This window comes from Pelodiscus sinensis, chromosome 3 (genome assembly GCF_052426305.1).
Source record: "Pelodiscus sinensis isolate ZL-2025 chromosome 3, ASM5242630v1, whole genome shotgun sequence".
Lineage (NCBI taxonomy): Eukaryota > Metazoa > Chordata > Testudines > Trionychidae > Pelodiscus > Pelodiscus sinensis.
Genome location: NC_143054.1, coordinates 88,362,388 through 88,434,476, shown reverse-complemented (window position 1 = coordinate 88,434,476; position 72,089 = coordinate 88,362,388). Strand labels below are relative to the sequence as shown.

Genomic DNA, 72,089 nt, shown 5'->3' with positions numbered 1-72,089 from the left:
ACAGTCCCAGTCTCTGTAGCCTCTCTTCATCTGGGACCTGTTCCCAACCCCTGATCATGTTAGTTGCCCTCCCCTCTTCCAGCCTTTCTCTTCCCCTCTCCCACCTCCTTTTCCCAGTCTCCCCCAGTTTTGTTCAATAAACACAGAGTCAATGTTAGAAGAAACGTTATCTTTATTTTGTACATCAGGAAGGGGGGCTAGGGAAAGGTAAGTGGAAGGAGGTGAGGGAGGAATGGGGTGCGAGCCCCCGATGGGGAGGACTGGGCTGGCTCTGCGGGCTTCTGGGGGTGGAAGCTCTCCTGCAGCCCCCCGATTGCCCCCTCTCCCCAGATGGCAGCCTGCGGCAAGTGCAGCCAGTCTGATGGCCGAGTGCTGTGATGTGCCCAGTGTGGGCACTCCGGGCACTCCAAGCCAGGACTGGTTTTCAAGCGGGGCACCCCTGAGAACTGTCTGTCCAGGGTGGGGGTCGGGTCCCTTTAAGCGCAGCCCTCGGCTAGCCTGAGACAGCATCTCCACGCTCTAAGTCCTCCTTTTATGCCCTGCCGGCACTGCTTCCGGCCATCCTTAAGCCCTGTTCAGAGTCCACTCAATGTGGACTTGCTAGTTCGAATTAGCAAAACGCTAATTCGAACTAGTTTTTAGTTCTAGATGCGTTAGTTCGAATTAGCTTAGTTCGAATTAACTAATTCGAACTAAGTTAGTTCGAACTAGTGTAGACATACCCATACAGATTCAACTTAAGAACCCCAGGCATCCCCAAGTCAGCTGCTGCTGAAACTAATCAGCGGCTGATTCCAGGAAGCCCGGGGCAGGGGCTTCCTGTAGTCAGCCGCTGGTCAGTTTCAGCAGCGGCTGACTTGGGGACGCCTGGGGCAGAGCAGCTGGGGTGCTGCTGGGTTGCTCCAGTAGCGCCGCCGTTCCTTGGCGCTACTGGACCAACCCAGCAGCACCCCAGCTGCTCTGCCCCAGGTGTCCTGAATCAGCCACTGCTGAAACTGCTCAGCAGTGGCTGAATCAGGACTCCTGGGGCAGAGCAGCTGGGGTGCTGCCGGGTTGGTCCAGTAGCGCCAAGGAGCGGTACTGCGGGACCAACCGGCAGCGCCCCACCTGCTCTACCACAGTCCCGGGGCTTTGCTCCACGTCTCCCTAGTCTGCTGGGGGGGGTGCACTAGCTGCGTCCCCCCCCCCCCAGCAGACCAGGGAGACGCTGAGCAAAGCGGAGGAGGACCCGGGCGGGATCGCGGCGCTTCCAGATCAGCGCTGCGGTCCAGCCCGGGTCCTCCGCCGCTTTGCTCAGCGTCTCCCTGGTCTGCAGACCAGGGAGATGCTGAGCAAAGCGAGGAGGACCCGGGCGGGACGCGGCGCTGATCTGGCTCCTCTCCCCCCCCCCCCCCCGCCCCCAGCAGACCAGGGAGAGGCAGAGCAGCTTTTCTCGCCCCAGAGGCCGGGGGCGGCGGGACCTGGTGTCCACCGCTCCCGTCGTCCGGGGCGAGAAAATCCCCATTCGTATCTGCGGATCCAACGTAAGTTGGATCCGCGTAACTCGGGGACTGCCTGTACTGGTACCATCAAATACAGCTTCTAGCTGTTACATTAAGTGAATTCAATCAATAATCTTCCTGTTTGTAAGAGAAGAGGTTTGCAGTGGAAAAGCGTTACTACAGTTGGCATTCTTCAGCTGAGCATTAATGCATAAATGGATATGGGAATTAAAGCATAGTGTCACTCCTGATCATGTCTGATGCTGGCGCCATAGTTTTCTGTGCAGTGGTCAATAGGCCATGACTTTCATAAGCAATAACTTCACTTCATTAAAAAGCAAACTTGTAGCAGTCTTTTCCTCAGAGCAACTCTCTGTCTGGCCACCTCTGTTTCAAAAGAATTGTACAAAATACATGATAATATGTAGGAAAAGGTTTACCGATATGTTGCTTGGACTTAGTTATTTGACTCTCACAATAATTGTTTGGTACCTATATAATAGCACATCCACCCACAAGACAATGAATTTGACTTACATTCTTAGGGATATTTAGCTCTTACAACAACTAAGAGACTCCCAGCTTTAGGAAACTAATTTGACATGGAATCCATATGTCCAGAGTTTATTTAATATAAAACACCAGGCCCTCAATGTTCCAAACTAATCTGTTTAAAATGATTCAGAGAGACCCCTTACCAAGATGTTCCCCCAATAAACCATAGTCTGTCCTGAATAAAAACACAGTGCAAGATCCAGTCCTTAGGAAAGTCAACACAATCATGGCATTAAAGAAAAATGACAAGATTATAATATGTTTTTATACAGCAGAGCCAGAAGGAAGTAATATGAAAAACAGACATAAATTGCTTTATTTTCAAGTCCTGAATTAATAATAGGTTGAACATTCTCTTTGTCTTAATCCTTTCAAACAGTCATATCTCTAGCTACATATTTGTAATTTCACAATTAGCTTTTGATGGACTCTTGAAACTCCTCATAGCTGAATTCAAAATGAAGCTCTATGAAATAACTACTACACAAAACCTACAAGCATTTCACACTCCCCTGTTAACAGAGGCTATCTAAAGTGTTCTCATTATCATAATAAATCACTGTTAAAGATACATTTTTGTGTGTTTTATTAAACTGGACATTTGCAATCCATTCTATAGGCTTCAGAAGGAGAACTTCAAATACCCAAGCAAATGAGTTGGTGTTGAGTTGTAATACCTCTACATGCTACCAGTGTGGTATTCCTTTGTTCAGGCCCAATCACTTTTCAGCTGTGAGATTACTTCTTGAACTAGTCACAGATAATTCTATTGAAATAACAGCACACTCCAGCACAAGCTATAGTTCTGTTTATACCATTATTCATTTTCCAAACTTCTACTCTTCCATCCACTATGAATAATGATGGTATTAAAATTGAGTCCACTGTGAATCTGTGCCATCAGACTTTCTTTAAAATATTTTCATATATCTCAATGATATATTTTCACAATGGGAGAATAGTCTATTAAATAACTCTGCTCTGTCTGTATTGTTTAGAAAAGCAGCTGTATCATATTTTTGCATATATTTTCCATATAAAGAGAGATTAATATAATGAAGACTGTTCAGCTTGAAAAGGAGACAACTAAAGGGGGATATGATAGAGGTTTATAAAACCATAACTAGAGAAGAGAAAGTAAATAAGGAGGTGTTGTTTATTCATTGTCAGAACACAAAAACTAAGGGTCACCAAATGAAATTAATATGCAGCAGGTTTAAAACAAACAAAAGGAAATACTTCATCACACAATGCAGAGTCAGCTTGTGGAACTCCTTGCCAGATGATGTTGTGAAGGCCAAGAAAAGAAGAGGGTTAAAAAAAGAACTAGAAAAATTAATGGAGGATAGGTCCATTAATGGCTATTAGCCAGGAGGAGCAGAGATGGCACCAGAAGCTGGAAATGGGTGACAGGAGATGGATCACTTGATGATTACCTGTTCTAGTCAGTCCCTCTGAAGCACCTGGTGCTGACTACTGTTGGAAGACAGGATATTGGACATGATATATCTTTGGTCTGACCCATCGTGGCCATTCTTATGCACATTTCAAATGCAATGAGACATTTCTTCTTTCAGATTGTCTTATCCTCTAGCCTGATTTCAAATTTAACCTATCCAAGCTTTGGATAAACATAGTGTCAGAGTAGCCCTGGAGAAATTGCTTAAGCATCTGAAAAATCATTGAGGTTTCTCCCTCAAACATTGGTGCAATAGTAAAATTAAACTGCAATTCTTTAAAGGATAGTGGCTGTGTTTTTGTCAAAACTCCAATGGAAAACATGAATATAACTCTATTCATATTTTAGATATTAAATCTGTGTTTTATTATTCCAATATTCTGATAATATTTAGACTTTGTAGAATAACACAAAAGATAGGGTCAAAACAGTCCATATGAAGTAGAGGAATCAAATATCTTGCCTTACATGCAACAAGCCAGAATGAAATTAGCCTGTTTTGCAGCTGCATTACATTGTTGAGACATATATAATTTGTGATGTACTACAATCCCTTTTCAGAAGCACTACCATCTAGTCAGTAAGTTCCCATTTTGTAGTTGTGTATTTTACTTTGCCTTCCTAAGTGAAGTACTTAACATTAGTCTTTACCGAATGTCATTTTATTGATTTCAGATCAGTGGTCCAGTTTGGGAAGGTTGTTTATATCACTAATCCTGTCCACCAATGTGCTTGCATTCCTTCCCAGGTTGGTGTCATTTGTAACTTTTATAAGCATATTTTTCACTCCATTATTCAAGTCATTAATGAAAATACTGAATTGTCCCTAACTCCTTTGAAACCCCACTATATATACCCTTTCTTTCAGATAGTGCACCATAACATCTCTTTTGAGTCACTTTAGATCCACTTTGTAGCAACTTCATCTAGACCAAAGTTTGCTGGAGAATGTCACGTAGGACTATGTCAAAAGCCTTACTTAAATCAAGCTGTAGCTCACATCTGTTGCCCCTCTCAGCCCACTTACCCCCGCCTCCCCCATCCATCCAAGTAATTGTGTCAAAGAAGAAAACTAAGTTGGTTTGGTATAATTTGTTTTTGAAAAATCCATGATGTCTATTCCTTATACATCTATTATTCTCTTTGTTCTTATATATAACTAGGCAATTAGCCTGTCAGAAGACGGGATTTTCACGTCTCTCCTCCATGTCGGTCTTCTCTCCTGAGCCTCCGGTCTCTTGCTCCGTCTCTCTCTCTCCTCCTCCTACTGCCTCCCTCTCTCTCTCTTTCTCAGCTCTCCTCTGCCTCCTGCCTCTCTCTCTGTCTCTCTCTTTCTCTTCTCCTTCCCCTCCTGCCTCTCACTCGAGGGACTGCGGAGCCCAAACGGTTGCTTGCACCGCTGTCAGCCGACGGTCAGGGCAGTGAGTCCCTTATGACCGGCTGAAGTTCTTTTAAATTGTGCTTGGTTCTGTTACAGCAACTGAAGGAGTCAGGTTAAAGCTTAAACAGTTACTATTTTATTGTTACAGGGTAAACTTAGTTGTTAAATGCTACTACTGTGTTACAGATAACACAGCCACTACAAAGGACAGGACAGAAATTACACTAATAAGTCACTTACAGGTACCATGAAACCCTTTTGGTTCTCTGAGCTCTTATTAAATGCATGCAAAATAGACACATAGCAGGTATATATTCTCACCCCTGCGTTCCAGACTTGGCGTGGCCAGCGTCTTTCTCTCAATCCCTCGGGAAGAAGTAGGGCGAGGTTGGGCGTCCCACAGACCTCGGGAGACAATCAATACCTGCCAGCAGGTATAGATGATTGGAGCTCAAATGGGGTGGGCTGCTGAACCTCTTTTATACCCCTTGGGTCATGAAGGCTTCTTCCTGGTTTCAAGTGGCCAATTAGGAAAAATGGCTTTGAACACCAAGTTTCCCACGAAGGGTGCAAAGCATAATTTACACCTGGGAAAATGCAGACAATGGGCACCTCTGGTATGTGATGGGCGAAGATTCCTCTCCTGGGACAGTGCAGGCGTGTCAATTACTGGTACTAGCTATCAGGGCGACGGGAGGCCCCGGGTCGTCAGCTAGCCCATTTACTGTCTGGTTTCTGTTTATGGTAGAGTCAGGGACAGGCAGCACACCTGTGTTCCCAGGGCATCAAAGGCTGACTGCCTTTCTCTTGCTCTCTGGGGGTGGGGGAAACAAGATGGGGTTCGTGGAAAAACAAGATGGGGTTTGTGTTTGGCTACAACCGCTTGCTCCCCTGTGGCGGCCCGGCTGAGTGGCGCAGAAGTCAGCCGAGCGCCATGGCAGGAGGCGAAGGGGGGCGAGGCGGTAATGTGCGGCATCACAGCGGCTCCAGGCCTCGCCCCCTGGCCATGAACATCCCCACCCTGGCCCCCTTCGCCTCCCTTCTGTGCTGCTCAGCCGGGCCGCTGCAGGGGAGCAAGCGGCCATTTGGGCCCCACACTCCCCATGCAGCACGGGCTGCCCAGAGGGAACAGCCAGCATTTCAGCATTACAGACTCACAGACATTGGGCTACTATATATGATGCCCTCTATCTTATGAACTAAACAGGATTTGAATCAAGCAATATTCTCACCCTACTGGATGTTACTGTCCTTAATGTGCAGACTTTCTTCCTGAAGTCTCAACTACTCTTTTCAGATGATCTTTGTCTTCTTGGCATCCTGGTTGTTTCCTGTATAGGTGGCACAGCAGAAAGGCCCCAGCTTGCTGCAACTGTGCTTTCTTTTATATCACAGGCCCATTTTCCTGGCAGACACTAGCCCAGGCAAGTCCTGGTAGGCTTTGCTTAGTCACAGGGAATGATCAGTTCCCTCTGGGTGGCGATCATATATTTGAATCATACAGTTGATTAATGGGAAATCAACACTCATCTGGGTAGGCATCCTTTGCATGTCATGAGCAAATGTACAGCATAGTTTAGTAACAATTGCACATCAAAAACTTTATATACAATAATGATATACGTACTTGGATAGAACAACCAGTTTCAGCAGAGCATGACCTTTGATATGAAACATTACATGGCATACTTTCTGCAGGGGTTACAGGGTACCATTCTGAGATACAGTGTGCCACAGAAGGTGAGTCTATGTTTGATAGATTGCGATTATTATCAGTTAAATATCAAGTCAATCCAGAAAGTAATCAGTCAGCATAGATGAGCTCATTATACAAATGCAAGCCATGAACAGCGTGGGCACAGAGGTATAGCAAAGATGTGACACTGGCAATCAGATACTTAAATTACACAGAGATACTAGAATTTAAAAGTCAGTGTTTTTAATAAAAAAAACAATTAGAGGAAGTGTGGACACGGAGTGTGGTTCTACAAAAGTAGAATAAGAATGACTAGGAAATTAGCATGTCAGTTTGAGGGAACAAAATAAAACACTTCATAAAATAATTAGAGAATATTAGAGTTTACCAATCTGGATTTCATTTTGCAGTCCCAATGGACAGGACACAGTATCACTATGCCTTGTCCTCACTAGCAGCCCCCTCTCTGAGTTAAATTAAAACAACACTCCCCTTACCCAGTGAGAGGATAGGCTCTTTTGTTTGCTCTTATACTGTGTAACGAAATGTAGTCCAACAGCATTAAAAAGTTTCTGGTATCAAAAACCCAAGATTCTTTCTGAGAGCTCAGTTGTACATGTTGAACATTGATATTTGGCCACCCAATAATACATCAAACACTAAAATATTCATGAACAGTAAGGCCTTGATTCAGCAAAGCATTTAAGCAGATGACGGCTGCTGGATGAAAGCTAAGCGTTTAAAATTTTTATTTGGATGATCAAATGCTAAGTATGGGATATCAAACTATGGAATTGTACTCTCAATGGTGTATGGAGGTTTGAAAATAGGACTCCAAGTCTCACTTTGATTTTCTGATCCTTCACGGTTGCTAATCTCAGTTAGCTCTTGCTATGACATTGCTTTCTAATTAACAGCTGGCTGCAAATAGTTTACGCTTTTCCAATCTGGCCTTTTTCAGGTTTCACTGACAAGCCACCAATAATCCATCTGAATGGTTTTGCCAAAAGCAGAAGCAATAAGGGATTTTAATTAACCACACACAGCAGAAAAGAGTTTATTTGGAAGAATGTTTTCTTCCTGGTTAGTTTTAAATTGTAAGAAAAGCCTCCCTCCCCCATCTTCCCTCACAGCAATGCATTGAGAGTAATTTGATCTGCACAAACCTTTGATGAACAATACAGAGAGATGATTACAAAAGACCCAATCAAAAAACAAAAAGGACAGGAACAGTGGTAAATGCTTTTGCTTCAGCCATTTTGATACATGAATTTGAAGACCTGCTCCTCACCTGATTCTAATAAATGAGAATGAGGTTCCACTATAGTGATGACAAGTGTTCTCTCTAAACTATATGGCAGCACAGCTTCACAGGAGATTAATCAGTCCCTCCCAGTCAGAGGCTCAGGGCTCAGAAGGGGAGGATTTTGGAATTGGAATTGGATAGTGGAATTGGACACGTTTCATCTGGTGATCCAGTTGCCCATCCTGTTAGCAGACAACAAACAGTTCTACACACATGAATAAGGTCAGCAGTGAATCCTGAAGCAAGATAATTCATTACTACTAGTTCCAACCATCTATAAAAATGCCCAAATGGACTGAAGCCCACTGCCCTTGAATTGCATGCTGTTGACTCTGTTTCAGAAAGTTTGGAAGCAGATGCAGCTCAGCTAGAAGTTATCAGGAAATGAGAGTATGTGAGTAGAAAAGTACACTATGTGTAGGAAAACTGCTGAGGCAATCAGATAACATGTATGACCAAAAGAGAGAGTGACATATGATTGTTTGGGACAGCCATCTTTTTAGGGTTGCCAAGTGTCCAGTTTTGAACCAGACAGTCCAGTATTTGAGCTTTCTGTTCGGGAAACAAATTGAGAAAATATAAATGTCCAGTATTTTCTAAATAAGATGTAACGTAGATCATGATGTAATGTCAAGTGTGTCCATTATTTTGTAGCAACCCTATTTGCAAGTCTAGAGTTTGGGGGACATGGCCAGCTGTCAGCAGGCTAAGCTGCATTTTAGAAAAATAAAAATATATGTCAATAAAGGGAGCCTGGTCTGCTGCTGTGCCTGTGAGAAGCTGCTAATGAAAAAGTTTTATTCAACAATGTTCCCCCTGAAAAGTTGAGCAAAGTGATAGAAGGTATTGATTTCCCCTTTCAGTGACTGCTGCTGTGTTATTCCCTCTTGGGTCAATTTCTGGCATTATCCCCAAGTTTACTTTTTAATTGTGGGACAAAGAAGAATTCATATTTTACTAGCAACATTTACCCTATTCACTTTTTTCCAGATGGCTGTTTTTCTGTAGCACAGCTGCAATTTGAAATAGCACGCCCATCACTGTTACAGTATCACCCGGAGACACACAATCCTTAGCCCTTGTAAACTTGCAGCTCGAATAGATTAATTTAGGGGCAGTGAAAAGCTCATTGATTTTACCCTGACTGAAAAGATGTTCCAAATTGCATCGTGTGACCAGCTGCACAGATAGTGATCATCAGCACTTGCCACAATGACTATATTAAGAAGGTATTCCCTGACGAGAGCCACTCCAGTTCCTAGAGGCATCCTGAAATTCTAAACTGACAGGCTGGCAGAAGTCTGCAAAGCCAGCTGGACTGGGACAGATGTGATTATTGTGCTGTACTATAAAGAATGAGATCCTCAGCAGTTTACACTGTCACATTTCAGTGGATGGAGCTACACTAATTTACACCAGCTGAAGGTCTGAGCCAATATTTTCATATTTTGTACAGTAAGGTTTGTACCTTCTTAAATTGACTTCTGACAGATTGTCCAGATGTGTTTATTTACCATTATCTTTCATCTGGTGATTTAATCTGTATTTTCTACACACTTTCCATTTAGTTATGGCAACAAACTAGATGAGACTATAGGGGCTCGTCTACACTGGCCCCTTTTCCGGAAGGGGCATGTAAATTTCACCAGTCGTCGTAGGGAAATCCGCGGGGGATTTAAATATCCCCCGCGGCATTTAAATAAAAATGTCCGCCGCTTTTTTCTGGCTTTTAAAAAAGCCGGAAAAGAGCGTCTACACTGGCCCCGATCCTCCGGAAAAAGCACCCTTTTCCGGAGGCTCTTTCCGGGCGCTTTTTCCGGAGGATCGGGGCCAGTGTAGACGCTCTTTTCCGGCTTTTTTAAAAGCCAGAAAAAAGCGGCGGACATTTTTATTTAAATGCCGCGGGGGATATTTAAATCCCCCGCGGATTTCCCTACGACGACTGGTGAAATTTACATGCCCCTTCCGGAAAAGGGGCCAGTGTAGACGTAGCCTAGGGGTATTTTGCTCTTCAGCGCCTTTGGGAGAATAACCTGAACTATGAGCTTGGAGAAAATGGAGTTAGGAAAGGAGTCAACATACAGCATTCCCAGGGCTATGATAAGGGTGGGACAAGCAGGGCACTTGCCCCCAGTGCATCATAATCAAGGGTGCAAAGACACAATACATAAAAATAATAAACTGCAAAAGTAAAGAGTGTGACATGTGCGAACTGAAGGAGAGGGGGCTCATAACGAATATTTTGCCCTGGACACAATAATACCTAGTTACGGTGCTGAGTACTCCCTAAGCAGTACTGCATGAATAAGTGATGGCAGTTGTCTGCATAGTACAGTGTCAGGTTTGGGTTCAGTCCCCAAAACTTTAAATTCTTTTACGTGCACTAACTTTTTACAGATATAAGGCAATTCCTAATCTGCCATTGTCTTTTTTTGTCATATTAGACATGCAAGACATCAGTGACCAGTGAGACTGTGTGTAGACTGAGACTGGCAATACAGAATGGCTTTTTTGGCAGCAAACGAATATTCAGACCCAGGTTTCCAATAATGTTGCATTACATCTTCATGGCAGAAATGGACCCCAAAAGACGATTGTTGGATGATCTTATCGATCTCCAGCATTAAGAAGTCTTAAACAATGCTTGGGGTTTGGTGTTGAGAGATTTTGGCCTGCTTAGAACTATGGCAAATGCTCAATTTTTTAAATCTTTTATTAAGGATGCAGAAATAAAAGGCAAAATGCTAAATGGTTTATATTTCAAATGCTTGCACTAAGTCTTTCATTGGAACAATATCTCTTATTACCTTTCTTTTTAAATAGAGAACTATTTGAAGGGTGGAAAATCCTTGCTTGAGAGTCTTAGATGGCATTAATTAAAGATGTCAATAATTGTCCTGTTGATGGGGGTGGAGAAGGAGAAGTTGAGTAGTTAGTTGAAATGGGTTGGAATGGTTATTGATGATGTTTTGAGAAGTTCAGTTCCATTTCCTAAAAGACACATATATTCAAGAGCAAAGGCAAAACAACAGTAAAGATAGAAAATGCAACTTCTTTCTTGGGTGCTGACTTACTTGCAACTTCAGTACTGGAAAAACACAGGTATGGTAAATGGTCGTCTTAGCCACTCCAGTGCCAAGCAGACTTGTACCATCATTTAAGGCATTATTTAAGGCATTGTCTTTAGCTTCCTTTTTCTGGGTAACTGCAATTCTTACACTAACATGATTTTTAAAAGTGCAAAGACTGTTTTGAAAATCTCACTTTGCCGCCTTAGATGACTAAATAACTTGAAAATCTGTCCCTTGGGTTAAAAAAAAACCTACCCAGATTCTTACCACCAGTTCAATCAACATTTGAATAATGTGCAAAATTCTTCATAAGTTGGGCATCTAGGAGGCATTTTTTAAATTGTTGGTTATGTTGGTGAAATCCTGGCCCTGCTGAAGTAAGTGGAACTTCTGCCATTTACTTCCATGGAGTCAGGATTTGAGCTCTCCCCTAACATCTAATGACACAGTGGTGGAAAAAGACTTCAGAGAAAATTGTATTTATATAGACACATTTACCCTGCCTGGCTGTTCTGGGGACAAAGCTCCTTTGTCAAAGTGAGTAGTTTAGGCCAATTTTGGGTTACAGTTCACTGCCCTTTAAACTTTCCTCCAGCATCTAGAAAGAGCATCGCTGTGAGGTGGCTTAGGCCAGTTCATTGCATATGTGCCTTCTCTGAGAAGCCTCTGGGATAGTGAAATCTTCTTGAAACGTTAATGCCTGTCTGGCCAGCGATTTCTGCTCCTTTGTTGGAACTAAAATGTCAGCTTCCAACCTCATGGCATATTTCAGTAACTCAAATAATACCCTCTCATAACTTCCCATAACTTCATGTTACATACAATCCAACAGGACATTAACATGCTATAGATCAAGATTCTTACAGTCCAATTTGACAAGTCATGCATTGTACAAAACTTTCATAATCTTATGAAAATGGTGAATCTAGGGATTCCAGAGTGCTACTTTGAGATGCAGAGTGTTACAACACTGTTACACTGTGAAACTGAGGCAAAGAACGGTGCCCTATGTTGTGGGATGGGTGTTTGCTTATAGTTTTCAGTTGTGAGTGTGATGTTTTCCCAAATTAATGCTGGGTTTCCTTTCCCCTTTAATAGAAGTTCTCTTTTGTTGTACATGGATTCTATACTTGTGAGTGGGGAAGTATTGAGGCAACCAGTGCTGGTTAATTTTTCCAGATAACTGGGTGGGGTGCATGATGGATCTCTTTGGGTTGTGAAGAGGAAGCCTAGATCTTTAACCTGTCCCTTGTTGCTGCTTTGTGTAGCTGGTACAAAGATTGTCAGTTATAAGTAACAAATACAACTTAAGCAACAGGATATAGATATCCTAAGAAGAGGAAATGACTTAAAATCCTGAGAGACCAGTAGAATACTGAAATATCTAAGAAGAAACACAATAAACTCTTTATACAGCTATTTTGAGATTAGTATGAAATAAGTTATTTTACTATGTCTAGCTACTATTTTATTTTTCAGCAAGTGAATGGTTATAATTTTAAAAAGGATTATGCAAAACATACAAAAGCCACATTACATTTTGCTGCAAACAGTCTAAGGACCATCACTAATTCCATCAATTGTTAGAAAATGCAACACCCAAATTAGCAATGCATCTTTATCGACGTTTCACCTTTCCAAGAAAAGCACAGTATATGTTCCAATAAATTTAATTAAAGGTGTGTAATATCTAAATCGTCAGAAAGAACAGCTTGAGAAAAAGTTAATATCCCAGTTCCACTTTAATGCTGCTTCTTTTAGCAGTAAGTCAGTGACAGAAACACATTTTCCAGGCAAAGACTACATAAAAAGATATCCAATCCTTTCCTCCACTTGAAAGTGATTGTATGTTCGTTCTGTCTTGCAATTCTGCACACAATGATTAGCTCCAGATCAACACTAAACTAAATCAGATATCTAGCAGCCCATATCTACATCCAGACCAGAGTGAACTCTGCCAAGGAACAGATTTCTGAAAGTATCATGGCCCCAGCTCACTAGCTCAGCACAGGCTTTTTAATTTCATCCTACCTGAATCCATTTTACACCATGGCAATAAAAAATAGGTTAAAAAAAATTTTCACTACTCTAATCTGTCTGTGCAGAACATTGATGTCTGGTAAAATATACCTGAGAGAGAGAAAGACTGGGATTTTGAGCAATAAGCAAATGTTAGATGTTCAATGGGTCAGAACAAATTGACATTTGGTTCCTGTTGTTGATTACTGAGATTGATCACTGTTCAGCTGGTATAGAGAGTGATTTAGTGAGCTGACCTCTCTGAGGCACTTAGTGCTGTCAGAAATAGCTCAGACATAATCCCTTGCGTAAGAGGAGTAAATGTCATCATCAAAAGCTCAGCTCCTGCAATGGGGAGAAAATGGAATACTTTCATTTTGCTTAACAACCTGAACTTAAACAATAGGATATTTTACTGCATGGCTAATAGGCAGTGAGACTCTTGCTATAGAATGCACTGATTGGGCATAATGCTGTGACACAGATAGCTCAAAGGCCGATAAGAATGATAATGTGTTCCCTTGATGGTCAGTACATGAAAGAAAGTCCCAGCAACAATTTGGTGACCCTGTCTTAATTTGTAAGTTGTATATGACTGTTGATCACTATGAACTATTATTTACACCTGGCTCTGTCTGAAGGTTTAAATGGAGATCTTATAAAGTAATTGAGTACCAAGTTGAGGGCCTAGGGTGGGATGGGGTTTCTCTTTTTTGCAGTAGAGATTCCCCACAGGCTTAATAAACCTACATGATACCAAGTGAGAAAAATATAAAGAATATTTTTACAAGAGGATGAAAGAATGATACTGCAATCAAACTAATTGATAATTTAGATATCTTCAGATCTAGTGGGTAATGCAGGGTCACACAATATGGCATAGATTCAGGCAGAGGGCAGGCAATGCCAATAGGAGAATCTTTTCAATTTGTGCAAGTAAGGAGTACAGTTGAACTCTTTCTAGTGTGGCAGGGCAACAGGTGTCACTGAAGAGAAGTGAAGGATTCAGTCCCCTGAGAACTACTGGGGAAACTCTGGCATGAGATTGAGACTCTTCCCCTGCTCCCTCCCCCCCCCCCCAAAAAAAAACCACACACACAAAAAAAATCTCCTGATATACACAGTATACACAGGACACACATGCAGTAATGAGGAGTGGCCAGGAGTTCAAGTAGTGGTAGAACGTGTATGCAAAGCAGTTAAGAATATCAAGCTAGTGTTGGCCAAGTCAGCACTGCAGTCACAACTCTCACTCTGCACAATCTGATTTAGTTTTTGTCTATGGTGTTGCAGGAAATATATAAAAGACCTTTCCTGCAAGACTGAAGAAAGGCATCTCCTAAAGAGTGGTTGCCCAGACTCATCCTTCAGCAGAAAAGAGGGCATTTCTTATATCTGGAAGTGACCAAGAGAGCTACCTGTGGCAGCCCCTATTTTTGGAATATGCTGTGGAGAACTTGAGTCTTTAGCTCCCTTTTGTAGTCCTTTGAAAATTGTCTGATGAAGATATCAGATGTGGCGATCTGAATACCTAGGAGTAGACCACTGAAATTTGCATCTGATTATCTATGTGCCAGTTCCATAGTGTCATGGCTTCAGCACACAGGGAGGGGGATCTTGTGCCTGCCTGCGTGTTGATATAAAAGATTTAGGACACTTGTCCATCATGACCTGGATTGATTTGCCCATGATGGACCAGTAGGAGATGACAAGTATTCCTGAAAGCTCTGAGCTCCAGCAGATTGACACGAAGACTTTCCTGAGTTATCCATCTGCCCTAAGTGGTGAGGCCATTGAGGTGGACTCCTATCCCAACGGTGATTTGACTGTTGTTAACATTACTGATGGAGCTGGCTCACAGAAAGGAATTCCTGCATGGACACTGAGTTGATCTTTCCACATGTAGAGGGACCATCACCTGTTTGTCCAAAGTTTCTCATTGGAGAATAGGTCTTTCTGAGCCAACCTTGAAAGCAGTGGATATGTGGCCTGGCATGATCAGTCACAAGAGGCACATGGCAGTTTGCTCCTAGGAGCAGAAGACAGTTGCTTATTGTGATCTAAGGCATAGATGCCAACTCCATGGTGTGAAAGGAAGGTATTGAGGCCTACCCAGAATATGTCAAATGAGCACCAGTTTAATTGTAAGTGGAAAGGAAAGGCAGCACTCTCAGATACAGGAGATAAAAATAAAAACAAAATTTGATTGGTTGACCAACAATAACCCCGCTTTTAGGGAAGTAAGTAACTCAGACAGCAGTATGCAACAAAGTGCTGATTACCCCAAATGGAGCAGACGAAAGTTTTTTGTAAGGGCAGAATGAGACAACAAAAATCTAACGTCAGCAATTGTCAGGCGAGTGGAGGAGTACCAAAATACCGAAACAGGGTATATAAGGTAGGCTGAAACAGACCACGAGCGGACGGGTTGCGAATCCGAAAAGCCAGGTCTGATCAACCAGGGCTCCCTCCCCGGCGCTGAATCTCGCTGCCGCACATAAGCTCCGAAAGGGGAACAAATAAGCTCCGAAAGGGGAACGAATACCGGTTGTAAGTTGCAACGAAAAATCCAAAGAAAGGAAAAACATAAAGAAAAGAATATCTCCTGAATCTAAGCAATGCTTCTATCTTTCTTAACGTGAGTATTATATAACTGTTAACTCCATAATTTTTTTAAAGGTAACTCAGGAGGGTATATCAGTAGGAGAAGTTATTATTTCTTGTTATTTTTAACTGTACTGTTTTTCTACTTTTTCTTTGTATATTATATTGTCTTAAAAGAATCAAAAATAATGAATTGATTTAAATGGAAAATTGAAGTAAATAGAAAAAATAAATAATCTTTGTTTGACCCTAAAAAGAAGTATTCCTCTCTCTGTGGTTTCAAATCCTTTAAAGAACCAAACCCGGTTACCGAAACATGGGTGCTCCAGCCCCAGAGCACCTCCCAGGGAAAAATGAGTGGGAGTGAAGCATTAACTTTCAGCCAAGCTCTCCTCTCTCCCCTCTCCTCACAGCACCACTTGCTCACTGGTGACCCACTGACAAACTCCTCCTCCATCCTCCCAGTGCTTCCAGAGCACCATGAAACAGCAGGGCTACGTCTAGACTGGCCCCTTCTCCGGAAGAGGCATGCAAAGCAGGCAAGTCAGAATAGGGAAATCCGTGGGGGATTTAAATATCCCCCGCGGGATTTAAATAAACATGGCCACCGCTTTTTTCCAGCTTGGGGAAAAGCCGGAAAAGAGCGTCTAGACTGGCGCGATCCTCTGGAATAAAGCCCTTTCCCGGAGGATCTCTTATTCCTACTTGCAAGTCAGAGGCAAGCAAAGCCAGGACTTTTGAAAACACTTTGAGGGCTGAGAGAAAGTCAAAGGGATGCACTTATAAATGGAAATTATCCTGGAAAATAGGGAAGTGTAAATACTACCTGTGTGGCTGATGTAGGATGAGTGATGAAAACCCATTCTCTTTCACCAGTGGCAGAATTGTAGCTGCCAGAGTCACCATCCTATACTCATGAAGAAACTTGCACAAGTACAAACAGATATCATCTTTCTCTCCAAATGCAAACGGATGGACATTATACCAAATGGACTGAAGGTGAAAAATCCATTGCAATCAACATACTGCACAGACTACAGTGAGAGATTATGCCATATACTATCCAAAAAACTGAGGAACCACCTGATCAGCATCCTATACAGCAAACAGGAAAACATCAAAAAGAGCTCTCAAATCTGGAGTCTCTCATAAAACACCAACCTTCTGCACAAGTGGACTTTACTAAAATAAGACAGGAGATCTACATTACACACTTCACTTCTCTACAGAGGAAAAAGGACTGTAAGCTGTCTAAAATCCTACCTGCCACATGGGGCCACAACAATGGTACCCCTAACTCACCCAGCAATATCGTCAATCTCTCCAACTACACACTCAGCTCAGCAGAAGAATCTGTTCTATCTCGGGGACTCTCTTTTTGCCCCGCCACCCCCACTAACATGATTCAGTTTTGCGGTGATCTGGAAGCCTACTTTCGCCGTCTCCGTCTCAAGGAATACTTCCAACACGACACTGAACAGTGCACTGACACACAGATACCTTCCCACCAACAGCACAAGAGGAAGAACTCCACATGGACTCCTCCTGAGGGCCGAAATGGCAGTCTGGACCTCTACATAGAATGCTTCCGCCAACGTGCACAGGCAGAAATTGTGGAAAAACAGCATCGCTTGCCTGGTAACCTCAGTCGTGCAGAACGCAATGCCATCCACAGCCTCCGGAACAACTCTGACATTATAATCAAAGAGGCTGACAAAGGAGGTGCTGTTGTCATCATGAACAGGCCTGACTACCTAAAGGAGGCTGCCAGACAACTCTCCAATACCAAATTCTACAGGCCACTTTCCTCAGATCCCACTAAGGAATACACTAAGAAATTGCACCATCTGCTCAGGACACTCCCTAAACAAACACAGGAACAAATCGACACACCTTTAGAGCCCCGACCAGGGTTGTTCTATCTATTACCCAAGATCCACAAACCTGGAAATCCCGGACGCCCCATCATCTCGGGCATTGGCACTCTTACTGAAGGACTGTCTGGCTATGTGGACTCTCTGCTCAGACCCTACGCCACCAGCACTCCCAGTTACCTTCGTGACACTACGGATTTCCTGAGAAAACTACAATGCATAGGTGATCTTCCAGAAAACACCATCCTAGCCACCATGGATGTAGAGGCTCTCTACACAAACATCCCACATGCAGATGGAGTACAAGCTGTCAGGAACAGTATTCCTGATGATGCCACAGCACAACTGGTGGCTGAACTCTGTGAATTTATCCTCACACACAACTATTTCAGATTTGGTGACAACATATACCTCCAGACCAGTGGCACTGCTATGGGCACCCGCATGGCCCCACAATACGCCAACATTTTTATGGCTGACCTGGAACAACGCTTCCTCAGCTCTCGTCCACTTACACCCCTTCTCTACCTACGCTACATCGATGACATCATCATCATCTGGGCCCATGGGAAGGAGACTCTGGAAGAATTTCACCATGATTTCAACAGCTTCCACCCCACCATCAACCTCAGCATGGACCAATCTACACGGGAGGTCCATTTCCTGGACACCACGATACAATTAAGTGACGGTCATATCAATACCACCCTATACCGAAAACCTACCGACCGCTATACTTACCTGCATGCCTCCAGTTTCCATCCCGGACACACTACACGATCCATTGTTTACAGCCAAGCACTGAGGTACAACCGCATATGCTCCAACCCCTCAGACAGAGACCTACACCTACAAGATCTTCAACAAGCATTCTGTAAACTGCGATACCCACACGAGGAAGTGAGGAGACAGATTGACAGAGCCAGACGTGTACCCAGAAGCCTCCTGCTACGGGACAAGCCCAAGAAAGAAACCAACAGAACACCACTGGCCATCACCTACAGTCCCCAGCTAAAACCTCTCCAACGCATCATTAGTGATCTTCAACCCATCCTGGACAATGATCCCTCGCTTTCACAGGCCTTGGGAGGTAGGCCGGTCCTTGCCCACAGACAACCCGCCAACCTGAAGCATATTCTCACCAGCAACTACACACCGCACCATAATAACTCGAACTCAGGAACCAATCCTTACAACAAACCTCGGTGCCAACTCTGCCCACATATTTACACCAGCAACACCATCACAGGACCTAACCAGATCAGCCATACTGTCACTGGTACATTCTCCTGCACATCCACCAACGTAATATATGCCATCATGTGCCAACAATGCCCCACTGCTATATACATCGGCCAAACAGGACAGTCCCTACGTAAAAGAATCAATGGACACAAATCTGATATCAGGAATGGCAACATACAAAAACCTGTAGGGGAACACTTCAATCTTCCTGGACACACAATTGCAGATCTAAAAGTAGCCATCCTGCAGCAAAAAAACTTCAGGACCAGACTTCAAAGAGAAACTGCTGAGCTACAGTTCATCTTTAAGTTTGACACAATCAACTCTGGATTAAACAAAGACTGTGAATGGCTTGCTAACTACAAAAGCAGCTTCTGTTCCCTTGGAATTCACACCTCCAGATCAGCTGCTAGAAGTGGACCTCATCCTCCTTGATTGGATCACCTCATCATCTCCAGCCTGATCCTGGCCTGCATATTTATTCCTGCCTCTGGAAATTTCCACTACATGCATCTGACGAAGTGGGTCTTTGCCCACGAAAGCTTATGCTCCTACACTTCAGTTAGTCTATAAGGTGCCACAGGACTCCTCGTCGCTTTTGCAGATTCAGACTAACACGGCTACCCCTCTGATACTTGACATCCTATACTTCTGAGACTTTACAAATTTGTTTAGAGCTCTTAGAACTAATACTGGTCTCCATCCTTCTTTAGTACAAGGAAATACTTTGGGTAAAGCCTCTTGCTCTTTTGAGAAGGAGGGATTGTCTCTATTGCTTCTAATCAAAGGAGAGAATTTATTTTTGTCCTAATAAATGCTTGTCAGAGGGATGCCTGATGAGGGATGTGGAAGGTGGGGGAGGAAAGAAAGGAAAACCATAAAATGGATGGTACAGTCTGATGTTATGACCTCTATGTGACCCACTTGTCTGTAGCGATTCACTTCCAAGCATATTGAGAAAAGTAAGGTATGGCTATTTCTGGATACTGGAGGTATCCTGAAATAGCTATCCCTCTTCTACACAAGCCTCCCATTATTTTGAATTTTTTTTTGTAATAATGGGTGCACTATTTCTCCATCCTGGTAAATCTTGTTGCACGAGGGTTAAGGGATGGCTCAAAATAGTGCGTTATTTCAAAATTTGGCACTGTGTAAATGCTCCAAATTTTAAAACAAACTATTTTGAAATAGATTCAAAACAAGATATGCAATTTGCACAACACAAATTGCGTATCTTATTTTGAGTTTAGGGTGCTGTGTAGACACACCTGTATGTTCCAAAGTGGGAGTCAGTAAAACCAGAGGAGCCGGAGGATACAACCCCATTGAAATTGTTACTTTGAAGATGACTGGATGAGGTCCTTTCTTTCTTTTAAATTTGTTTTTTTCCTCTTAGGTGGGTCAGTCAATCTATGGTATCCAGAGAACTGATCAGGAGATGTTTTCTGGGCAGTCTGTGATGAATTAAACCCTCACCTATTTGTAGGTGTATATATGTCCAGAGATTACAAGGTGGCTCCAGAGCATGCTAGGACTCATCTTGGATCTCTGAGAAAAGGCTATTGCTGTTAAAGAGGAGATCCTCAGATGGTGTTCTATACCTCTCTAGAAAATACCATAAACAAGAGCATGACACCTTGTGCATAATTATAGCTACGGAGAGGATCTGTCTGCAATGTCCATGGCATCCAAAGGTGCTTAAAGAGTGATCGGGCCACTAATTAGCCCTCCAAGATGATGGACAGGAATTGCTCTCTATTATCCTGAAGCAGATGTTCAATTAAAGGGAATAGCATTATATTTGGCCTTAATTGCCTGAATTACAGGGTTGCTGATGAGTAGAACTTCTATCCAAAGAGATAATGTTTCTTGATGTTTTTCATATGGGATAGACTTGAGAAAGGTTGCCTATTCCACTCTTTTACTGCATCCATTACTAGAAGGTACATGGGCAGGGTTGGGGGGCAAGAACAACAAAAGAATCAGAATTCTTAGAGGGAACATAATATTTCTTATCCACCCACTTACAAGTTGGTGACACAGTAGCAGGTATTTTCCATACAGTTTTAGCTGGATCCAGGAGACCCTCAGTCATGGGTATTGTGCACCTAAAGTATGTTGCTGACTTCAAGATATCCAACAATTTGTACTGTGTGATCTTAATCTCTTTGAGTGGACTTTGAAAAGCATCAGCTACTCTCTTTATGAAGTCTTGAAATTGCCCCAAATCACTAGCCATGGAAGTGGTGAAGGGATAATGGCCTTGTCTGGAGATGAAGATAATACTAGTGTTTGAGGAGTGGCCTCTGTCTGTCCTGGTCTTCAACTCCTCAAACATTTCCTTGAGGAAAGGGAGGCTAGAGAGAAGGACAGCGCTGTAAGACTCTAGTCTCCTTACGAGGAAGTATTGTTGGTATGGTGAATTATTGCTGCTTAACAGCTCAGGGTCCCGGTGTGGCTTTTTTCAGGGAAAGACTATTCTGGAATGGGGGTGGAATGTAGAGGGACCCCAGACCTGCTTAGCAGTTCTGGGCCGGAACTCTTCTTTGTCCCTGGGCAGTAGAGCAGCAGAAGTGCTGGCAGACGTTGGAGGATCCGAGGGAGCATTGGGGGTACTCATGTCTCTTTCTGTGTCCTGGTCACTTGCACAGGGCTTGCTGGCCATGTGGGTCAGACACCTCTTATTTTTCCAGGACTTTTACAGCTCTGTAGGAGAAGGAGAGCAGTGGAGATGCCTGGTGTGGCCAGAGCGGTCAGAGCTGACAGCTGCGGGAGGCTTCTAAAGGCCAATTGGTTTGAATTAGTGGAACCATAGCATCCACACTACCATTATTTTGAAATTACTATTTTGGAATTAGCATTATTCCTGATAAAATCCAGGAGTACAGAGTTTGAATTCTGTGGACCCTTATTTTGAAATAATGGGTTTGGTAGTGCGGATGCACCACTTATAAATTCAACCTTAGGGGGTTATTTCGAAATAATGTCCTACTGTAGACCAGGGCTTCAAGCAGTAAGTAGGAGGGCACTAGGGCAACATCTAGACTACATTCCTCTGTCGGCAGAGGGATGTAAATGAAGCACTTTGAAAGTGCAAACTAAGTGGGGATTTAAATATCCCGGGCATCATTTGCATAATCACGTAATGGTGCTCTTTTGAAAAAGCGCTACTTTGAAATTGAACCCACCATCTAGATGTGGTTCTTTTGAAAATGGGGTGCTTTTTCGAAAGATCCTGTAAAACCTCAAAAAAATGAGGTGTAGGCATATTATGAACTGTGGAGTTGTGACCAGTGTTTCCACAATAATCTAAAATTATTCTTTTTAAAGACCGAACTGCCTGGTGGTGAGACCATCAGGAAACAAAAATCCCTGTGAAATTATCCAGTGTGTTTTAAAGAACTCTTGTTGTCCTATCTGGAAATACCACATTAATATATGTCAATTGTATTGTTTCGCATGGTGACCCTAAAGTTCAGAGCTTAGGTTGGTTAGGAGTTCTAAAAGTATATGCTTGCATTTCTTTTAGAGTTAACCTTTACTCTGGATTTTCTGCATTTCTTACAATTGTCTTTGGGATAATTACAACATTGACATAAGTTACTGATATGTGCTTTCAATGCCATCTTAAAGTTTGTCTATATTGTTTATCAACATGACCAAACGCACAAAGTACATTTTTGCAGGCTAACAGGGCTTTGGCATTTCCTTTGCTGTTAGTGGTGAATTTGAACCTTGCTGACTCTTGGATTGGTCACCTCCTCCACCCATATGCTAGGTGAGAAAAAGGAAAATTATAACTTTGATTCAGAAACTGCTAAAATTATCTATATAATTGCTTTGGTATGAAGCAGAAAGTTATAATTTGAATGTCTACTATTTTATAGCATGTCAGAGCTAGGAATACGTGTGCTTTCCTTTTGCAGGTGGGCAGAGAGTGGCTTTCTTGCCCCCACTCTGGGCCAGGTTGGCTTATGACATATTGGCCCTTTTAAAGCTGTCACTGGTACAGGACTGAATATTCATTTCCTTCAATCAGGTCAGTTCAATCTGGTGAGGGAAATAGCTTTTTTTAGGCGTTAAAATGCAGCTTTTGGATGTTTTCTGGAATTTTGAAATGGTGGCAGAGATTAATTTGTGGGCAGAGTGTAGGTAAGGCATGAGAAGTGCTGTTCTGTCATCACATGGTTCTGCAATATATCACTTGGAACTCATTGGTTTGTGGGCTGCATTTGTTGATGCCTTGCCAACTTGGCTCTTCATAGGTTCTTTTTTAAAGAAGTGATGCATGGCACAAAACACAAACCAACTCTGATTTTATAGTGCACTATGCTCTTTCTATGGCATTCCAGTCCTGAGACCAGATACCAAGTAGATAAAGATCAGCATGGGTTTAATGGCATGGTGATGATAGCAACTCAGAATATGGTCCCTTAGATCTTAAAATTCTATCCTTCCTCAAGAAAAGAGATTTTTTGTTTTAATATGGGAACCCAGTATCTTCCAAAGGAATTCATCCTGTGAGATAGGAAGTTATAGAAGGCGGGTGGAATATAAAGGCTCAGTGAGGCAGATCCTTTTCTGGTGTAAATCGTCACGGCTACACTGACTTCATGGAGATATAGCAAATTAAGCCAACCCCCTAAGACTATACCCAGGATTAACTTAAAAACTCCCATCTAAGCACTTAGCAATGTGAATGTACACGAACCAAATAAATGTCAAAAATACGAAGTGATGCCTTAGAAAAGAAATTCTCTGTGCCTTTCCCTGCAACACATATTTAATGCACCATCTCTGGCTATCACAATGTGGGTTGTTGTGAAGTAAAGCTGGGAGTGCTAGATAAAACCTAAAATAAGCCATGATTTGAAAAAACTCAGAATAGGATTTTTAAAAGCCCATTATGAAGAACAGCCTGTACAAAAGGAATCCAGACTGCAATTCTGCACCTTTCCAAAAGTTCAAGCTTTACATTTCAGTCCCAGAAATGAGTGGCAGAAAGAATAAAAGGGCTTATCTTTACAGTGCTCACCCTCCCTCCAAACTTTTTAAGTAACAGCCCAATCTTCATTACAGGATCACAGTTTGAATTCAGCTGAAGAGGCATAATGCATTTTGCTTCTAGTCCCCGCATGTCTAATAAATAGAATAGATTTAAACAACTACAGGAATTGTTTCTGCACACATCAAGAAAGCACAGCATAGTGTGGGAAATGTATCTAAATACAAACAAAAATTATCAAGCACATTATCTTTCCCCGCTAACAACATACAATGTAATAGTGGGGATCATGCAGCCTTTCCAGTCTAGACAATCAGGCACTAAAAGCCAAAATGAGGAATGTCATTGTAGAAAAGTGAAATTGACCCATTCATTGCTTAGGCCCCCCCACCCCTTGGCTAGTTGCAACTCTCAGAAGATACTCAGGCTCCAAACAAGTAACACACAGATCAATAAGAAACTAATCTTACCTAGAGAATGTAACGATGGCACAGAATGCCTTGTTCTTACCACTTCATAAATGATACTACCCCCACTGGATTTCAGGGCCTGTAGTCCATTTACTTTTCTCTGGCAGCTATGAAGCTCCCCAGTGACTAGCTTTCTTCCATCAAAAGCAAAGTTAAAGATTTCCATGTCAGAATGAAATGCAAAGCCATCTGAAGCTCATCAACCTGGAACTAAATTAAATAACAATGAAGGCCAAGTCTTTTCATCTGTCACTTAATCTGTGAACTGCCAGTCCCCCTTATTTGCACAGTATGGCCTGACACAGATTGACTGCACATCTAAGGGCACTAGAAAGCCCTGGTTAAGATTGAAGACTTAGAAATAAGATCAGACACATATCCAGTCGTACAGAGATTTTCCTGCCTGACATTGTTGGCTGTCTTTTCCTTTCTCCATCCTATTGTGTGGATCATGCAAGATAATCTTTTTCTGTTCAGCACTGGACCCCTGATTACAGCAACAAATTGGCTGTGAAAACTTCACTCTCACATCTGGCTGACAGAGGTTAAGACATGGAATGGGAAATGTTGTGCTTAGCAGCAACCAAAGAAGGCAGGTACAGATGTGATATCTGACACACTAGACCTGAACAACTAGCCAATAACGGTATTGGCTAATCATGCTGCTGTTTGCCTATTGTTTTGTGACTAGGGGTGGCCTTTCCTCATCACTGTCTAGGAAGTCAGGTGTTGCTGTTCCAGGGACTTCCTCCAAGCAGAGACAGGCAAAACTGCAACAGCTGCCTGCAAACCATGCACCCTGCCCCTGCATAGACAGTGAGTATAGCATAGCACATTCTTTTATCTTGCGGGGCAGAGGGTGGGATCTGTCTTATTAGTAATATCAAGGTGTCTGTAGAAAGCAAAAAGATAATTAAGGCTAGTAGAATATATTTCACTAATGTAGTGAACTCATAAGCTTTTAATACCAGAAGGAATCCTAATGATAATTTATTCTGATCTCCTGTATAACACAGCTGTGAAAACCTCACTTTTTAATTTTTGTACAAGTCCATAACTTCTGTTGGCACTATTGCATGTATTCTAAAAAGATGACCAGTCTTTAAAGATATCAAAGGATGAAGAATCCATTATGTCCGAGGCAGTGTTCCCTCTAATTTTTTTCCTGGATGGCTGCCCAAACACTCAGCTTACAGGGACCACTGGTCCAGAGTATCATCTTTCTGATACTCTTCCTGCAACACCACATGGCATTGTAACTTGCCCCACAAACCTCTGACCATCTATACCCGTGCCTACATGATGGGGCTCATTTTACAAATCACCCCATCAAAAGGTGTGTGTGTTTAGCGCATAGGGTTAACTTGTTTGGTTGCCTATATATATCTCTCTTTTCGATTTCTTATTTCCTTATGGTTTGATTTTATTATTTTAAGATTTTATTTTATTTTTTAATGTGATTGTATTTGATTTTGTTTTATTATAATAGGTTATAGTAAGTTTCTGTTAAAGTGGTTTGGCTGTAATTTAAGGGATTTACAGGCTATAGCCTATATGTTGAGCTAAGGCAAAGTTAGCATACGTGTGTCTGGGGCCATTCACTCAGATGGCAAAGGTGGCTCAGATATGTTTGGGACCTTTCACCTAACTAGCATGTGATGTGCTAAAGCATAAGGTCGACATATGATGTGTTAAAGTAGGGTAGCATAGGGACTTTCCTAAGTTCATACCCTTTTAAATTTAAAAGGTACACCACAACTTGGAAAGTACCAAAATAACCAGTCAGAACAGGAATAGCAAATGTGATACTTAACCACAGCAATGAGTTGACATGTATGATAAGTTGAGATCAATGATATAGCTGTAGGAGAAGGACACTCCAACATTAGTAAGATGAGGAAATACAAATGTGGAAAAGGGAAAAATCCCAACTGAATAAACATCAAACATAACTGCTTCACTGTAACATAAAATAAAAGTGGCAGCCTAGCCTAGGTTCAGTAGCAGAAGGAGCTGTACTCCTTGGGGCTATGTCTAGACTGCAGGCTTCTTTCGAAAGAGGCTCTTTCGAAAGCATCTTTCGAAAGAGCCTCTTTCGAAAGATCGCGTCTAGACTGCAGGCGGATCTTTCGAAAGAGAAATCCGCTTTTTCGAAAGAGAGCACCCAGCGAGTCTGGATGCTCTCTTTCGAAGACGGCCTCTTTACATTGAAGAACGCCTTCTTTTGAAAGAGGAACTTTCGAAAGAAGGCGTTCTTCCTCGTAAATTGAGGTTTACCGCCATCGAAAGAAAAGCCGCGTTCTTTCAAAATAATTTCGAAAGAACGCGGCTTGAGTCTGGACGCAGGGGAAGTTTTTTCGGGAAAAGGCTACTTTTCCCGAAAAAACCCCTGAGTCTGGACACAGCCCAGGAGGTGACAGAATGAAGGCTACTGATAATAATGGGGAAGATGATGGGAATGAGGAAGATGATGACATAACACTTGAGATCGTTCTGTAATGGATGATGTATGTGGATATTCAGATGTACATTTGGAGTGTTTGTGTCTGTGCTAAATGTATTCATAAACTATATTTGTAAATACAGAGCAGTTCCTATAATTTGAACTCTGTCCTAAAAGGTGGGAAACTCACATTCAAATCCTTCACATCATTCAGAGGGGGGAATTGAACCTAGGTCCCTCACATCCTAGGTGAATACTCCACTCCCTAGTCAAAAAGTTATATGGGAAGGGTGCTACCACCGTCTTGTTTTTTCAGGACACAATACTGACCTGGCTTAGGCACCCAATGCCAGGAAACAGTTCCCAACTGTGACTCCTAAGTGGAGATAGATGCCTAATTTCTTTGGAGAGGTAGGGCTTAAAGCCACAGCTCTCAGCTCAACATTGGCTGGCTGAGGTGGCTTCAGGTATGGCTTCCATGGATCCTGTTCTTGGGTTCCTAATTCTCCCCACACATTGCATAGGGAAAGAGAACCCAGCTTGAGGCTCTGGGTTCTATTAGATTGGGATGTTAGATATTGTGTAATTGAATAGGCATGTAACTGCATGAAATTTTTGCAGTTACATGACTATTTGATAGTCTCTGGGGGCAGGGCAGCAGGAAGTGCACTCCTGGGGAGCCCTCTACAACCCTGCACTGCTGCCTCCAATTCACTGTGCAGATCAGCTGCCTGCCACCCCACACTACTACCTCTGATACAGAGGCAGCAGTATGGGGTGGCAGCAGCCCACATCTACGGGGGTTCGAGCTTCTCATGGACAGTCCAACTTCCCCACAGACAGAGGCTGGTCTGTGCCAGCAACCTCCATCCACATGGAGCTTGGACCCTCATAGACAGGGGCTGCTGCTGCAGACCAGCCTCTCTCCGCAGCAAACCCAGGGGGCCACTGCGGACAGAGACTGCTTCACTGCAGTCTCCCCTATACACACCCCCTCACTGCTGCCTCTAATAGAGGCAGCAAGGAGGGCAGGCAGCATCGTGGAGCTGGCACTGGAGGGGACTGGCTTTTAAGGAGGCAGCAAGGGAGGGGCTGGTGGTCCACCCTTCTGGCACATGTGGGGATCTGTCTTGGAAGCCAGATGCCCACATGTACAGCTCCTGCCTACCCCCCTCACCCTTTGTGCTGCTGCTACTTTAACAACACAGAGGGGGAGGGGCAGACAGGTGGATTTGGTGCTTGTGGGGAGACTGCTTAAAGCTTCTACTCCTACAGAGGCAATGGGTGGGGGGAGGGGAGTGCATGTAGATGACAAGATTAACCAATAAACCTAGGCTTATTGGTTATTCATGTAGTCGACTATATGTTAATATCCCTACTATTAGTCATCTGGGTGCCTGGGAGCTTGATATTATAATACCTGAATCCTATGTGGAGTCTAGTCCTTACTCTCGCTATACTTCCTTATCTGTAAAAGGAGACTAATAATACTCACCTGCCTCACTGGGTGTTGTGGGACTAAGTAATAAAAAGCCCTTGAGATAAGTGTAAAGTTATTATTCCCATAAAAAGAATAAGATTTTAGAACACTTTGAGTAAAATAATGGACTACTCTGGTAATTGACAATGAAAGTACTCTTTTGAAATGAATTGATTTCCCAGCAGGCTAAATAAAAGAGGCATTATCCAGCATTTGCCATGATATAGTCAGGGTGTTTTTTTTTCCTCTGACGAGACTTTAAAGGCAGGAAACATTCCTCCCAACTATACCAGCCTATTAAACAACATAGAAGGATTTTTGTGTGTATGGATTTCAGCATCCTTAAAGTGGAGGAGAAAAAGCTTTCCCTATCCCCTCCATCCTAAAGAGGGAGAAAGCCAAGCAGTCAGCCAGTACGAGAGGAGACATGAGAGTAGACGAGACTCACAATTTAAAAACTTGAGTTATTACAGACTCCTACCTCCTTGCCTTCCCACCTCATAAAAGCTTTAATATTGTAAGCCACAGGCCCAAGACTCTGTGCAAAAGATCATGGAATTGTTGTGGCATTTTCAAGCTGTTTTAAAACAGCTGGAACCACTTAAAAAGAAAAGAGAGAACGAAAGTTAAGTTTAGCTTTAACTGTAGCCTTGTTGTCCTCTCAGTTATAGCCTGTGACACTTTGTTGAGATCAAACTGGTTATTGCAAGAGAGCTCATTAACACAGCAAGCACTGCCACCAAGTCAAACAAAGCTACCCACAAATTTGGGTGGAATGTTCTTGAAGGTCACAATTATTCATCCTGCTGAGGGGGAAATCTCGCTCCCCTGGGGTACAGAGCCCCCAGAAGGGTCCGAGGCTGGAGGTCAAATCAGTGAGGCAGGAGAGAAACCTAGAAGGAAAAACTTTATGATGCATGCATGCAGGCTGTCACTTCCAAGAGTGAAAGCAGCAGCAATGAGAGACAGATTCAGGTATCCTATATACAGAATGCTTAGACAGTTCAGTTGTTGATTGTTCTTCTTTAACATATCAAAGTCTCAGCAGAAGTACTCTGAGACTTCCGTTCACCCCAGGAGTGCTAGAAGTAAGTTTTTACAGTACACAAAGCCACATGAGAACTTGAGTGTGACAAAGAAAAGAGTTTACATGACAAATTGTGACAGACTAGGAGTATCCATGAACTTGAGATAGGAGGCATTGTAAGGGTCTTGATTAGAGTTAATTTGATTTCTCTCTGTTACAGGGAGAGAGGTCTGGAAAACTTTTAACCCTTACAGCAGTTTTCTTTCAGAGAGTTTTGATTTCTGCACAGTCCCCCCTTTGACACAATTGGAGTTATTTGATTTTTTCTCCCACACTGCTGCCATGCATAGTTAGTGGGTAAGACCATAAAGACCACAAAAAGAGAAGTGAAAAAAATGTCACAACCTAAATATGGCCTTACTTGTCTGTTCATTTTCCCCACAGACTATATCTCTCCATTTTAAAGAGTGTTTTTTCCCAGCCCAGTGACTTGAATTAGCTCAAAAATCTTTACTTTTGAAATCTCAGTCTTCTTCATAAGGACTAACCTCTGCCAAGTGTAGTTCATAAAGTCACCAAAGTTTTCTGTAGCACCTTCTCAGATTTCTTCTTTCATTGTGTTTTTAAATGAGCTAGGGGAATCTCCCTGAAGAGTGTAATGATTTTGGATCATCTCTGCTGAAATATTCTTTTCGATTTTCCCCCTTTGCTCAGTCCACAGGAAACCTCTGAAAAACAACACCTCAGAATAATGAGTGTTATAATCTCCCCTCCTCCACTGAAAGTCCTGCTATTCCACAGTCTTATAAGCAGCCTAGTTAAGCGGACCTTTGGAAGTATTTGTTAACATGTACAATTGGGAATTGGAGTCATCTTAGTAGAGTATGCCTACATTGATTTTTGTACTTCTGGTCCCAAAATATTAAATATGTTTTTCCTTCTGTAACTGTCTTTGGAGTCATTAAATAACAAACCAGTGAATGGTAAAGTACTAGTAATGATGAGGGTGCCCTCTGAGTTCTATCTAGTGGGTCTATACCACATCCGCTACATAGAACCCTGGAAGATCAACTGTGGCAGCATTGATCTTCCGTGTAGTGTAGAGGAAAAGGTGGTGAGTTTTGTGTGGGTCCATTGTTCTTGTGGGAGTTTGTTCCACAGACATGGACTCACCATTGAGAAATCCCTGTCTCTCACACCAATGAGATTTACCTTTATACTAGCAAGTACTAATGTGCCAGAGGAGCTGAGTTGTCAAATATAGACTTCATCCCAGAGTTTTGTGCAATCCTTTGGATAGGCTGAGCCCAGGCCATTGATAGACCTGAAAATCAGGGCTGATGTCTTGAACTTCGCTTAATATTCTATAAGAAGCCAATGCTGAGGGTGTAGGACAGGTTTTCTGTGTTCATGGTAGCCCATGTTGCTAAGAAGTGTCCCTTTATTGGAGGGCTGAAGTGTAAAGTTATAAGGTGTGAGTATGTTGGTACTTCCCTTGGTAGAAAGAGGAGGACCGCTATGGAGAGCTGAGCAATGCAAAACAATGAAAGCTAGTCACAAAGAGGACATAGTTTTGCCAGGCCATGACTGTGCCTGCTTGTTGGTGAAGATACTGTGACTTTTTAGAAAAGAGTAATTCTCTCTAAAGACAAATTTGCTGTAGCTCCTGCTCAATAGGGGTGGAAAAGAGAGAGACCCTGTTCATTGTGCCTACTGGGTATTAAGCTTTGCATGAGTAATTTATCAAACGGATTTATATGTGCCAGGTCAAGGGCCAAGTACTATGAATGTCAGAATTTACAGACAAGGTAGAAAATCTGCTAACTTGTGCTGGACCAAGAAATAATTTATTACAAATCAGCTTTCAGGCCAAGAGAATCCCAAAGTAGGATGCTTTTCTCCAATAAAGCATTTAATAAGCAATTTATTTGAAGTACTTTGCTGTTCTGTTCCTTATTTGAGGAATCTTAAATAAAGTTTTACAAGTAAAATAAAAAAAGAAATATTTTGGGGAAAAGGGAAGCAAGACCTGCCACCCAAAGAGGTATTGAAAACTCAAGAGACAAGGCTCACAGTCTTACTTGCAGATATACTCTGAATACAGGATCTTTCTCCCTTTTTCCATCTTGGATGTCTTTTGCTTATTCAGATAAGACTAATCAAAGGAAAGATAGATCTTGACATACCTGCCAACAGAAGAATCGAGAATCAGATGTTAACATGGGAGTTGCAAGGATAAAGTTCACGCATGGATAAGGCTCTAGAATGTAGATGAAGAAGCAAAAGATATGCCAACTCCTCTTAGCATCTTTTCAGAAAAAGGGTAAATGAAATAGATCATGTGCATTGATCACAATAGAATGGGCACTTGAACTGCTCTTAATGGACAATTGAGCACCTCTAGAATGAGCTCACCAGGAAATATTGAGGAATCAAAAACTCTCAGCAGTTCAAGTAATCTTGAGCAAGTTACAGTCACGGGGGAGACGGGGGAGGAGAAGAGGGCACAGTGACACTAGTAGTACAATAACTTCTTGGATTTTCAGCTAGCCACTTGGCAAAAAGAGGAGTCAGTGTGTTTGATGGATATGGTAGACACCAGAGAAACCAATGCTGCTACTACTCTTGGTGGTATTAGCTGGAGAATGGGAACATGCAGAAACCAAACCAAGTCTCTTAAGTACTTCTGAAAGCACTTGCTGCTTTGGATTAAAGCAGTGTAGGTTTTTTTCCACACTTCTAGTTAGAATGCACAGGGGCAAAGTACTGCTACACATTGCCTTGTGGTATGCATGGAAGGGAGGTGGGTGCTAGATGTGAAAGCAGAGTGCCTTTCCTTGCTGTGTGCCCCTTGGCAAGAGACCAACAGGAGCTCCCAAGACAATTTCCTGCATGCTTACTAGAGTTGTGAGCAGGTGCTTTGGGAGGGTGCATACACTATTCCTTTCAGGAGTGTCACTAAGGCGTGTGGAAGAATTGATTTCCTCAGGGATTCCAAACAATCCTGCTTCAAGCCAACAGGATGGCTCCAGCACTGTATTTAGCTTCTCTTTTTCCCCAGTGCACATTCAGGGAATTAGGGCATGATTTTTTTATTAAGATTCAATGATGCCTCATGCAAAAACAGATTATTCCTCTACCCACCCCCCTTTAATGGACTCAGCCAGTGCCTTGTAAATAGCTGACTGCTTTATTCCTTCAACACAATTATTTTTGTTGCTTTTATGTCTCTTTCAAAAGCATTCTCTCTCTGTGTGTCTCTTTACTCATCCTTTGCTATCTCCAATTTTTCTCTCATTCTTTCTCAACCCGTTATTTCATGATGGATCCCAAAATGAGGAATAACCGAAGTCTTGAATAGATACAAAATGTGTATACCCATCTGTATCTGCAAAAATGAGACATGGATGTAAAGCAGATATCCATAAATTTGCAGGGTTATAGATACAAAATTTGTTTCTGCATCCATATCTGAATCCACAAAAATGAGCCATGGATATCTGTGGATTTGCAGTGCTCTAAGAATAACTACTGCAACTCCATAATCCTTTTACAAAGGCAAATTATCACTCTATGTGCTAAAAAAGGCAATATGTGTTCTCCAAAGAAGCTTCCTAAAGCATCAGTTGTCAGTGTAACAGAATAACTACAGCTATTAATAAGAAGTCACTTTAAAACAACTGTGTGAGAACACTAACTCATCAGCACGTGGGTTTATATGATTGATGGTGCTCTCAGTCATGAAACCCCATAACCTTGTGCTATCCAAAGGACAATTTTAGAGCTGGAAACCATAAGGAAAGCATTCTATTTAATAAAAGCAGGAGGTGGAATTGTCTCTAGCCTCCAAAAGCCTTTAACTGGATGAAGACAAATCAGAAATATGGTATGTCTGAGCAATACTCAGTACTATTTTTTAAATATTTTATAGATAATTTTTTGTAATATAGAAAATGCCTTCAGATGAGAATTCTCTCTTATTTAGGTCTTTTTCTAGGGCATATTTTAGTAGTCTCTTTGTTGTTGTTTAATCATTTTCTAGTACAGTATATTATCTATATTTTTATACTGTTCTACTAATGACCAAAATTCCATACTGAGGAATGTGGGTGTATCTCTACATTTGGAAGCTGCTAATACATCCACATAGAACTACAAAGCACTTGATATCTTCAGAGCCCCATATACACTTAGGTTAATTGTTGTTCATGACAACCCTGGAAGGAAAGTAAGAAATTATTATTTTCCAAACGGGCAAATGGTGATATAAAGAGGTCAAGTGATTAGTCCAAGGTCACAAACAGCAATCCTGAGTGGTGCTTCTCTTATTACTCAACAGTGCCCTCTTCCTGGGTCTAGGCCGGGGTGGGGAACCTCTGGCCCACAGGATGGATATAATTCACATGGTTTCCCCCTCTAGTGGGCTGCCAGATGTTTTGTTTACCTGAGCCACTCACGGCTCCCATTGGCTGCAGTTTCACCATTTCCGGCCAATGGGAGTCATGGGAAGTGGTGGCCTGGCCGCATCAATTTCCACAACTCCAATTGGCCGGGAACAGTGAACTGTGGCCACTGGGAGCCGCGAGCTGCTCTGCTTCTGGACACTTAGGTAAATAAAACATCTGGTGGCCTCTAGGGGCTAACCCTGATTAATCTCATGTGCTCGGCATGCCAAGGGATCCCCGTCCCTGTTCTGGGCCTAATCTGCCACATCACTGCAGGCACTGGGAATTGTGTGGCTTTGCTTGCTCAATGGGGTTTTGTTCTTGGAAACATGAAGTTTAGAGAGTCTGCAACTAAGGAATACCCTATAGAGTGCCTACATTGGAGATTAGAATGAAATCATTGAGTTATAAGCTTCAAAGCTTTGGGAGTAAGCCCCTTGCCTACCATGTTCACCCTGGGTATGTCTACACTACCACCCTAGTTTGAACTAGGATGGTAATATAGGCAACCGGAGTTGCAAATGAAGCCCGGGATTTGAATTTCCCGGGCTTCATTTGCATCTTGCCGGGCGCTGCCATTTTTAAATGTCCGCTAGTGCGGACTCCGTGCCGCGCAGCTACACGCGGCACGGACTAGGTAGTTCGGACTAGGCTTCCTATTCCGAACTACCGTTACTCCTCATTTCATGTAAAACTCCATTTCTTCAAGCAGGGTGAAGACCGGATTAATAGGCCCCTCAAACGGATTTGGCTAGGAGAAGCCAGTAGGTCCTATCTCTTAGAAAATGGCAAAGGTGGAAAAAAGTTCCCTTAAAAACAAAAACAATAAAATGTTATCAATATTTAATTCACAAATTCCCATATATTTTCATGCATTCTTACACAAATTATTGGAAGTACCTCCCATCTAATGTAAAAATATTGAAATGGGGCTATAAAGGCTTATTTTTAGGGAGTACCCAAAAAGTACTCCCACCTCTGCTCCATTAAAAAAAATCCTATTATTTCCAATATTATTTCTACTTTCTCTTTTCATGAGGACAAAGTCCTAAGAATCAGAGAGCTTGTGAAAATGAGTGGCTTTTAATCCGAGCCCTTGATTATCAATTAATCTCTAGAATGCCAAAAAGAAATATAGAAAAGTGTTTATATTTCACCAAATCCATGCTGGAGTGCTTAGAATATGAGTAATGGCATTTTAAGGTTATATATTAGAAAGTCAGGAATTAAAAAAAAATCTTCATTACCTTTCCCTTCACTCCCCCTCCCTGCAGCAGCAGAGATTGCTTTCCAACCATAAGGCATAAAATGGTCACGTCCAAGGTAGCGCAAAGAAGTCCTCTTTGCAAATTTCCAACTTGAATAGCCTAAATGGGAAATCTGACAAATGCAGCCACTCAAAACGAAAACCAGAGAAATATTTATTTGGAACTGGGTCTTGTGAGAGACACTGTGCAACCTACATTTGAGCCATTTCAATTATAAGAGAAGTCATTGAAAGAAAAAATTGCTTTCAAATAACCATTCTGCTATTCCTTAATCAATCTATCCATCCATCCTTCTGATTTCACATGGAATGCCCACAAAATGAAATTGGTACCAAAAATAGCAGAATGGTTGGGTTTCCCTGCAAAACAGTAAAAAAATAAAATAAAAAGCAACAGTCTATTGGAAAAAGCTGTCGAGAGGAAAGGTCTGTATTTTACACCATAATAATCACTGATCACTAAATAGCAACTTCACCGAGATTTCTACAGCAGATATTATTTATATCCAATGGGCTCAAGGATGACCATCAATCAGATCCACATTGGACTAACCACATTAAATAATAATGATCCCTAAGGAAGATGGAGGACAGCTCTGTCGAGAATACTTCCTTTGTCAACACAAGGGCAGATGTCGCCACCTTTGAACTGAATGACGCCTCACACTGAGACAAGCCCCAATGAAATGCAAGGGATAGAGCTTTTAAAAATACACAAAATCAGTTGTAGATAACCCTGGCTGTATGGCACCTAACGACCTGAGGAGCCTCACTGAAACTAATGCAAGATAACTGAAAGGCTTTACTCAGCATAAGGGTGGCAGAATCTGGCTCAACGAGACACTATGAAAGAAATTTGCTATGTGCCATTCCCTTTTCCGATCACATCTCTTCATATTCTGTTCTCCGCTCTTTTAAGACACACACACAATATAAATGCCAAATAATATACTTCAAATCCATATAAGAAAGCAAGACATTGTCTGTGATATTATAAACTTTACTCCCTTACTGTCTCAACTATATGTACATTGGATTGTTATTTATATTTGCCACAAACTTAATTTTCTGCAGTGTATTCAGCTAGGAAACAGGAAGACCTCTGAGGGTAAAGACCATTCCAATATTCTGGCAGAAACTTCTCCATTGCTAAGACTCATAAAAGGTGGAAGGAACTCTTTCTTAACCTATAGGGATTCAAAGAGATCATTAAAATTGAGTGAAAAATCTTTCAGATGTATAGATGCACAGCACTATAAACAAGACAAAAATACAAACTACCATGTATTAGGCAAAAATAGATATTGAACCTAATCAACTGGACTTTCATTTCAAAATATAATTGTATTTGTGTATTGTTTTCTGGAGGAAAGGATGAGGCAATATAAAGCGATTAAGCTTTCTAGCTCTACTTTATGTAACTATACAATAATAGTTTGATATTTTCACTAGTCCCTGTACTTTCTTGTAGAATTAGAATACTGGGAATACTTTGGGAATACTACAAATGCCAAGGTAATATTATTTAGTTATTTCAGCCATCGAAAGTTAAGAGTTAGTACTGCCCAGCATGCTTACAAAAATGAATCTATGTCTCAAAAAGTACAGAGGCTTACGAGAAAAGCAGGAGGCAATGAAACTAGATACACACTACTTTCTAGGGGAGAGGTAACACTAGCTTTCAGATATACAGTGCAGAGGACCAGCGGTGGAAGGTTCATTTTCCACAGGTTATAATCTCATTTCTCTGCAATACTTTTAACCAGATGGGAGTTCATTATTTTATCCAGGAACAGGAATATTACTATCTTCACCAAACAAATGAACTGAACTACCCTTTGGTTCTTCTTCAAGTGATGTCCCTCTGAGTGCTCCACATTAGGTGTTGGTGTATCCCTGGACCAGATGATCAGAGAATTTTCTTAGCAGAATCTGCACGTGTCGTGCATGTGCAGTAGCTACCTCACGAGCCGTTTGTCCATTAGCTGCATGTATGGTGCGATCACCCCTCAATTTCTTCTCTATCATCTCCAGCGGTCCTTAGCAGTTCAGCAGTTTTCTCATAAAAAAAGATAAATATTGCATTTATTAACTCTCTTTGTTCAGCTTTCCTCCTTTGTCCCATTCCCTTACCCCTCCTAGTCCCTCAGGTCCCTTTTTCCAAAACCAAATAAATAAACAAACTAACAACAATGAACAGTGAACTCATGAAGTGAGGAGAGCATTCTCAGTCTGTTACAAAAATGCCTGGCTCTCCAGGATTCAAGAGGTACAACACATGTAGGGAGGTCCTGCCCAGGTTGGATGGCCAATGCTCATGCATCCGCTGTTTTGGTGAGCAGCATATTCCCACCAAATGCTCATTCTGCAGTAGCACGATGGTGCAGACCAGATGTGATAGAGAGTTTTGCCGCCAATCCTCTCTGTGGGAGAAGTCTCTCAGGCCTAGCACAGAGGACACTCATTCCATCGGAGCTAAAGACAAGGCTCAGCCTTGTGCAAGGACAAAGAGACAAGCCTCCTCATCCTCTTCCAACAAGAACTGTCATAAGAAGAGCACCTCACCAGCCAAATCTTCCAGAGTAGGGATGGGGAAGGGATTGTTCAGATATGCCTTCCTGATGACATGGTCAAGACACTTCCTCTATTTCCACCTCTACCATTCATCAGTTGAGTGATCCACAAAATCCAACAAGATCTGGCTCACATCATCTTGATTGTTCCAATGTGGCCTAGGCTAACATGGTTCCCCTGCCTCCTTCAGCTTGCATTATGCAACCCTCAATCCCTTCTGAAGTGGCCAGACCTATGAGTGAAGCAACAGAATCATTTGGTACATCCCAGCCCCAACAATTTTCACCTCAAAGCCTGATTACTCCATGATGCCACCACACCAAATACTCTTGCTTTGAATAAGTAAAACATAACTTTCTCAATAGCCACTGACTTTCCACCAGATGCACTTACTTACATAAATGGACACGTCTCCACCTGGTGCAAGACCAGACAAATTATCACCCCATCTACTTCTAACATTTTATCCATTCTTGAGTAGCTCTTACATCTCAAGGAATTGGCCTATCATTCAGTTCCATTAAAGTCCATCTCTCTGCCATCATGTTTTATGGCCCCATAGATGGGTTTTCCAACTTTTCACACTCTACAACCAAATGCTTTTTAACTGGCGTGTTCAAAGTATACCCAGTCGTATGGGAGCCAATGCCATCCTAGGATCTAAACTTCATCCTGAAGGCTTTAATAAAACCTCCTTTTGAACCTCGAACCTCCTGTTCCCTTCTTCATCATTCAGTGAAAGTGTCCTTCCTAGTCATGATAACCTTGGGAAGGAGAGCGTGAGAAATAGCGGTGCTCATAGCAGATCCTTCCTTCACACTATTTATGAAGGATATAGTCAGTCTATGACCTCATCCTAAATTCCTGCCAAAAGTAGTTTCTGCCTTTCATGTTAAATAGTCAATATACTTTCCTTCTTTCCTAAACTGAATAAGGACCCTTTAGAGACTGCCCTACTCACACTGGATATTAGGAAGGTGCTTGCCTTTTATCTGGACAGAACCTGGTCATTCTGTAAATCTCCCAGGATCTTCCTGGCCACCATAGAGCACTCCAAAGGCCAACCAGTCATCTCACAGCACATCGCCAGGTGGATATCATTGTACATACAATGAGATTTCATGCAGAATAAGCAATCTCCACTCCATGTCACAGCACATTCCAGAAGAGCCATGGCATTCCTAGCAAATATACCCATGTTGGACATTGGTAGGGATGCCATGTCATCATTAGACCATGCCTTTGCTAACCACTATGCTATCACATCAGTCCGATCCCTACCACTACCATCGGTTGAGCAGTGCTCTCTTCTCTGGTACACCCACTTCTCCAAAGCCCCCCTCCATTAGAGCACTGCTCTACAGTGACCTAATGTGGAGTACCCATGGGGACATCACTGGAGGAATAAGTTACTTACCTTCAGGATAACAATGGTTCTTCGAGATGTGTGTCCCCATAGGTGCTCCATTAGTCACCCTCCTCCCCTCCACTTTGGAGTCAGTAATCAAGATTCCACCTTAGAGAAGAAATGGAAGGGGGGGTCACTCCAAGTGCACAGCTAATGGACAAAAGGCATGCAAGGTGGTTACTGGACATGCACTGTGTATAGGATCCTGCTAGGAAAATTCTCTGATCAGCCGGTGTGGGGATTGATTGACACCTAATATGGAGCACCCATGGGGACACACATCTCAAAAAAACATTGTTATCAAGAAGGTAAGTAACTAATTCTTATTCCCACAGACAGATACCCTTTGTGAACACTTTAAAAAAATATTTTTATCATTTGACTATTTATCAAGCAAAAGCATGAAATATTCAAGAAGAAAAATCTCCGCATCATAGATTTAGGACCAGCAAATAAAGGTGGCTGAATTGTTTTTGCCCTATATTAGTAAGGATTTTGTGATAATAATGAGTAGTATGTAGCACATACTAACTACATATGGGCAAAGAAATAAAAAAAATAATAAAAATAAATAACACCATTTACACTCTTTCAAATATTGATTCAGTCTACTAAAGTTAATTTCTTCTGCTGCATGGGCTTCTCAAGTGTCACCCCCAGCACGTCAATAAAGGCAAAACACATTCTTCGTAGCTTACGTGCTTCTTAATGAACCCCAGCTTCAGGACACATTAAGTACAACACTTCTCTTAGTGGTTCAGCACTCTTGTGTTTCTTCTAAATACCAGTATGCCACAAGCTATATGCAAGAAAATCAATGATCTCCAACTGCATCCCACCGTCCCATGCCATTTCCTCACAGTGGGAGAACAAAGGCCACAATAAGACCTGCCAATTCATTCAGACGATAGAACTAATTATTTTTTAACACAAACTGCTGTTAATGCAACAGTTTTAATGCATTTAAAGGCTGTATAGACAATAACCACCATCTGATAGAAGGAAAAGACCTGACTAAAATAAAAGTCTCCAGAGAACTACAGGTTAAGGCTAATAAGTACATTAGTGGGCCAAATTCTCAGCTGGTGTAAGTCAGTAATAACTTTGGTGAAGTCAATGGATCCATGTCCAGCTGTGAATTTGGTCCATTGTTTTAATACAGGTCAATATGTCAGGACATACAACAATCTATTGAAAACATGGACTTTTTAAGTCTTTGAGGTCTCCGTAGGATGGGTGTGTCTGCATTAAAAGAAATAAAGTTTCTTTCAGTGCTGACTGGAATAGTGAGGGCATACATTTCTTCAGAACTGCCTGTGGTTGCTATCAGAGGTTATGCCTATTTGCTGCGAGTGTATTTTCTGTAGCCCCACCTGGGGAACAGGCTTACTATCAAGCCCACTGGTTCCCCACTGGTTCCCCACTGGTTACCAGTGTAATGTCATTGAAGATGGTCCTCCCAACTCTGTTCAACAACACAGTTGCCCACATCTCAGTGGCTGGCATGGAAAGGGTCTCCTGGCACTTTGTGTTCCTTCCTCTAGACATTGCATAAGGCAGCAGTCTTAGCCTACACCTACATTACAAGCTCAGGGGTGTGATTTCCCCACTAATACACAGACTCGCACTAGCTCTCTCTGAACTGGTACATGTATAAATAGCCATGCAGTCATAGTGGCACAGGTATTTGCACTGATAACACAGCTGAGCTGTGCCAAGTACAAACCAGCCATAATCCATTGAGTATGTATTGGCTGTGTTCATCTGTGCTTCCCTTGCTACTAAACAAGCTACCATGGCACTCTGCCTTTTGTACTCATGCCAGGTCAACAAGGAGTTGCCTGAGTCTGTGTACATGACCTGGAGAATCACATGCCTAACTCATAGTGCAGGTGTAGCAGTACAGACAGTAAACATAATCAGATCTTTCAGCTAGCAGGCAGGGTGGATAAAAATCATGATTCAAATACTTTAAAAGTTATTTTAAAACTTACATTTGCTTTTTATTCACAGGTTCTTTATTTCCTTTCCATTTTATAGCCTTAAATTGCCAAAGTCTATGTTTTAATTTTCTGTTAGTAGAATTTCAGATTTGTCCTATTTTTTCTACTAAGAAATGTCAGGCTTAAAATGTCCTTTTATGCTGTAAAAGGAAAGGTCTCATTAACATCCTTCCTGTGTGTCCAACACAAACACTAGTACAAAACCAATAAGTAAATACCCCGTGTTATGTTTGTAACCAACATAAACTCTCAAAACATTGAACTTCCGCAAATCAAGAAAAGTGAAGTGCTTTGACCTGGTGATGCTCCTCCATCAGTTTTCATTTTGAAATCAATGAGGCTTATGCTCATGAGCCACTTATTATAAAATAAAAAATTGCTCCTGATGAAATTTGTGGATGACACAAGAATGGCAGATAACATTAATACCAAGGCAAGCATATAGGATAATCTGACTAACTTGGTAAACTGCGCTCATTCAAGCACAATGTACTTTAATCTAGCCAAATGCAAAGTATACATTTAGGAACAAGGGATGAAAGCCCTTGTGTGCAGAGTGAGGGACTGTGTCCTGGAAAGCAGCAATTCTGCAAAGGATTTGGGGTTCATAGTCGACAAGCAGCTAAACCTGAACTCCCAGTAAGATGCTGTGCCAAAGAGATCCAGTTCAATCTTGTATGTATAAACAAAGGAGTATTAGGCAGGTACAGGGAGGTGAGACCAATACAGTGGTAAAACAGACAGCTCTGGTGTCTACATTTTAAAAAGGACGTTGAAAAATCTGACAGTGCAGGGGGAGAAACACAAAAATGATTTTAGGGTTGGAGAAAATGCTTTACAATGAGAGATTTAACATAATCTGTTTATCTTACCAAAAAGAAGGTTCAGAAGTGATGTCCTCACTGTATAAGTACCTTCGTACGGATAAAATATACCTCATCCCAGGAGGTATACCTGGGTGGTCGACAAATGCCTTTGATGTCGACACCCGCGCGTCCAGACTACAGCACTGAGCTGACAACAGCTGATCAGCTGTTTGTCGGCTCAGCGCGGCAGCCATGTAAATTTAAATGAAGTGGCGATTATTTAAATCGCCGCTTCATTTTCCTATGCCTGGTAGCCTAATCTACATGCCTCTGGCGACAGAGGCATGTGGTCTAGATGTACCCTGATCTAATGGTCCCTTCTATCCTTAAATGCTATGGTTCTGTATATTTTTGACAATCTTCTTCTAAGATCTCTAAATATGGGTTTAAGATCCTGTTACTGAAAATTTTGGCATGTGTGTATAAAAATATTCATAACTTTGTTAATATATTGAATAACTATATAGCTTTTCCCTGTTAACAATTAAGCACTTCTTAAAAAAAAGACAGTTTATTTCAGTAACAATTAAAAAAAGTTTCAGTCATCAATGCTGAAACAGTTGAATAACTTTCATCCCATAAGTATTCATGTGAGTAAAATTACGTATCTGTTTACATGTTTGCTGGATCAAAGCCTTAATTTTCAACATGCTGAAAATTGGCAATACGAGTTTTGTTAAATTAAAATGAAATAGCTTACCAATTGTGATGGAATGAGTCACAGAAATCCCTTTCAGGTTGTCCCCAAATCTGCTGATCATGCCACTGATGCTCACCTTTCTACTGTCTGGGGTTCCCCACTCCTTGGCCAGATCCTCTGGTCTCCCCCAGACAAGGCACCGAATTGGGGTTACTGTCCCCCTCCCGAATAGCAACACAGACACTGAAGCAGTTCAGCTCCAGGAGGGCTCAGGAAACCAATCCCCCAATATGGACCAAAATATCAAATAAATCTGTCTTGCCCTGTGTAAAAGTTTGACAGAGAGAAATCTCATAAGGTGGTCCCCCGCCTTATCAATGAAAGACAGATATGCACAGTGGTTTCTCTCCCATTTACACTAGGCTTGATAATAAACAAAAGTGTGTTTTCTAAGTACAAGAAGTAGGATTTAAGTGGTTGCAGGTGAAAACACAAAGTAAGTTACTAAATTAAAATGAACAAAAAGTGCTAGCTAGTTCTAATCCACTAAGATACTTGTTACATTCAAATTCCTATCCTAAATAGTTATTCTTATCTCAGGTAAGGAGCTTCAAATCAGAATTGAACTTCACTCTGTCTGGGGCCTTCAGCTTCTTCAAAGTTCTTGCTATTCAATTTGAGTGGGCCAGGCAGTTTCAAAAGTCAGCTGAAGACACAGGACCAATGGCTTCCAGGAACTCTTTGTTTGGCACCCCTCATCTCTGTGGAAAAATACCAGGCTCAAGGTGGATTCCAGTATCAGGTGGCATGATCACATGTCTTTCTAGGACCAAACACAGTTTAGGCTTATAGGACAAACATGAAAATTCACAGGTTGTTGGTTTGAGTACTGAGTCACTAGCTATCTGAAGTATCATGTATGAGACATGCACAAAACAAAGGATCTACACATTCAACAGATTGTAATATTAAAATCATTATGTCAAATGAGGTATTTTTCTAAAGCTTCTTTGAGTTATACATATTCATAGTGATAAGCCATGGGAGAGGGGCAGTGACACTGGTAATGCAATTTTAAAGAAACCACCTGTATAATTTAGTTAATTATAAAAATACGAATATCAAACTGCAGTAGCACAACTTTTCAAAACAGATTTACAAAGTCTCGCACTGATTTAAAAAGTCAATGATTTTTCTTAAATAAAGTGATTTAATGCTTTATTTAAATCAGATGTGGGGAACTTTTGGGGGGCTTGGGGCCACTGGCCTACAGAAAAATCCTCCAGGGGCTGCACACAAGTTAGAAGCAATAAAATAAAACAGAAAACAAACAAAAACCCTCCCTAACTCACTGATGTGGCCCCTGACTGAAAAGGAGAAAGAGTCTCCCCACATTCACCTTGTACGCTAGAGCCTAGGGGGACCTAGGCTAGTAGATTTTGTGTGCTCCAATCTTGGGGGGGGAAGGGAGTGCACCAGCTTAGGCTCCCCAATGTTGGAGGGGAACCCAGAGCCTTGGGGGGCAGATCCAGGCAAGCTGGGGGGTGGGGCTGCGTCTGGTCCCTGGATTCCACACCCCTGATTTAAATCATATAGGAAGAGCCCTCAGTGTTGCAAGGCCTATTTCTTCTCTAAGGGTATTTGGTTAGGCAATTTATTAAGTTAAAAGGACTAGTTGTGAAAAGGACATATTAATGCAAAATCAGAGTAGACATATTTTTATCTTGGTTTGCCTGATCATTCATTGACTGAGGACAAGAGTTAGCCATTGTCTTCTAAAAGAAATTAATTGAGAAGCTGTTCTGATCTCCTAGGAATCCTCGGCCAAGGACTAGGATAGGATCTTGGATCTGCTGAATCTCATTCTGTCTGACACTCACCAGTTATTAATGAAGTTATATGGTGCCACACGCATAGCATTGGAAAGGTCATGCAAAATTACATTTACCCATGCTGTCTTCCAGAAGTGCTTTGCTCTGCATCTCTGTCCCATTGTGCCTGCCGCTCACTTTTCTGAACTTTACTTAACTTTATCACGTACAATCCCATTAATGAAGGCATACACTCTCCTTTTGTCCTTCAGATGTATGTGGCAATATGGCAAGGACAATGGAATTTGGAACTGTGCAGATGACAGCCACTGGAGTCGACATTTTTATTATGAAATGCAATGTTATTTTCTCATATATAAAGAGCAAACATATACTTTCAGTCCCAACATTTATTTTAGATCAACAGTAACACACACACACACACACAAAGAAGAAGAGAATAAATACTCCATATGCCTGATTCAAAGTTCACCACAGTCAACTGGAAGTGAGTTATTGTGTCTGTCTTCTATAATATCAACTGTACTACATAAAATGATGACTTCTCCTGTGACAATTTCATTAGAAATTGAAACATACAGTGCTGAGAAAACACAGTCACAACATTTACATACCTACATATACCACACCAAGTACAGATTAGATAGTATTTTGGAGTGCCCACATGCAATTGTAATTTTAAAAAAAAACATGTTGCTGTCACAGCTCAAGATTTTTAAGGTAGCTTGGCAGCTGTGAAGACTGAATCAGCCGCATTAACGTGTCCATGGAACTTATTTAGTCATCTTTTAAATAGGTAATATCTGTTATACAGACACATTCTTTCCTGTTCTTTTACGTGTGTGGTTTATGTATCTTTGGAAACTTTTAATGAACTTAAATATGATTATTCAGTTCAATCCATTCCTAACAATCCCTCTTGCAAACAAAACTAAAGAACTTGTACAACTGGATCATGGGTCAAATCTTGCTCTAGTTAACTGTAAAGTCTTGTATCAGCTAACACCTTGCCCAGAAATAGACTAGATGGGGTAAAAGAAAATCTTGCATTGTTATCTGACTAGATAAATCAGAATGTTCTTTTTACAAAGCACAGTTGCTTTTAAAACTCTGGGAACAGGCTTTATCATATTTTTCTATCTAATCTGTTGTAACTTTTGAAAGCAAACTCTGTATGGGTGTGTCTACACTACAGGGTTTTGTTGACAGAAGTGGACTTTTGTCAACAAAATTATACCCGTGTCTACACTACTGCCATGTTCTGCCGATAGTAAGTTGACAGAATGCGGCAGTTTTGTCGACGGCGGTAAACCTCGGAGTTCTGTCTACAAAAGGTAAGTGTGGACGCAGGGAAGAATTTATGCTGACAATAAAGGTCTTCTGGAAGAAGCCCTGGTGAACACTCCTGTGATAGCTTTCAACTCTATTGTTCCTGCCTGTAACCATCTTTAAAAGGCACAGGCACCCAGGATTAGCATTCTGGCAGCAAGCCAGCTCCAGACAGGACCCTGACTGTGCAGCTCTTCCCGGTAGGGCCACTCAGACCCAAGTTCCAGGGACAAGCCCCCCAAGAACCCCCTGGTGCTTCCAGGGACACATCCCTGCAGGAAGCCAGGGGCACCAAACTCTGGGCACCCTCTTGGTCTGGGCCCGAGATAAAAGCCCTCTTAGAGCTCTGGTCTGAGAAGGAGCCTCTTCAGGCCCCACAGTCCAGGTGGAGGAACACAGACATCTATGCCAGAATGGCTGATGGCCTAGCAAGAAAAGGCCACCACCACCACACCATAGACCAGGTCAGAGCCAAGGTCAAGGAGATGTGGCAGGGGCATATTATGGCCCATGAGCACAGCTCCTGCTCTGGGGAAACGGCACACTAGTTTGCCTATTATGAGGACCTGGACCAGATCCTGGGGGCAGGGGAACCCCTGCCTCCTGAGAGGGTTGTGGAGTCTGGCTTAGAGACCTCTGTGCAGCAGAGGCCACAACTCCAGGGTGAGAGCCCTGCAGAGGACCAGCAGCTCCAAGAGGAGGAGGAGGAGGAAGACACCCCCAGGAGTACAGTGACCCTGACCCAGGAGCCAGATGCCCAAACTCAGGAGGCCTTCCAAACAACTTTGGACACCGGGGAGGGAACATCAGGTGAGTGCTATGAGGATCCTACACACACAGGGCAGGGCAGGCAGGAGCCAAGCGGATGGTGCAGTGCTGTGACATGTCATGCTTATCACAGCCTGTGGGGGAGGGGGCACACATACAGGCACACATACGGCCGTCCTATCCCTGCACCCGCATGGCTGCGAGGCACCACCTGCTCCTTCAGGCAGTGATGCCAGGTGCAGGCATGGGTTGGGGATGCTGGGATTGCCTCTCAGCTTCAGGCCTCTCAGCAACCTGCGGGAACCCCAACTGTGGCCTGACACTTGTCTGTGCTGCTTGGCAATGAGATGTGTGTCGGGAGGGGGGGGGGGGGGGGCAGGATGGTGGCCTGCACACCTTCTGGGCTCCAGGGAGGCTGTGGCTGCTGGGCAAGCCACACCATGCCTTATTGAGACACACATGAGCATCCTCTGACCATAGGACAGGCACTGACTGCTGAAAAAAAGGAGGGCATGCCCTCTTAGGGAAATTGTGAGCATGCATGACTGACAACTTTTCCCTCTTGTCCTCCACAGCTGGACCAGCTGACCAGGCGGGGAGCACCACACCTGCTCCACCACCCAGATGGCTGCAGGGAACCCATCAGTATTTGGACCTGGTGCGCCAGCATATCTCGGTCCTGTAAGGGATGCAGGACACAATAAACCAGAGGATGGAGGCAGAGTCAGAGTGGTGCAGGAGCTTGCTGGACAAGTTTGTCCAGCAGCGCACTGAGATTTGCGCTGCTATCCGGGAGGCCATGGCCTTCCCTGGTCCTGTGCCTGGTCCTGTTTCTCCTGCTCTGCCTGACCCCCACTCAGCCCCTTTCCCCCCTTCACCCTTGCTATCCCAGACCCAGGTACAGCTCCACCTCCTGCCACCTCCTATTGTCCCAGCCCATATGCGCAGCTGTCTGCGAGAAGGCCTTCACAGCCAAAGTGCCAGGGGCTCTTCATCAGGGCAGCACCCTCAGCTGTGAGCCTCCCTCCCTGCTTCCAGGTTGACATTCTCTCTTCCCACCTGTGAGAGTCACTGAGGCTATGTCTAGACTGCAAGCCTCTTTCGGAAAAAGAGCGTCTAAACTGCAAGCGGAACTTTTGAAAAAGGAAGCCGCTTTTTCGAAAGAGAGCACCCAGGCAGTCTGGATGCTTTCTTTCGAAAACGCCCTGTTTGCAGTCAAGAACGCCTTTTTTCGAAAGACCACTTCCTCGTGAAATTAGGTTTATCACCATCAAAAGAAAAGCCGCGGTCTTTTGATTTAATTTCGAAAGAACGCGGCTGCAGTCTAGACGCAGGTGAAGTTTTTTCAAAAAAAGGCTACTTTTTTAAAAAAAAACCCTGAGTCTGGACACAGCCTGAGGGAAGCACTTTATTTTGTTTACAAACACTTTATTTTTCTGAACAAAAGAGTATTTTAGTTTTCAAAAAACCAACAGTGAAATAAACTGTCAACATTTTTTCACCAACATCTCTCTTTTGTCAGTGTGTGATGAATGCGTACAATGTGTGACTGTGGGACCGGGGGGAGGGGAGGGTTGGGGAGGAAGACACTGGGGGCATGGGGCAATCCCACAATTGGAAGGACCTAGGGAAAATCATCGGCCTCCTTGGGAGAACTGCTCCCTTAGGGTTTCTTGAATGCGCAGTCCCAGCTGGTGGGCTTGCCGGACGGCAGCTGTCTGGGGCTGTTCAAAGTGCCTCCCCTCCACATCAGTCCATATCCCCCACGCAGGGAGGATGGCCTCCCCTTTCCTCTCCACTAGGTTGTGCAGCACACAGCAACCACATCGGGGATGTTGTGTTCCCCCATGTCCAGCAGAGTGAGCAGGCATCTAACTCTGCCCTTCAGATGGCCAAAGGCACATTCCACCTGGAAGTGAGCCCGATTCAGGCGGGAGTTAAAGAGTTCCCTGCTAGCAGCCAGGTGTCCCATGAATGGCTTCATCAGCCAGGGCATAAGGGGGTATGCCACGTCGGCAACGATGCACGTAGGAATTGGCATGTCCCCAACTGCAAACCAGAAGCAGGAGCAGAGCAACAGCTGTCCAGGAAAATCCCTTTAAGCATACGTCTCTGCAAAGAGCATGCAGCAGCGCCTGGAATTTAAGGCTGCCCCTGTGACTTGCCAGAAGCACTTCCGAGTGCCTTCTTTTGTTGACAGAGCATCCAGCAGTCTGAATACTCTTTTTCAACAAAGCGGATCAATTTTTCAATCCACGTAATGCAGGCTAGATGCTCTTTTTTGACAGAGGCTTTGTCAACAGTATCTGTCGACAAAGCCTCTGTCGAAAAAAGCCTGTAGTCTAGACGTACCTTAAATGCCAGCACACGAAATGGTCCTCAGCTATCTCAGCTATAACTCTCATAGTAGATTTAATGCAATTATTTTTTTAGTCTGTTTCTCACAGTTTAGAATCTATGAAATATTCATTCTTGTCACTGCTTCTTAGGACTTCTATATGTGAAATAGCACCAGACAGAATATGAAAAACCTCCAAATTCTCACTACCTCTTTTTGCAACATAGACATTCATCTTTGATATTTCTTTCATCTGTTATCCACTCTACTGTTTATCTTTCTCACACACTTAATGGCACTTTTATACTCCCTGTTGATTTGGGTAATAATCAGAACAGATTTAATGCAAAACAATAAAGGACTCATGAACATGTAATAGAAGCAGAATCACCAGGCCAAGGAGTTCATTAAATGCAGTATAGACCATTGTTTATTAATAACTTTCTCATAAACAATGTTGTATTTTCCTCACTTACAAAAGCAAACTATAAATGACTATATTTTACTGATAATGGATGAGGAAGGTGGTTGTGTTTAAATGTTAGTGACATTTCTATCACGTTGCTCCCTAGTGAGAAAGTTGATGGGCTAAACGTTTTTGGTGATAATATTTGATTGGTTTATATGCATTATTATAAATATCTAAAATTGCATGTTCCAGTTGATTGATGGTCACATAAAATAATGTATTGCTTCATTACTTTTATTACTCTTGCATAGAGTGACGACTCTGGTATATGCTGCATTCAGCAGTCAAGAAGTATCTCTAAATATATTTGTTACAAAAATCAAACTTCATGCCACATCATAAAGTACCACTAAAACCAGGCCAGATTCTGAGCGGTGGGGATGCTGCCACTTTGTGTCTCACAGTGAGTACAAAAAAAGTCCTAAAGTCAGTATAGCTGGGCACAGGAGGATCACCACGTGTATGGGGAACCTACAATGACAGAGCCAGCATAATGGCTCCTAAAGTATTGACCCCTGTGCTAGAAATGCAGGACATGTACAAGGGACAGTGGGCTTTCTTGTTCATGCTATTCTATTATTCCTTTGCTAATGCCAGCCAGTGTAAGTTTGAGCAATTCTCTACTTACACCCTCTTACTCCTTCTTATACTATGGAATTGGACCAGTAGTTTAGAACTGGTAGAGTCCTGATGTGCTTAAATCACTTGTGTATTCATCCCACATGAATCTTCCACAGCCAAGGAACTTGACCTATAACTTTGGCACCCACTAAAACTAAGGGGCCAAAAACTTCAGCACATATATAAATATGATTTACACCAGTGGGTCTCAACCACTGGTTCGTACACACCTGAGAGTATACAGCAGTCTTACAGGGGGAACATCAAATCATCTAATGTCTCATCTCTATGTAAGGGGTAGTCAGCATAGAGGATGAAAACCTATTATCCCTCCATGTTATTTGTGTATCTCAAGTGGGAGATCCCTGTGTGGTTCATGCACAAATCCTGGTTTCCAATACTGATGTTTATCATGCAGTTTCATATGATAATTTTGTAGGGTTTTTATTTTTATTTAATATTTGTCTTATGGTGGTGTCTAGAGGCTGTAAATAGGACCAGGCCCTTATTGTTCTAGATACTGTGTAGACATGTTATGAGAAGACATTCTTAGCTTTGAAGTACATCTAAATAGATAAGACTGAGAAAGGGTGAGGGGAGAAAACAAGGGCACAGATGGGTTGAGTCATTTGCCAGAGGTCATACAACAGCTAATTGGCAGAGCTGAAAATAGAAGTCAGATCTCCTAACGTCCATCCCTAAATCCACTATGCTATCTTCTGTTTATACCCAGGAAATTACACTCGAAGGCTATATTAAAAGAATGATAAGGTTGCAAAGTCAATTGATCAAAAATTAAGAAATTAAAACTGTCCATGCAACATTAATTCAGCTGTTTGTATACATGATAATGTTACCATTTTTAATTACATCTCATTCAGTGCTTTAGATGGAATATGAGTAAGACACAGGAATAGCAAAAGAGAGAACTGTGTTCTCTTCTGTTTATGCAGTACACTAAAATCCAGTGGAGAGGGGCTTGATTTTGGCTCTGCCACAGACTTGATTTTGGGCAAAACTGTCATAATTGATACCTACCCACATGGCATTTCCTAGCTTTTTAATGCTTGACTTTGCAACCTTATCATTATTTTACATAGTTCTTTGTACATGGTGTGTAATATACAAACATCACATTAATTGAATGGTAAGGTTGCAAAGTCAAGCACTCAAAAGTTAGGAAATGCCAGAATTAGGGTTATTCATTTAACGTTAATTTGGTCGCCAGGTATACATGCATTATGGTGCAGTCTTTAATTACATGAGCATTATTTTTCCACAGACTCTCTGCATTATTTAACATACATATTGGGGTTGCTAAATCTTTTCAAATAAAAGGTTACTGAATTTTTTAAATATTCGCAAAATCACATATTTTCCCCATGCCCTGTTCTCAGAAACATCTGAACTATTTTGACTTAAAAAGGGATTTTAAAAACCTTATGCATACACAAAATATGTGAAATTAACCCATGTGGGCTGAAAAGTTTAGCAACGTTCTCTGTAGCTGAAGAAAATAGGGTCTTCAAATGGGAAAATAGGCAGTCCTTCCAGGCATATCTGCAATTAAAACATACATACCTACAACGTATATTACACGATCTGTGTCTGGCATCAAACCCTATTGATGGGATGGCTAGATGTCTACCCAATCCCAATGTAAAATAGAGCAGCCTACATATGGCCGATCAAGCTCATTCGAGCTGCCAGCGATCAGTCAAGTGCACTATAGCCATTCCCACCATTCTTTGACGTCTGTCCATGCCAGGCTCAAGGATGCAGCATGGTCTTAATGCTTCTAGTGGTACTACACCATTGGAGGATTCCTTTAAGTAGTGAGGATCATATACTGGCTAGCTTCTCTGAATGACTGAGTAAAACAGACTTAATCGAACAAAGATTCCAGCCCTTTATTTATGAATTTAGAAAATAACATCTATATGAAGCTTATGCATTAAAGGGAGCCTTGAACCTATAAATGCCATGAAAATATTAAACTGATAAATCTTGAATTGAATGAAAAGAGTCTAAAGATTAAAAAAAACATGTGTTCAAGAAAAGAAATCATATTTTTCTCCAAGATAGTGTATTTCTATAAATATTAAATGTTATCTGGCATAACATAAACAGAAGAAAGGATCCAATATATTTATATATGTAAATTGAATTCATCCTCAGAAATCCAAGGAGACCCAAGAAGCATGATAATTCAAAATCGAGTAAAATGCATCTTTGATTTCTTCAGCTAAGAATGATGACCCTTGATCTTCTAGAACATCAACATCACAATCTAAATTATGATCCAAAATTGTTTTTTGATCATATAAAAACCTCTTTCTATATTTGTCAGTTACAGATAGAATGTTCCCCCACTGTTCAGCTCCAATGTTTGGTTTTATGACCCATAGGAGAGGGGAGAAAAAGTAGCTTAAGATAGCCATAATGGTGTGCTTTCCTTCCCCTCCCCTGCATCTCTATTCCATCTATATCACTAATGTATCACAATTGCAGAGATAAAGATTGTTTGTATATTTAATTGCATACTTCTATTCCTTTCCTTTGTTGGATTTGTTTGTTGTGTAATCTTAATCTGTAGTTTATGAGTTTCTAATGTTTAATTCTGGGATAAGGAGAGGCTCAAGGTAGGGGGGTTGAAGAGCTGAGGGCAGAGTATGGGGGTGCAGGATTTAGGGGAGAGGGTGAGGGGGCTCAGGACTGTGGAATCAGAGCAGGTGGTTGAGTGTTCTGGAGGAAGGGACTCAGGGCAGAAAAGCAAAACTAGCATCCATGCATAAACTGCGTTATTTTGAAAGAAAATTGAAATAATCAAGGGCTTTTTCTGATGCTGGTAAACCTCATTCCATGAGGAATAAGGCCTCTTCCAAAAAAGCCCTGGGGTCCCAGCTCAAGAGGAGGAGAGAAGGACATGGACAGCACGGTGACCACCATCAAACTGGAGCTGGTACCCCATGGCCTGGATGTGTCCCAGGCATCCTCTGAGGCCAAGGAGTGGTCTTAGTTTTCTCACACACACAGGGTTGGGGGGCGGCAGGCTCTGAGAGGCTGTGGGGCAATGGTGTCACAGCCTTCTCGACCTGGCCATTGCGCTGCAGTCTGTGCACTTAGATGTACATTCAGCGCCAGTCTGCACCATGCAATGCCGGGAGGCAGCACTGGAGCATCCCTGGGCTCCTGCTCACAGGCTCTAGGGAGCCCAACCATACTTCTGACCCCCGGAGAGGTCCGGAGATGTCTCATCACGAGCCACTGCTACAAGGAGGCTAGGGATCAGGACACACACCCGCACACACAGATTCTGGAGTGCTGTACATGGCACATGGGCATACCTGCACACTTGAGGCAGCACCTGCTCCCGGGACAGTGCTGCAAGGCGCAGGTGTGTCTGCTGCTCAAACCCTCTTGCACACCCTCATCCCTTCCCCCCCAGCAGCCAGGGATACAAACTCTCTCCCCTTGGGATGCCACCGGAGCTGGTGTGTGTGCAAAACCGGTGGAAGCCCAGGCAACTTGAGGCCCCCCCTCCTGGCCATTAGATCCCATTGTGGCCAGCCATTTCCCATGCCTACTTGACCATGGGACGTGGGTGGGAAGCATGGTCCTCTGGGAACGTCTGGGCCCTTGTAAGACAGGGTCTACTGTCTAGGCCACACGTGTCCTTACTCCTGGGACATCACCTTCCTCTGACTTGGGAACTGTTGCTTTCAGCTCACAGATGAGGGCAAGGTCTCAGGGACACTGTCTCCAAGGATTACTGACCATCTCTCTTTATTCTCCTCAGCTGGACTAGCCATGACTGTGGGGAGATCACAGCCACCTGACTCTGGGGGAGCAGCAGGTGCTGGAGGTCCAGCAGGATCTCATGAGGGAGGACGACTCCATCCTGTGGGACATGCAACAGACACTGACCCAAAAGTTCTGAGACAACGAGCAGTGGCGGAAAGAGACATGGATGGAGCTGCTGCAGCAGGGACCATTTGTTGTTTTTTAAGTTTAATGTGCTAGGATGGTCCAAGTATATTTGGTTCTTCAGTGCAAGGTGAGACACTGAACAAGATGGCTTCTCAACTTCCCTTCTAACTCTATATTTTTATGATTCAATAATTCCATAGTATTTTCTTACAACATGTGTGCCTCAAGCATCACTTAATTATTACAAAAAATACAGTCCAAGAGGATTTAAACTCAGAGCCTTATAAATATGATTATGGTACATTAGCCAATAGGGAACAGTTTGTCAGTTAATACCTTCACTACTGGGAAGAACTGTTTTAGCAAAAACACATAAAGTTCCAAAGAAAAACTAATAAAGATTCTGAATGCCCATGCAAGAGGGTTAAATGCATTTTCCAGTAAGTTTCATCCTGTACAAGTTTTTAGACTTCATGTCAATTCAATTACCAAATTCACATGAAAGAGCAAATGAGGATTTAAAAAAAAATCAAGACTCTTATGTCTACACATCTCTCCATAATCAAGCCACAATTTGATGTGAGGTTAGAATGATTTGGTCTGTATAACATGAAAATGGCCTGGTCTTGTTCCCATTGAAGCTGATGATAAAACTCACATTGACTTTAAAGTTTTGATCCTGAGTAAATCATAATGATTCCTTTTCTAACTTGGCTCAGAGTAACCATTGAGTCATTCAATGCCAATATGAGAGGAGAAGAAGAAAAGACTCACAATTATATGCAATAAAGTAGACCAAATAAAAACCAATCAAGAGTAAAAAAAATCATTGAATTTAAAGAGTAGAGCTCTGTAATAAGTGTAAATACATTATTCTTCATTCCATCATAATGTAGCTATTTAACCTGCCATTTCACAGACAATACATTAGAAAGAACTGTCTGAGCAGCAGCATTCTCATAAAAATTGTACAATGTAAACTACATAAGACCAAAACTAAGAGCTCACACGAGAGGCCAGATTTTTAAATGTGCTTATGAATAAAGATATAAATAGGTACCTAGGGAGAGATTCACAAAGTGGGCTCTGGATTATAATACCAAATTGGTAGCATCCTGACACCAAATGGAATCTATAATCTTAAATTAAGGGCCCAGGTCCCCTACATAGGGGAGAGTTGTGCACCTATTGATGGGAGCCATAAGAGCCAGTGTGCTGAGGAAGTAACCCCCTAAGCTAATTATTTGGAAATGCTGAGGAAATGCCTAAGCCCCACCTCTCAGATGGTATGAGGCCCTCATCTCCTCCCAGGATTCACAGCTGTGACCTTTTCTCAAGTTTGACTCCTAAACCAGGTCAGTTCTTTCTCACAGAACACTTAGAAAGAAGAGGTGGTATCTCCCTTATATTAGGGGCACACTCTTCCTGATTTCTAATAGGGTCTTGAACCACAGTCTCCCATAACTCAAATGAGCAACCAAGCTACATGGTGTTCCAGAGCAGAACTTGCTCACCCTCTTCTGTTGAAGTGGTTCCACTCTGAATTAAATGCTCATTGGCACAAGGACTGAAGCCTGGGTCCACCTGGGGAGTACCTAACCACTAACCTGTACAATCATTCTGGCACTTGCTCTGTCTGGCCCATATGAGCAGACTAACTTCAAGAAGTGACTTTCAGAGAGACACAGATCAAAATGCACCAGTATTTAGGACACTCACCTGCTTTGGAGGAGACTTTGGTCTAAATCCCAGTTCCAACTGAGGCAGAGAGGTCTCCCACAGCCTGGATGAGAGCTCTAACCACTAGGTTATAGTATGTTTTTCATGAAGACCACTCAAATAGAGACTGTCTATTCAATCAAACCCTCGCAAGTTAGATTGAGTGATGCCCAATCAAAGACTCTTTCTGAGGCTTAGGCATTAAACTGCTCCACAGAAAGAAATTTCAGTGCTATAGGGACTTTACTGGTGGAAACCTACATGCCCACAAGATTAGGCAGCAGTTGAGCAATCATTATGAGGCTCTAAAGTTTGGAATAAGACACTTGTAGATTTTGTTGTTAGTGATTTCAATGAGAATTAGGGTCCAGATTTAAATAGATATTTAATCATTGTTGTGCTTAGTGTTGCAACTCTTAACTGATTTAGTAGCCTATATCTCATTTTCAAAGGGAATTTACGCACACACGACCCTATATCGTGGGGTGGGCAATAATTTTTGACTGGGGGCCACTTCAAAATTTTTTGAAGTAGCCCCGGGCCACCCCGGAAGGGGCAGGGTCTAAATGGGAAGGGGCGGGAGATTGGTCTGGGGGTGGGGTAGCATAATTGGTCTGGGGGTTGGGGAGCTCCTTTGCCCCTCCTTACCAGTAGGCACCCATGCCCTGGAAGAGGCTTGGCACACTCCCCCACCACCAGGCCAATCGGGGCCTTGGGGCAGGAGAGCACAGGAAGCCTCCTCCCACACTGCAAGGAGCATGTGGCACTTTGAAGTGCTGTGGGCTCCTCGCAGGGCTGGGGCAGGGTGAAGGAAGTTTCAGGCAGCTGCTCTGCCCCCAGGCTCTGATTGGCCTGGGGGCGGGGGAGCATGCAAAGCCCTCTCCGCTCTCCCCCCCATGCCCTGTGAGCAGTGCACGGCGTTTCAAAGCACCACATGCTCCTGGCAGGGTGGGAGGAAGCTTCCCGTGCTCCCCCACCCTGAGGCCAATTAAGACCTGGGGACGAGGGAGCACTCAAAGCCTCCATTCTGCCCTGCAAGCAGCGTGCGGCATTTTGAAGCACTGAGCGCTGCTTACAGGGCTGGGGCAAAGCAGAGAAAGCTTTGGGTGCTCCCCCACCCCCAGGCCCTAATTGGCCTGGGGGCAGGGGAGCAGCAGGGCCTCTGTAGGCCAGATCCACCCTCTTGGCTGGCCTGATCTAGCCCACAGAGACCCTTTTGCCCACCCCTGCTATATCCCATTAATTGCCAATGGAATTTTGTCTCAAGTACTAAAATCCCATTGAAAATGAGATTTAGGCTCCTAAAACAGTTAAGAATTGCAACAAAGCCTAAATACCTTTTAAAATCTGAGCCTAGGTGCTTTCAGAATTCTCTCTTAGTGCTCTCCTATACTTTTAGAAGCCCAAATACCGTTGAATTGCTGATGTTCTCAAATGTCATCCCAATAAACGTATAACTCAAGGCAGCAGCAACTGAATCAATATTAAAAGAAAGAACATTTCATCTTGGTTCTTTAAAAATCATTCATAGATATTGTTATGTCCTAACACATCAAATTAACATGTTAGAAGTCCAAGTAGGATAATAATTAGCATGGAAGAGTTGATGTTTTTAAACAGACACTTGAAACTGGTGTAGCTGCAATTGCTGTGACAGTGTAATACCAAATGTTCCACTTTTAAGAGAGCAGATCTGTTCCTCTCTTCCTAAACTCCTGAAGGGAGGCAGAAACAGGCATGATAATAAATTATCTCATGAAAACATCATCTTAAAAATGAAATATTCAGAGTTTAAACCCAGGTCTTCCTTCCAGCATACACTGAAGGGCAAAGGAGTTCTTACCCAACAATAGTGTAGAATACTATTTTTTAGAAAATATATATAATTTAAATGTTTGTCTGTGATTAGTATCTAAACTTTTAACCTAGCCACCCTTCCCTTTGGTCTGTATTTATTTTATAATATAGAGTATTTTACTCTTCTGTGCCCTTTTCTCACTATATCTTAAGTTCCCAGTGTCAACAGCATCACCTGAGTAGAGGTTTCTCAAGAGCAGAAAACTGAATGTTTTTGCTATCTGTGGTATTAAACTCTATACATGCCATTAGCGCTCTTTTTGCTAGAGATTGGACTGATACCTACAGTCTGACAGGATTTTAAAACTGTATTGCTTTACATCATTCCTCACTTCTTCACTAACAAGTGCACATTTTAAATCCAGAAGTGGACTTCTTTTTTTTCTTCCCTAAGATCTGAATCATGCTTTAAAAGGACAATTTCTTTAATATACTTGTGTGAGCAATGATGCCTGAATTTAAATGAAGGTCTTTTGTTTATGGCTGCTTTTATCTTCTTAAATCAGAGTACGTTGTTCACTGCAGAGAAACAGAATACACTGATTCCTATTCAAAGAAATCCTTTTGACAAAACAGCTCATACACCTGTCAGACTACGAATAGACTTTTTTAAAAAGAAAAGCAGTGCAAGTGTTAATTGCTCTATTGTTTCAAGAAACAAAACACACAAGTAAATAAGCAAAACACACAATTGTTGGAAGCAAATTGCAACATGCTTGAGCCACGGTAATTATACAGCTCCTATTTCACAGCACAGATATTTTCAGTAAAAGTGCCTCTTTCATCGTTCTGGTTTTTGGATTTTCTTTGTTTCTTTTATCAGTTTAGTTCACATGCACGCTGAGAATGCAGGTCCTAAGTAGCTGGGGCAGCACACAATTTAATCCACTTTAGGGCCATGGAAGATGCATAGTCTCTGCAGACAACTGGGACAAAATCTGGACCCCCCCCCCAAAAAGGCATTTTTTTTGAAGTTGTGACTAAATCTGAAAAAAAAATGGAGAGATGACTACTATTTTGGGAGGCCATAGTAAACAGCACACAGAGGGATACAGGGACTATGGGCAGCACCATCCTTACAAATTTTGGGGCCCTAAGTAACTGAGGTCTGGGTGCTTCTTTCCCTTACCCTCCCACATGGCTCCTCTTGGGGGCCTGGGCACCTGGTGCTTCCCTCCCCCCAAGCCTCTCTGCAGGGCTCTTGCCGTGGGGGCTGGGGCTTTCTGCCAAACTCTCCCCATGTGGATAGTGCCAGGGGCCTGTGGCTTCCCTCCCCATCTCCTTGTGTGGCTCCCACCAGGGACCTAAAACTTCACCCGCTCCCTGCTCCTGCAGCTCTGCGTAAGTCATGGAAAATAGGATTTTACATTTCTCTATCCCCTGCTGTACAACTAGTTCTATTATGTAATTCATTATACTAAAAGTATAAAGAGCAATGCAGTCAAGCAGAAGTTTTAAAAATAACATGGTCTTAATCCTGATTGCACAGCCCAGCATGTTGAAGCAGCGTGTAAATTGGGACACCATGGCTTTAAAGGAACAGCGTTGCCTTGCAGAGTACTTGGAGAGCACAAGGATGAAGAGCAAATAAGTTAGCCATTTCCTCAGTTGTTTTAGACACCTCCTCAGTTTAGAGTCGCAGCAATATTACCTATGCCTGAAGCTAAGTGTATATGACAGAGGTTGCAGATTCTGTGACTTCCAGAGACCACTGTGACATTTTCTGTTTTAGCCCAGGGCAAAGCTTGAGCTGTCAGCAGATGGAGGACCTGGAACCCTGACCTGTCACAGGAACCCTGGAGCTCTCAGCCTCTGTGGGCAGCAGAAGGACCTGGAGCTCTTAGTATGGATGGGCAATGTGAGGCTCCCATAGCCCCTGGCCAATACCCCCGAGCTCTGAGTAGCTGTGGGCTGCAAGGAGACCTGCAGCTCTCAGCTGACATGGGCAGCAGCTGCTGAACGAACCCCCACCCTCAGCTACAGCAAAACTCATGCTCTGACCCCCTTCCTCCATCAGTCCTATTTTGTCACAGCTGTTTTAATACAGGTTGGACCTCTTTGGTCCAGCACTTTTGGGACCCGGCTGGTCCCGAACAATGGAATTTGCTGCACCAGGGGAGGTTCCCTGTCACCGGCCTCCTGGGCAACCATTGACTCTGCTTCTAGCCCCAGCAGCCCTCACTGCCTTCAGCCAGCTGTGCTTCCGGCCCTGGCTGGACCCTTCAGACCTGGGACTCCCAGCTATGCCACCTGAGCCCCGTGCCATAGGGCTCCCTCCTCCTCCCCCCATACTGCAGGCCCCCCCCCCACTGCCTGACCCTCCTGTCGCACTCCTGGCTGCACCATAAGTTCTCCCTAAGTAGCACATCACTTCAGGGAGCAGCTCTGTACAAACCACCAGAGCTCCCCATGCCACCTGAGCCCCCTGTGCTGCGGAATTCCCTGCACTGCCTGAGCCCTTCCCGTGGGACTCCTGGCTACACCACTAGACCTCCCCACACTGGCAAACTCCCTGCCACAGGGTTCCTTCTGCTGCCAGAGCCCCCTGTTGCAGGGCTCCCAGCTGCATTGTGGAAATCCCTGCGCTACCTGAGCCCTCTGGTGCTGTGCTCCCCACATTGTCTGAGCCCCCTGCCCACTACTGGCCTCCCTGCTCTTGCGCTCTCTGGGCCAGGAACATCTGTAGTCCTCCCAAACCACAGAGATTGCCGGACCAGAGAGTTCCAGTTTAGGGAGGTACAACCTATACAAGCCAGGGACAGGTCCAGGGCTTCTGTGAATTTTCGTGACCAGTCCCTGATTTTTCCTTAAAATAATTGTGATGAAATCTTTGCATTACTTATACCATATGTTGCAAGGCCATCACTAGAGTTTTCCCATTAAAGATAACTCTTATATACCTGCCACAAAACAACACGCCTCTTTTTAAATTAGAATTAAGATTGCTTGTGTAAAAATCCCACAGATACAGTCAACGAAACACATGCACAAACTAAGGAAATCACTAGTGAAACCAGTATTCCTGTGCACACCAACCTGACACATTCAGCTCTAGAGGGGTTCACTTTCGTTATATAAAATAAGGATACTCACAGGGTGAAATCCAGACCCTTTTGAACTCACTGAGGGTATGTCTACACTCGTGGAATGAGGAGTAACGGCAGTTCGAACTAGGAAGCCTAGTTTGAACTACTTAGTTCATGCCCCGTGTAGCCGCGCTGCACGGGGTTCGAACTAGCAGGGTTATAAAAATGGCGGCGCCCGGCTTATGCAAATGAAGCCCGGGAAATTCAAATCCCGGGCTTCATTTGCAAGTGCGGTATGCCTACATTACCCTCCTAGTTCGAACTAGGAGGGTAGTGTAGACATACCCTGAGAGTTTTCCCATTACCTTTTTTGGGGTCACGGTTTCACCCATTTACATGTCTCAGATTTACAGATCAGGAAGTTTTTACTATGGAGAGCTTGGATAAGGAACAGAAGAGTCAGCTGAGAAAAGTTGGCTCTGTGAAATGAAAGGTTTGTAATGTAGTAGCAGTTCTGCAACTTCTGTGTTAATCGAGCAGCTCTGTCTTAAAAGGTTAAGAAAACGGAGGGCACAAAATGTTAGATACTACAGGCACTCATAAGAGTTAGGAAAGAGTGGATGAGATGGTAGAGAAGGAGTAGGAATGCTTAAAGGAAAAAATAATGGGGAAAATAAGCAGGAGGAATGTGAAGAAGGAAGCAGAACAGGAAGCACAGAAATTTAAAAATAACTATTTTAGAGAACGCAAACCTGAACATTTTTAAATGCCATGCACTTTTTACCAGATTATCCACCAATATATTCAGTAGATACTAAGTGTGATTTCCAGATAGCAAGGAGCAGGAGAGGGTAAGATGCGTGGATGTGTCGAGAGACATGCCTCAGTGTCAGAGAATAGATGGAAAGAAGGAAGTAAAAGAGAAAAAAAAGAATGAAGAAAAACAAGGGACATGAAAGTGACATGTTTTTGCTGTTAAACTATCATAAAATCCACACATAAAATTTGGTATACCCACAAAATGTGGCCATGTTGATTAAATATATGTGCTATACACAAAGGGTATGTCTAAACTTGCAGCCTATTTCAGAATAGGGCTGCAAATGTAGGCATTCGGAATTGCAAATCAAGCCCGGGATTTAAATATCCCACGCTTGATTTGCATCTTCCCGGCCGGGTGCCATTTTTTGAAATTTACAAGCCCGGAATAACTGCCCGTGTCTACACTTGGCAGTGAAACGGGCGTTCAAAATAAAGCCCTATTTTGAACTACCTGTTATTCCTCCTGCAATGAGGTTTAACAGGTAGTTCGAAATAGGGCTTTATTTCAAATGCTCGTTTCACTGCCGCATATACGGATGCTCTCCAAAAAAATGCCGAACACGTGGGCTAAAAATTTGTGTTGAGCACAAGCCCCTCAGCACAAGCCCCTTCCCGCTCCCCTACCTGGCTTCTGCCTTCTAGTTTGTGGGGCTGCTGGAGCCTTTTTTAATCCAGAGGTTGCCGGCCGTGACGTCACGACATGCCAGAGTCCTGGCGTCTGCTGGCATCCCGCCCTCTGGCTCATGCCCTGCCTCCTCGCACCGGAGCTGCATGCAGCCCGGCAGCGAGAATCGCCACACTTCCCCCTCCCTGGCAGTGCTCCGCTCCTCCTTCCAGCCGGCGGATCGGATGAGGCTGTGCCTCCCGTAGTCGGCACGGGCCGCACAGTGAACCCCTGCGGACTGCATAGTGTACAGGCCTGCTGTAGGGCAAACAAGTCTAGTTTCGTGATACACATCTATAGTAATACACAAAGATTATAAGGACGTCAGGAGCACCACAGAGGGAAAGAGGACAGAGTTTATCTGTGGAGACAACTTTTATCCCTTCTAACTTCTGGGTCAGAAATGTCCTTTCACATGGTGAGAAGTATAACTATAAACTTATCTAATTATGTAGTAGGTCAATCCACTTAGATTCAAAGTGCCCTTCTTTCCCACATGGTCTTGCTTTTCTCTCTACTTTGTTACTGTTTTTACCATAATAAATGATGAATTTTGAAACAGATTAAAAAAAGAGGTTACAGAATTTCACATCATTTTAAGGTTCCCACCAATCTTCTCCTCTGTTTTTTTGTCACTGTTTTTGGTATTGTAAACATCTTTTTGTCCCTGTGTCCTCTCAGCATACACAGGACCTTTGAAAGCTTGAAAGCTGTGAAGAGAAGTAATGCATTGTTTCCAGCCTTCAGTGTGAAGACACATACATGATATTAAAAACAGATTACATAAAATCACATTTTCTTGAGCTTGTGAATATACTAAAGGTTTGAGATTCATGAAAGCTTTATTCTGTTCTTGGCTCTGGCACAGACTTCATGTGTGAGATTTGGCTATTTATTTTAACTTCTCTCTGTTTAACCTTCCCCCGTCTTTAAAATTATCATAATATCACATGGTATTTTTACGTATACCAGGTGTTGTTCAGAAGTAGTTTTGGCTTGAAAGCATATGCAGAAAAATTCTTTCATACATTGGACAAAATAAACTTTATAAAAGTGTCAAGGTTATTATTAGAGCTATCTGGTAGATGGAATTTTTATGTTGTGGGAAATTTTATTAGTTCAACATTTTTCCTTTCAAATTGCAACAAAAATTAAATTGAATAATCCTGTGAGGCAAAGATTTGTTGAGCAAATTCATTTTAGGGGCAATCAGAAGATTTTGCTTCAATTTAGGCATTTTAGATTTTTTTTAAAGTTTTAATAAATAAAATAAATTTCAAAATGAAGAGCTACTTCAAAGAAAAAAATTGAAAATGTCCATTAATAAAAGTGTAGAAATGGAATGTTTCAACCTTATCAAAACTTTCTTTTCATTTTTTCACAACAAAATGTCATTAAAATTGGCATAGTTCCAGGAGAAGTTTTGGTTTTAATGAAACAGCATTTTGATGAAAAGCAACGCTAAGAGTGACTGAGATTTCACTGGAAAACAATATGCTTTGATATCTTCTTCCTTAACATCTTAAAGTACTGGAGGTCAGAAGACAGAGAATTAATAAAGAGCTCCAGAAAGATACTTTTTGTAACCAGATTTATTTTTCCCATTCAGCCTGCTTTTCAGCTCCATGTTCAGTGAAAAACTTCCATACATTATTTGCTAATGATGCAAAATCTATGGACAGTGAATGCCACATGACCTAAGCACTATGCCGTCTACACAACAACTGCACTATACAGACTGTAAAATAAACAATAGTTGTCCTAAGGCCCAAACTTTGCTCACAGTCATTGCAATATTCAAGAAGAAATATGCAAATTTAATTGGGACACTTGCACAGTCAACTGGAACTCTAAGCCTATGAACTAAAGCTCCAAATATATCTGAATTTTTTAAGACTTATATATCCTGACTCTAATAAATGCTACACATGCTAATAGAATCCTGAAGGAAATTTATATTCCAGTCTTATTTCTTTTGTTAGGCTCTTGAGGTTTCTGCACACTACTAAACAGATTACTTATCAATTGTCATGTGAGCCTGAAAGAAGGTCACTAAAAAAAATCATACATTAAGCACAGTAGGTTCTCTTTCAGCTTACTCTACATGGTTTTCTTCTTGTGGTTATTTAAACTGGTACATTAAACCTTCCTGCCTTCTTGATTAATATAAAAAAATTGTTTCCTTGGTACTGAAATGATGGGGAAAAGCTCCTTGCTATCAAAGATTGAAAGCTAAAGGGTAGTAATTTTATACAAGCTGCGGACTCTAGGGCTGTGTCTACACTGGGCCACTTATTCCGGAAAAGCAGACACTTTTCCGGAATAACTTGCCAGCTGTTTACACTGGCTACTTGCTTTTCCGGAAAAGCAATGATGATCTACTGTAAAATTGTCAGTGTTTTTCCGGAAAAACTATGCTGCTCCCGTTCGGGCAAAAGTCCTTTTCCGGAAAAACTGTTCTGGAAAAGGGCCAGTGTAGACAGCACAGTAGTCTTTTCCGCAAAAAAGCCCCGATCGCAAAAATGACGATCGGGGCTTTTTTCCGGAAAAGTGCGTCTACATTGGCCACAGACACTTTTCCGGAAAAAGTGCTTTTCCGGAAAAGCATCCTGCCAATGTAGACGCACTTTTTCCGGAAATACTTATAATGGAAAACTGTTCCGTTTTAAGCATTTCCGGAAAAGGGCGCCAGTGTAGACGTAGCCTAGGGGTGTGTCTAGACTACACAGTTTGGTCAACAAAAGTGGACAAACAAGAAGTTCCGTTGCCTCCTCACGCGGCTGGAGATGGGCAAACGCAACATCCCAGCGATGGTGGCCGCATGTTGCACCCTCCATAACCTGGTGGAAAGGAAAAGGGAGGCCTTCCTTCCGGGATGGGGGACAGGTGCTGATGGCGAGGAGAGGCCATTTCAGCAGCCCCAGATGGCTGCCATCCACCAGGCTGGTGTCCAAATCTGAGAGGCCTTGAGGGAGAGATTCTCAGAAGGAGACCACTGACTATCCCCAGGGCCTCCCCCAGAGGGGAATTTGGCCTGGCCCGCCCCTACCTTTCCCTCCACTACTCTAACCCTCTACCCATAAAGAATACATACACACCCGGTTTTCTTTGTACACAGACATTAGTTTTTTATTTGAAACACTCTGGCTGTGTCTACATTGGCACAATCTTGCACAAGAGCAGTTGCTTTTGTGCCAAAACTTGCTGCCTGTCTACACTGGCCACGAGTTCTTGTACAAGAACACTGACGTTCTAATGTGTGAAATCAGTGCTTCTTGCACAAGAACTATGATGCTCCCACTCAGGAATAGGCCCTCTTGTGCAACTGTTCTTGCACAAGAGGCCAGTGTAGACAGGCAACATGAATTACTTGCACAAGAAAGCCCGATGGTTAAAATGGCCATCAGAGCTTTCTTGCGCAAGAGAGCATCTACACTGGCAAGGATGCTCTTGCGCAAAAGCACTTCTCTTGCGCAAAGGCACATGCCAGTGTAGACGCTCTCTTCTGGAAGAGTTTTTGCACAAGAACTCTTCCACAAAAGAGTTCTTGCGCAAAATCATGCCAGTGTAGATGTAGCCAAAAGCCGAAGGTGCATTCCACCTGGATGTGAGCCTGGCTAAGATGCATGTTGAAAAGCTCCTTGCTCGCATCCAGGTGGCTGGTGTAGGGTTTCATGAGCCACGGCATCAGGGGATAGGTCACGTCAGCCACTATGCACACCGGCATCTGCACGTCCCCGAGCGCAAGGTCCGGCAACATCTGTGGTCTGGAAGAACTATTGATAGTCCTGGCCCAGAGAGCGCAAGGGCAGGGAGGCCAGTAGTGAGCAGGGGGTTCAGACAATGTGAGGAGCACAGCACCAGAGGGCTCAGGTAGCGTGGGGAATCCCACAATGCAACCGGAAGCCCTGCAACTGGGGGCTTTGTCGACAGGGGGATGCAGTCTAGACGTAGCCTAGATGACTGCATATGTCAGCCCTGCCATTCTAAAGAGCCACAGTGTTGCTTATGGTTTGTATCATCTTGAAAAAACTTCTACTAGGTATTCCAGTTTAGAACATGGAGATTAAAAATACAGTTCCACATTGGGTGGTCTGCTTGCTGCAACAGTGTTGAATGATCAAGTGAGGAAAAGTTAGGTATGCAGAACACTGTCATCTCTTTTGTATTAGAATAACACCTAAAAGACTCAACCAAGATCCAGGCCTCATTGTGACCTGTCCAAGGTCACCAGCAGAGCCAGGAGCTCCAGTCCAATGCCCACAAAACTATACTATATTGACTCTATGAGCAGGAAAGACTTATCCATTAGGCACAGTAGGCACAGTGCCTAGGGCCCACTATACTTTTAGGGGCCCATGAAAATGTTTTAATTTCTTTTAAAATCAGAAGGAAAAAAATGAACTTTTAGGGTCAAAGAAATTGTTAGGGCCCACGAAAATCTATTAAATTTTGCCTAAAACAGAAAAAAAAATGTTGAAGTGTTTAAAGTTATATCAAAAATAATTTTTTATGTTTTTTTTTATGGAGGAAGGGGCCCACAAAGGCAAAAGTGCCTAGGGCCCATGAAAGTCATAATGTGGCCCTGTCCATGAGGTAGTTCTTTGCTTTGGGCCAGGTGTCTCGTGTAGGGTTTCATCAGCCAGGGGTGCAAAGGGTAGGCTGCATCCCTCACTATGCATATGGGCATGTCCATGTCCCTGACCCTGATGATACAGTTAGGGAAAAAGGTTCTGGTGTGCAGTTTCTTGTAGAGTCTGAAGCTGTGGAAGATGTGGGCATCATGTGCCTTCCCTGCCCACCTGCCGCTGATGTTTGTGAGCCCACCTTAGCAGTCCACAAGGGCCTGAAGGACCATAGAAGAGTACCCCTTGTGGCTAATGTAGTCAGATTCCTGGTGGTCAGGGGCTCGGATGGGGGTGTCATTAATGACCCCCTTGCAATTGTGGACCCCATTATTGCTGGCTTTGCTGCCATGGGCTTCCTCATCACCCAACAAGCTGAAATGGAACAGCAGGATGGTGCAGATGGCCCTCACCCCCTGTAAAAAGAGACAAACAGAGAATCAGTGGGTTGCCAGGGCCCTTGAGGGGTCCCCAAACCCTATACCCCATCAGACACACCAGGAATAACCCTCTACGTACTCCAGTTCCTGTCAGGTATTTGTGAAAGTGGGATTGAAAACCCTTCCAGGGAGAGAATCTTCACTCTCTCCCCCCAACTTCCATAGGGAACCCCATTCCAGCATTTTACCACCCTCCTGGAACAATAGAATCAGAGCATCTTACCCTCATGAGCACGACCCTGTTGGTTGATCTCCCCGTGCTAAACTGGTTCCCGATGGAGCAGTAACCGTCTGATGTAGTGAGCTTCCACAGAACGATGGCAACCTGCTTCTGGAGGGGGATGCCAGGTCTCATGTGGGTGTCTCATTGTGTATAGGTGGGGATGAGCCACTCACACAGTTCCAGGAAGGTGTCCTTCCACATGCAGAAATTCTGGAGCCATTGCTGGGCATCCCATTGCTCCATGATGATCCAGTCCCATCAGGTGTTACTGGTATCCAGTCACAAGAAGCGGCAGTGCACAGGGTCCAGGGTAGGGCAGGAGGGATCATGCTGCATGAGCAGTGCATGTAGAGAGGAGAGGAGGTGCCCTGAAATGAGCTGTGGGTCCTGTTCCTGTAGGGCCACAAGGGCAGCCTGCAGTAATTGCACCAAGAGGTGTGGCATGGGGGTCTAAGAACTAGCGACTGCTTGGCAGCAGGTCTGGCTCCACGGCAGAAGTGCTGTGGCATCCTCAAGGATAGGGCTGCCAGATGGTCTCCCAAAAAATACCAGACACACGGTATTGTTTTGGTCAAGCAAACAAACAAACAAAAAATGAATGCGGGATAATAAGCCCCCTGTTCTGGGGCACCCAGAGCGGCAATCGCAACCCCGCCTCCCAGCTTGGGACTCTCAGGCTAGGAGGCTGGACCTTGATCGGTGCTGGGAGTCTGTGATTGTGCAGAAACCTTGCGGGGACGAGGGGCTTGGCTGGGTCTCGCAGATACTCCTCTCGCCCCGGCTAGGCTTCTGAAGCGCCCAGAGCGGCGATCATGGCCCCACCTCCCAGCTGGGACTCCCAGGCTGGAAGATGGGGCCGTCCTTGATGCTGGGAACCTGTGATTGTGCAGAAGCCTGGTGGGAGCGGGGGGGAGTGGCTGGAAGTCGCAGCCACTCTCTCTGCCCCCGCCAGGCTTCAGCGCAATCACAGGCTCCTAGCGCTGATTGTGGCCTCGCCTTCCAGCTCCTCCCTCTGCCCACACCAGGCTTCCGTCCGGTGTGCAGCCTGAAAAATCAGAGAATACCAGACATTGCACATGCCCGGTATTCTCTGATTTTTTTTAACAGACAAAGAGCGCAAATACCGGACTCTCTGGTAGAATACCGGACACCTGGCAACCCTACTGAAGGGCAACTAGAGCAGGCAGTGAGAACGCTTTATTGTCCCTCGAGGAGGTAGGCAAAGGAGAGGCGCCTGAGACACAGCTGTACAGCCTTTAAGCTTGAGCCTCAGATAGCCTCAGGAAGCAGCTCCAGGAAGTGAGTGTGGTCCTAATGCCCTGCCTGAAGTGCATCCGAGTGGCCTTAAATGAGATTCAGCATCCAATGAGTGTGGACGCTCTATTTTGAAATAGCTCAGCACTATTTCAATGGGCATTTGCTGTGTAGATGTCCTATTTCAAAATAAACTATTTTGGAGTTTTTCTTCTGAAATAGCTTATTTTGAAATAAGCGTGCAGTGTAGACATACCCTAAGCATCCTCTTAATGGGTGATCTTGGTGAGAAAGAAGGACAGAGGCTTCTTAGCAAGTGTCATTTTTATGTGACAAAAGGAAGGTGACAGAGACAGTAAAAAGCAAAGAATGTGAAAGGCTTCACAGGAATACAATGGCTCTCACTCAGATGTTTGTGAGGACTAAGGAGAAGGACACTTTCATTACCAAAACAAAAATGTGAAGAAAAGAAAAAAAAGCATTACTGAAAGGACAGAAAGTAAGTGCTGCGTTACCCCATGAGACCTGTGGGCAAACACCAGTTCAAACAGAAGTGAAAATAGGTTTGTTGGGTTCATGATAGTGACAGTCACTCATCAATCAGGATCACTAAACCATCTTGCCCAGAACCGGCATGGCAAGAAAAGCTGTGGGTCAGAAATGAGGCATAATTTGAAATATTGGAAGGGTTAAGCAAGTTTTTTCCACATACTCTAATTTTTGGATCAGCTATGACTTTGCTAAAAGCTCCTATGTGTGGGGCAGTGCACTGGAGGCAGATTGTGATTCCAAGAGTCACCATTTGCTTCCCAGTTTCCTATCTCTCTAGGACTGACAGACCCCTGCATCTGCCCTGTACTAGACAAGCACAAATCACAAAGGTTTTGTCTATAGAAAGGCATAAGGATCTTGTGCAAAATGGGGTTTTTGAGGAAAAAAAATTGCGCACACTGCTTGTTTTTGTGCAAAACCAGCTTGCATAAATTATGCAAATGATGTGTGGTGATATGCTAATCCACACTTCATTTGCATAGGCTCTTATGACAAAAGCTGCAGTTTAGACATAGCCCTGGGCTGTGTCTAGACTGGTCAGTTTTTCCAGAAAATCAGCCGCTTTGCCGGAAAAACTTGCCAGCTGTCTATACTGGCCGCTTGAATTTCCGCAAAAACACTGACGATCTCATGTAAGATTGTCAGTGTTCTTGCGGAAATACTATGCTGCTCCCGTTCGGGCAAAAGTCCTTTTGCGCAAAACTTTTGCACAAAAGGGCCAGCGTAGACAGCTCAGATTTGTTTTCCGCAAAAAAGCCCCAATCGTGAAAATGGTGATCAGGGCTTTTTTGCGGAAAAGCGTCCGTGCCAATCTAGATGCTCTGTTCCGAAAATGCTTTTAACGGAAAGTTTTTCCGTTAAAAGCATTTGTGGAAAATCATGCCAGTCTAGACGTAGCCCTAGTGTGCAGCCTACCCCCTTTCCCTGCCTCTTCCTGCCCCCTCTGCTCCATATACTAGCGCAGACATAGTGGCCCCATAGAAGTTTTTCTCCATTCTTCTCCACAGCTACCCATGGTAGGAGGAAACTTCCAGGGATCACGCTTGTCATGTTGATCCCCAATGTAAGCAGACAGAATGTGCCACAGCCTGGCCTATTATAATTCTATATTGGTACTGCAGTAATGTCCATAGACCTCACTGAAGAATCAGTCCTCAATGGGCTAAGCATTTATCCACATGCAACAAGTTAGTCCCTGCCTCGAAAAGCTTACAATCCGAGTAATTCCAGTTCTCACTATTTTTTCTTAGTTGTACAGCAGTTGTTGATGTCGTTCTACCAGCACCTGAAGCTCTCTTTCATTTTGGTTGTTGCTCAGGGCAAATTCCACAGCATCCTGAATACTGACAGATTTCAAATCTTCTGCAAGACTGTACAGGCTCAGACATCCTTCTCTTAGATGAAGAAAAGCAACTTTGTGCATTTCATTGACAGCTGATGGTAAGAGTGAAACCAAAAGAGGGGGATTATTCTCACCCACCATCAGACACTGAAATCTTGCAAATGAATTCCTATTGATATCAACAGGAATCTTTCCATTGGCTTCAATGGGAGCCGGATCAGACCCTTACTGTAGTATAGAATGCAAGCTGATTTTATACAGCACTTTCTGAATACTTGGCAGAATAACAAGTAAGGCCATTCTAAATATATATTATTTTATAGATTGGTGTACACCTACATTCAGAAGACAGCCATTATTTTAAAACATGTTGTTGGTTAAATCGGGGCTGTCAGTGAGCTCAGAACTAATTATTATGGATTTCTGGTGAAAAATAAACTATGGTTTGCATTCTGATGTTTCCTAAAAAGTGCTTAAGTGAATCTTTTCTCTTTGACAAATCCCAAAGTCTGCAGCATTAATGGCAGAAAATTCTCTCTCTCAATCAATGAAAATTGCAATTCTGACCTTAGTGTTTTGTGAGGCCACACCAATTTCAGAATTACAGGCTACTGTGCTCTTCTGACTCTGAGATTTATTAGCAATCTCAGGCATAGCAGTTTGACTATAGCATTGCAATTAGAAAGGTGTTCGTTTTGTTAGTTAGGCGTAAAATACCCAGGGCTGCAAAATGAAGCCTTCATTCTGCAAGTAAATTAACTGTAATACTTTCACACTGTTGCTGGTGAGCAAGCCACCATTACATGAATAGGGAATCCATAGCCTGCTAAATCTGTGGTAGACATTTCTTATAGAAACAACAAATCTGGATGAGATGAAGCTTTTCAGCTGTCAAAAAAAAAAAAAAAAAAAAAAGAGAAGAAAAAGAGAGAAGGAAAATGCACTTGATGTGCCACCTGAATTGCAAGTGAAGACCTGAACAAGTGACACTGGTGATCAAAGCAATGAGGAACAGAAGAAAAGGTCTTGGAAACCCAGCAATTAAAAGGTCATGAGCTGAGTATTTCAAGTCTCATGTCTTTTTCCAATTCCATGTGAGTTACAGTCTGCAAGGAAACCAGCATTTGAGATGGATTCCCATAATTGGTTGCCACTTTGTGACCTTGGAAGAGACAGATCCATTGATCTCATTTCCTCAAAGCCCTTTCCTATTACATTTACATACAAGATGAAGAGCCTGGAGAGAAAAAAGAAAACGTTGAGCTTTTGAGTCCAAGTGGTGGCAGATGTAGGAATTACATGATTATAGGAACCACAGGCTACATCTAGACTATTAGCCTCTTTTGAAAGAGGTTTTTTTCAAAAGATTCTTTTGAAAAAGCTTTTTTCGAGAGAGATCGTCTAGACAGCAACCAGTATTTTCGAAAAAGAGAGCCGCTTTTTCGAAAGAGAACACCCAGGCAGTCTGAATGCTCTCTTTCGAAAAAGCACTGTTTATGTTCAATAATGCCTTTTTTTCTAAAGAAAGAGCACTTTCAAGAAAAGGCATTATTTCTCATAACACGAGGTTTTCCACGGTCGAAAAAACTGCCGCGTTCTTTTGATTTAATTTTGAAAGAATGCGGTAGCAGTCTAGATGCAGGTGAAGTTTTTTCAAGAAAAGGCCACTTAAAAAACAAACAAACCTGTAGTCCAGACACACCCATAGTGTGAACAGGCTCCTTCTTTTGCTCCTGCAAAACCACAGTACAAAGCTCTTCTGATGAATTATACAGCACATATAGTCCATTGGATCTCTTTCACCAAGTTTGTTTCTTACAATTTCTTCCAAAAGCTCCCACTGCATTATAGTATAACAGCAGGCAGATGGTGGCCTCTTCCTATTCCCTGGGTAAGCCTGGTGCTGGCTACTGTCGGTAGACAGGATACTGGGCTAGATGGACCTTTGGTCTGACCCAG

General features: G+C 43.0%; 1 protein-coding gene across 2 annotated transcripts; it reads left to right on the top strand.

Moving 5' to 3' along the window:
* The first annotated feature begins 15,061 nt into the window (after positions 1-15,061).
* LOC142827870 (uncharacterized) lies at positions 15,062-57,770 on the top strand. 2 transcript variants are annotated; one of them, XM_089777226.1, is made up of 2 exons: positions 15,062-24,982; positions 53,476-57,770. In XM_089777226.1, exon 1 carries the CDS (start codon positions 16,622-16,624, stop codon positions 19,124-19,126), a length of 2,505 nt encoding a protein of 834 aa, XP_089633352.1. In that variant the 5' UTR covers positions 15,062-16,621; the 3' UTR covers positions 19,127-24,982; positions 53,476-57,770. The 2 variants fall into 2 exon arrangements, with proteins under 2 accessions (XP_089633352.1, XP_089633351.1); XM_089777225.1 differs by lacking the exon at positions 53,476-57,770 and adding an exon at positions 42,920-43,659.
* Positions 57,771-72,089: the final 14,319 nt, after the last annotated feature.

Excerpts from the sequence above, each read along its gene's own strand:
- LOC142827870 (XM_089777226.1), top strand. The coding sequence starts at position 16,622 with ATGCCATATACTATCCAAAAAACTGAGGAACCACCTGATCAGCATCCT.